Below are 72,089 nucleotides of genomic sequence, written 5' to 3'. Positions count from 1 at the left end.
CTCCTCATGTAAATCACCATTCAAGAATGCAGTCTTAATGTCCAACTGATGTACATTCCACCCATGATGTACTACCAAAGCAATGAGACACCTAATGGTAGTCATACGAGATGTGGGTGCAAAGGTCTCATCATAATAAATGTCCTTCTGCTGTGGGCATATCCCTTTGTAACAAATCTAGCCTTATAGCAATCAATGCTACCATCATCTGCTTTGCGTTTTAATTTGTAAACCCACTTAGTACTAATGGCCTTCTTGCCATGAGGTAGATCTTTCAAATACCAGGTGTCATTCTTGAGTATAGAGTTATACTCATCCTGCATAGCATGCATAAAATGATCATCATCCTGTGCTTCCTCAAAGGAAATAGGTTCCTCCTCATTACATAAGTAGAAATGAGAATAGGATCCATATGAGAATAATCTACATGATGAGAACCTGCACGAGTTCTGTGTTAGGTAAAGGAGTTGCCAACTTGCTATCCCTCTCAATGCCTGCACAAGCCATTTTGGCATGTGCCTATATTCTTCTATAGCTACTCTCTCCTCATCCACTACATCCTCAATAATTGCCTCACCAAAAGGCTAATTTGCAGGCTGATTTTGCACCAGCAAAGGCTGAATTTCAACACTTGGTTGAGCATTCAATTGCTCTACATATGGCTGCCCTCCATTAAACAAAGGTAGGAGAGAGTCAAACATGTCCTGTGAGCATACATTCTGTTGTTTTTTGCATGAAAGCATGGGTTTAACTGAGTTTTCGAAAAAACAACATCTCGACCTACCAAAATTCGCTTTGAGGCCGGATGGTAGAGTCTATATCCCTTGCTTTCTGAACTATATTTCACAAATATGCATTTAACTGCCTTATTATCAAGCTTATTGCATTGTGCTCAGGCTCAAGAGCATAAGAAAGACAACCAAAAACACAAAAATGAGCCACAGAAGGCTTCCTGCCATGCCAAGCTTCATAAGGAGTTTTAGACTGCAAGGCCTTGGTATCAACACATAGTTTGTGCACATAGTTGCCTCTAACCAAAAACCATGAGGTAAATCTTGGGATTTCACCATACATTGTGCCATCTCCATGAGAGACTTGTTCTTCCTTAGCCACACCATTTTGCTGAGGTGTGTATGGCATTGTACATTGATGCCTTATGCCATTTTCAACCATATATGCATGAAATTCCTTGGTGGACATATACCCTCCCCCTGGATCTAAACGAATGGTGTGCCAACTTTACATTCACATGCATTTTCAGCCATGGATATGAAGTGCCTAAGCACATAAAAACCTCTGACTTCTTCTTTAATGAATACACCCAGCTATATGTGGAGTAGTAATTTATAAATGTGACAAAGTAGAGATTCCCCAATAGATGGTGTCATCATAGAACCACATACATCACAATGTATAAGATGTAATCTCTTAACAGTTCTCACAGATCCATCCTTTGAAAATGATGCTGGATGTATTTTACCAAGAATACATCCCTCACATACATGTCTAGTAGGGATCTCAAGAGTTGGCAACTCAGACACCATATCATGCCTTTGAAGAGGTGTAACAAACTGCCATAATTCAGATGGCCAAATCGTGCATGCCATAATTTTGCATCACTCATAGCATAGTTGTTTTGCTGCAATTTCTCATTTTGCATGTCAGCCTGCTTCTTACATTTCTCCAACCACCCAAACCACCTTTTCTTCATTTTGTAAAAGATATACAACTTTCTTTATCCTAAGGTTTTAATTTAAGGCTTCATTTTTCTAGTTGACTAAGGTTCTCATGCTACGAAAGAAATGAACAAATTTAAATGTGCATTGGCTTTTACAATTTGCAGACCCGCTATTAAAGCCATACACATTTAACAAAAAATATATTAAATGAAGTACGAAGGCTAAGAAATGTCTTTATTCAAAGCATAAAATAGTAAATTTATCGATGAAAACTTTGAAATTGCTAATTTTGGTGCCAAAAATAGGGAGCATCATTCCTTCCTCACTTAGCTTGTGAGCGTCCCCCTATGAACAAAAATGTTGAAGTAGACCTTCCACTGTGAACACCAAAGAAACTCCCACACTTCTCACACTCTTCATCTCTCCCAAAACTCTCTATCTCTTTACAAACTACAAACTCTTCTACAAACACACTTCACAATCTCCATAAACTTACACCCAATAAAGGTAAGAAAGAAACCATCTCCAACACTTCACCCCCCAAAAAAACTCAACCAACATCATGAAAAAGGAATCAAACTCCTTTTATGGCACCAAGGAAACCCATAAAAATATTGCAATGAAGCACACCCATCAAATGATAATTCCTTGACATTCATCCACCCATTTGATTCCCATTTCTTTGGTTTTTGGTTGAAAAATAAAACTAACGTTCGAGGATGTGCTGGTCATTTTAAATCTTCTTCTTCATCAGCATGGCGATCTTGGCTTGGAGAGAGAAAAGAAGCGTGAAGCTGAGCGATAGTGACCTATTGCAGGGTTTTAGGTAGATTTCAGGGTGCCTCAATACATGGCACCCCATTTGACCGGGCCCACAACCGGTAGCCGTCCCTGCTCATGGGTATAGGCATCTATGTATAAACACCAGGCTATATACATGCACAAACATGGGTTAGTCACGGTTGTACCATAGTGGAGTTTGTAAGGCACGTGCTTGGGATGAGGGAGGTACTGGGTTTGAATCCCACCTCCCACATGTCTATACACGTGATGTCTAGATTTTTATCTGTACATATTACATATGTTCGTAACATTTTGCACAGACCAATGTTTGGACATGGCATTGGGATTTTAAAAAATTATAAGTCCCAAAGCCGGATGACCGACTACCGAGGTCAATGGGGTGCCACGTATTAAGGCACCCTGAAATCTACCTAAAGCCCCGAAATCTACCTAGAGCCGTACTGCAGCAGCAGGCGATAGAGACTTGCCCACAGGCGAATGTCTGGCCTTAACCATCTACTTCTTCTTGACTGCTGGCCATGTTAGGCGACGCATGGACTCTCCCTCCTAGTCTCCACAGCTGCTCCAGGCACTTCTCCAACCACCCAAACCACGGGGGGTTATAAAAATGTGAGTTTTTAATTTTGATCTTTTAGTCTCAATATGGGAAAATTGCGAGCTTTTTCAATAATGAGTCTTCACTTCACATATGATCGATCACCCACAGAAGGTGACAACACCACCAAATTTTTGAAGTACAAATTTACCTTGTGTACATGCCATCACATTAGTAGATAACCTTTAACACTAAATTTTTACAACTCGTAACACAAAACTTGTCACTTCACAAATAATGGCTAGAACTCGTCATGCCAGAAATAAGTGCAATTTGTCACTTCATAAATAATGGTTAAAACTTATCACTCAGAAATAAGAATGGTGCAAAGTGTCAAGTCACAAACAATGTTAAACTTGTCATCACAGTGCTCAAAAAAATGTTTTTTCAATCGTGTAAAATAAAGACAATGATATGAATAAACCAAGATTTAGCCCTCAAAATTGCACATATGCTAGGATGTATAACTAAAACACCCCAAAACTTGACCCGCTAAAATAATTGGGGCAATGTAAAACTCAGTGGGAATTTGAAATTTCAGAGGAAATTTACACTACAAATCGGGTTATGTGAGCACTGTCATGACACAATATATATTATCTAGGATTAAATAAATATGTTTAGGGAGGCATACTAAAATGCCAAATAGTTCCTGTGAATTAACTAGCCTATGGACCTGATGCTGGTTTGATAAGACGAGGCTGATCAAGCATGAAGCCGACATCGTTAATGGAGAGAGTTGGTTGATGAATAATAATGTGTTGATTGTGTTGCAAACCTAAGACATGCATGTAAACATAGTACATATTCTTGCATGGAAGAAATGGTTTGTGCTCCATCTTTCTCCTTTGAAAATCTTGACACGTGCAGTAAGCTTCAGCCTTGATGTGCACATCATAACAATTCTATGTTATCAAGCGAAAAATCACGACTCCTTGCCAATAATGTTTTCTCTTCCACTAGTGTTGCATTCATAGTATTGGCTATAGCAAGACTTTTCTCGGCTTCTTTTGATATTCCATGCCTCCACGTTTTGCTCCTCTTGCTAGAAGATGGAAGGGAATGGTCACTATGTCCTGCCTGCATGACACTTTGTCGTCTCAGTTCTACTAAAAATGGTGATAATGTCATAGTTTTCAAGTTAAACCTGCTTGATTAAGACTTTCCAGCTCCTCTTTTGTGACATTAGTTCCAAGATCAACAAGCCATTTGGATAGCATCTCTGGTGGATGCTTGACAAGTTTGTCCATACCCCATGTATGCTGTACATCGTGATTACAAAACCACATACATTCAGATATTTGTTTTTTATCATATATTCTCTCTGACCAGAAAGAAGGGGCCACTAGTCCTCGTGTCATGTTTATGCACCTTCTTCTTTGTATCAATCCAAAACACTTTCTCTTTTGCACAATGAGGCAGCATTCTCCTAATGGTCCACAATGTCATTAGAGCTCTAGAGTCAAGTGCCATTTGCACATTTGATTCTCTTCCAACTTTTGCATCATCCTCATTGGATTCATCCAAACAAAAAACTATCTCATGTGGATGCAGTGGGGGCTGGTTTGACAAGTTTGTGTCAAACCTAATTTTTCGGACATCTATGTGGCTTGCAATGCCTTGATTCCATTTCATACCCTCGTCTATGTGAGCTATTCTCCATGTTTGACCTCTTCTTTCTTTGCACCGTTTCTTTATCCCCATGAAGTAATGGCTCCTCAAACATAGGGGTACCAAACAACTACTCCTTGCACCACACGAGCAACACAAGCAAGACTTGGCGTGCTACCAGAACCAAATCTCTTGAGAACGTATCCACATCAGGTCCAGCCCCATTATAACAACTAGTTAAATATCCAAGTATGCACATTGATCACATTGATCACATTGATCACATTGATCACATCGGAGACGCATGCATTATATAATGGAATCTTCCTCTTTCCACCTTCTCCAGCTAGCATGCACACTTTCAGAAAGATTTTTATTTTGAATGGCCGCCCGCTCCCAAGAAGGACTTCTATTATCCTACAAGGTCCAAAGAATAGTAATACTCTCTAAATTCCTTGAACATCTACTTCAAGAAAAAATACAAAGGATGACATAATACATACATCCATGTGTAGGCAGCCCCCAATGAGAGATTCTCTCTTCCCACCATTCAAACCATTTTTCTAATGCTTTAATGTTTTCCTTTGGCATGGTCCCATCTTACCACCATTTCCTAATTGTATTAGCTTGCGTGGATGCAGCCTATGGATGACTCCGTCAGTCCTCGCTAGGGAACTCGAGGACAACTGACACAAACACTATGGTTGGGGAAGAAGGGAGCGTAGATCCTTTCAGGGAAGTATACCCACCAAGGATGAGTCAACCTCACTTGCTAGACATGCAAGACCTATGCTCTACATTGTCTACCGTGCTCTTCGACCACCACCTAGCACCGTAGTACCCCTACAGGCCTCACTCACACCACACACACCACTCACACCTCACTCACCTCGCTCACACAAAGAGATAGACAAAATACCAACAGAGTGCAACACTACAATCACAATACCAAAAAGGAATGATACAAGGGAGACTCCGCTCTCCGATATAAGGATTGTGCTAGAACTCAAGGTGATACATGAGAGAGTGTCCTCTTCCTGAGAGTGTGTCCCACATTGTGTATATGCTGTTGAGAGAGTGCTCCCCTTGGTTGTCCTCCTCCTCGGCGGGTGGTGCTCAAGAGGATCTCTCCTTGCCTTGGGAAAGGGAGAGGGGTGTTGCCTCCATGAGTGCCATTGGAGTTGGCCATGCACGTATGAGATGTCGAAGGGGACCGACGGTCAGAGGGGTCAAAGAGCACTGGCGATCGGAGGGCATCGGTGGTGATGGCGGCCAGAGCGGTCAGAGGGCACTGGCGGTGCGGTGGTTGGAATCATCGAAGGGCCCCGGGGGTTAGAGTGGTCGGATCAGTCGGAGGGCATGGTGGAAACTCTTGGTGGAGTGTGGAGAAAGGAGCTGGCTTCCCATCCATAAGTCACCCACTACTACTCAATTCCCTATCCTCGTGAATGCCACAAAAAAAACACAGGTGATTCTCTGGCAAGCTAGCCTCCGGGCAAAACATTCGGTAAGTAGGCTCCCAACAAGCATACCTCATACAATGATCCTCATACCTCATACAATGATCCTTCCATGCAGACCCTCTGGAGAGATACAAAATAAATAAAAATGAATCAACTAGGCTCCTAGGCAACTTCATCCAGCAAGCTGTAAAAAAAAATGATTGAATAGGGAGCTTTTGGGCACTTCATCTAGCAAACCATTTTTGAGTGCTCTTGGGCACTTCATCCAACAAGCTATCACTAAATGTATTACCATTGTCATCCCCCCGGGTAAAACATCTGGCAGAAGGTTACCTCAACAAAATCACAAAACCAATCTAAACAATAATCATCACTGGCCACTTTCGTCCAGGCAAAACTTCAAACCAATCTAAACAATAATCATCACTGGCCACTTTCGTCCGGGCAAAACTTTTGGCACGAAGTCCAAGCATAAAAGATACAAAATGAAATCTGGCCATGGCCAATATATAAAAGATTCTCTTCTCATTAATAGAAAAGACCCGCTTCCCCCAAGCAGCAGTGGCATATGCCAAGGTAACCTCCCATAGAACTTTTGCTTCAGTATCAAGACTGCTCATAAACTGCCACGGAGATGGCCATACCAAGCAAGGGCTTTACAGTCCAAGGGTTGAGAAGAGCTGCACATGCACATGTTGTGTTATGGTATTGTAGAGGGATGAAGAAGGGGTGTGCCCTTGAGAGTTTCTCTGCAACCTAGCTACACCCCATGCCAAGAGCTCTTTAACACATTTAGATGATCCTCTATGTGTTACAAAATGCAATGATGTGCTTCCAAAACCACAGCCACTTCCACTAGATCTTGTTGGTGTTGCACACATGAGAGATGCCTTACTTAAAAGCAAGCAAACTACTGTAGAATGGCTAGATTGGGCTACCAAGTGTAGAGGTGTAGCTCCACATGTTTGTGCCACTATGGGCATCTAAACAACATCCAAAACTTGTTGGACACAATCAAAGTGGCCGCTCTTTATTGCATAATGGAGGCATGTCCTCCCCTTGGGAGCATCAACCACCATGAGGATATCAGCTCCAAAGGCCACAAGCCACTCAATGAAAAATACCCTTCCATTTTAATAAGCAAGCATGAGAGGCATTTGCCTATGATGATTCCTTGCTTTCAATGACACACCAAAAGCACCTCAGATTGGCCATGTGAGGTATCATAATGCAAAGGTGAGAGGTGGCGGTTATGAGAGAGGGTGCCGATGGGGAGTGACGGGAGGGGGGCGGTAACCGCACACGGAAGGAAGTGAGGGAAGTGAGAGAGGGGGAGGGGGTTAGGTAAGTTGACGAGATGAGTAAGGTGAGAGAGGGGGGGTGGGGGAAAGGGGGGTGGTTGGTCTGTGAGGTGGGGTGGGGTCGGGCGGTGGTGGGGTGGGGGGAAAAGGCATGGTCGGTGGTGGGGTGGGGTCGGTGGGGTGGGTGGGGTGGGGTGGGGGGAAAAGGCATGGTCGATGAGGGGTGAAGTAAGAGGGGGAGCAACCTTTTGGTTTGTTTTTTTTAATGACTATTATTATCATATTTGTTTTTTTTAATGACTATTATTATCATATTTGTTTTTTTTCTTTGAGGGGGGGAGGGGGGGGAATGGTGTAGTGGGGCATGGCAGGATGGTTTGCCTAGAGTACAAATCCAAGAGGCTAGTCAAAGAACTCAACTTAAAATTGATCAATCTCCTTTCTTTCTAAATGAACTTCCCTCAGTAAGTCAAGCAGGCCTCCTGTTGGTGGCTGGCATAAGATGGTAGAATGGCTTCCACATAGCATAACACTTTGGGAGTGACTAAACACCGTGGTGAGGCTAAAACATCCTTACATTTCCCATCCATGAAGAAGGAATTTGGAGACTACACAAGAGGTTTCAAATTGTGTTTTGTTTTTCTCCACCGCTGCTGGAGGGTGCAATAAGTCAATGTCATTAGAGAGAACCATGATGATCATCGAGGGGCGGAAGGTTGAGGATAGCTCGTTAGCACTGTTGTGCGACGGCCTGCACAGCAAGGAAGAATGATTTTTTTGGAAAAATAAAATAGAATAAATATTGAGGGAGGGTTTTTTGGGAAAGAAAAAGAAAAAAATATAAGGGGGGGATTTTTTATTTTTTTGCTTGATCGGGGGAGAAGGGGAGGTTGGGTTGGTCAGTGAGGAGAGTTGAGGGGAGAAGAGAGAGGGAAGGGGAGAAGAGAGAGGAAAAGGGAGAAGAGCGAGGAAAAGGGTGGGTGACAAGTGAGAGATTGGTCGATGAGGAGGTTGGGTCAAAGAGAGATTTTTATTTTTTTTGCGTCTCTTGTAAAAGAAGAAGTAAAAAAGAAACTGAAGAGGGGGATTTTTTTTGGGAGACGGAGACCCAATACCTGGCACTTCACGAACACCAAAGTGAGTTGAGACATGCATTTTTCTTAAACCACCACCCTTGGTCGGCCACATCTTCCAAAGTGCCTTGATTGAGGGATCTGAAGTTTACACAGATCCTGATCTTGTTGGTCTTCTTTTTTGGAATCACCACTGTAGGTGACAACCACTGTAGGTGACAACCACTCGGAGTGCTCAATGGGAACGATGATACCTGCCTCTTCCATCTTTTTCTCGTTCTTTCTTCCACACTTTGGAATATTTTAGATTTACGCGGTAGATGCCCTTTCTAACCGGCCAACTCCCTTCTTTTTGTGAAATTTTTTGAGTGCAAATGGCTGGGTCTATCCTTGGAAGATCCATGCAAATGGCTGGGTCTATCCTTGGTAGATCCTTGTAAGTCCATGCAAATGCCTCTTGGTGTTCTTTGAAAAAGTCGGTGATTCTCTGAAGAGTGGAAGGGTCCTCCCAGACCCAAGTTGCCGCTAAGATGGGGTGTGGCTCCTCTGATGTGCCCAGGTTCAGCTCTCTCACCTCTCGTATGGTAAGTGGTGGGGGTGGAAGAGGAGCGGTGCCTGCTTGATGGAGAGATAAGGGGTCATGTGCTGGGGTGTTGTCCAAAGGGAAATCACCAATGCGTTTCTCCGTCTAGCCAATAGGTATTTCTTCTACTAGCAAGGCTTCCTCCCTATTCTTGAGGTGCTCTACCCGCCTCTCCTTTTGTAGGTGCATCTAGGAGGGGTTATAGGTGCCTTTAATGACTCCTCTTGAGAGACCTTCTTGTTGCGAGGTTGTCTAGAAAACTGAGGTTCCCTAGACCTATGACCTCTATCTCTTCCTATTGAGATGTTGTTGTTGCAGAAGAGGAGGCTAGAATGAGCAAAGATTATGTCCAATCCCGTACTCCTACTTCTTTTGAGAGCTCTTCTTCTTGGGACAGCTCTTGAATAGGGTCTGGGTCCAACTCCACTATGTCCACCATATTGCACTTGAACCCCTCATAGGAATTTAACCAATTCCATAGAGGTTCTGCCGCCTCTCCCTCTGAGCCGAATGGATCCCACGCCTCATCCACTAGTAAGCCTTGCCATTCCTCTTGTTCTTCCTGTCATTGGGTCCTTCCTTTCGAATGGGAATCATGTCATGTAGGGCAGTGCCCCGAGCACTCTCATTGGAACCTTTTTCCAAGGGCAAGTTCACTATCCCCTCTGGGTTAGGGATATGCAAGTTGTCCCAACCCCAATCATGGATCACTTGAGCTGCCCTTAACCAAAGCCTTCCAATGAGTAATCTGTAGTCCCCTCAAGCTGGTGGGAGGTCTAACACCACAAAAGTCATTGCACATGCTAATCCTTCAAAACTCATCAGAACTTGCCTGACTAGTCCCATGCGCATCACTTCTCTCTGGTCTTCCACTCGGATGGCGAAGGGAGCTAGCTCAGTAATTAGGAGACCCAAGATTTTCCTAGTAGCTTTGGGCACGATGTTAACACCTGAACCACCATCCACAATGTCTCCATTTGAGTTCCTCCCATGGAGACTGTCACCCTTGGGCTTCGGTGATCAGCCACTCCTAGGACAGTGAGGCATACCCTTGCTTACTGCCTCTTGGGCCATCGCCCACTACTACTAGATGTGGCTTCACCCCCCCTAGCTACCCGGATCCATCTAATGCTAAACAAAACCTAACAGTTGCTCTCTTATTTCTTAGCTCAAACCACATAACTGAGGAAGGGTGATTTCCACCTTTGCTCTTGCCAAATTTTCCTCCCAACTTAAATTACTAAACTTGGGTTGGGTAGCCTCATCCGCCTTTGAAGGTGTGGTGGTTGGGGGAATGACCAAGGAAGGTGCCGATTCCTTCTCCATGGGTGGTGTTTGAATGAATTCCTCCACGGCCTCCTTATAAGCTTGGTCCACAATTGGATGGGTAGACTACACCATCATGGAGAGGAGTTGGTTTCTTTGGGGCTCCTTGGGACCGAGTGGCGGTCACCACTATTGGAGTGCCAGCAGTAGGAGGTGGCACTACTACCACTATTGGAGTGTCAACCTTGGGAGATGGTACCACAGCTTCCACCATGTTAACTAGTGGGGTTCTAGGACAATCTCGGGTGTAGTGGTCTCAGCTCTCCGGGCAATGGAGGCATGGGGGCGAGCCCTCTCGTACAATGCATTGAGCTTGCATGTGGCCGCTCCCCCCACAACGGGAGGTCAAGTGGGTTTGTTGGGAGGACGGCAATTGGGGAACCTTTGGTTAGGCCGAGTCCCATACATGTTAGCGACCAGAGATACTCGAGGGGCTGCCGCATAGACCACTGGAGGTGGGTTTTGATAGACTTGAGGTGTTTGTGGGACCGGGCACGGGTGGGAGAGGTACTGCTGATAGGTTGGGAGAGTTCTTTCTTGCCATGGAATTTGCATAGGCAAGGGGTTGTATGTTAGGGTTGCTATGGAATGAGGGGTATTGGTGTATGCTATCGTGGCTACTTGAGCTCCCTGAGATGAAGTGGCCTGGGCAGTGGAGGGGTTTGTACAAAAGTAGCCATGGGGGAGGGAAGGGTATGTGGGGTAGCTAAGTAGGAGGGACCAGTGGGGGCAGGGTAAATATAAGCTTGGGATTGGGGGGCTGATTGAGGGTTCAAGAAGGGTGTTGGGTTTGGTTGATGGTTAGGAGCCTAGGAAGAAGTTGAAGCACTACTGGTTGGGGTCACCATGTAGTATTCAGCAAAGGGATTAAGCGGGGAGGAACCTTGCTTAAGTTGTTGTTGCATACGGGGAAGTCCCTTGAGGTAGTAACACTCCTTGTCCTCATGGCTCGCCTTTGAGAAAAATGAGCAATATTTCTTGGAGGGACAATCATTTGGAAGGTGGCCTTGTGAGCTACATACCGGGAACCATGGACTTGTCTTGGGATCTTTGATCTTGAGCAGCTCAATCTCCTCCCTAAGCACTGCCACGGCAGTGTCCTCTTGTTGTGACCTTTTGAAATCTTCAATATCCTTCTTGAGCTTGGCTATCTCGTCCATGGAAGAGGATGTAGAAGCTACCATCATGGCTAGAGGAAAAATTGGAGGAGCCGAAGACATGCCGAGAATAAGTGGGGACCAAGAGGTACTACGCTCCACCATGAGGCAAGCATTATCCAGTTGTGTAGCTCTGTCTTGGAAGTCTTGCAGGGTGCCTTGGGGTGGAAAATTCTCTCTCATCTTCATCACCATTTGAGTAGGGAGTTCTCAAAGCACCCAGTGTTGTAGTTTGTAGTTTCCAGGATCTTGGGATAACTGAGAGACCAAAACTTTAGCTCTTGTGACAAGTTGGGCCACTGCCTTCATGGAGAGTTGGTTGAGCTCTTGAGTGATGAGGTCAAAGTAGTTCCCTAGCTGAAAGGTAGCCAAGAACTGTAGCCTGAGGGTGGCCCAATCCAGGAAGTGGTTGATGGGAGATTGACTATACCACTGGTCGGCACTTTCTTCCAGTGTTGTCGGGAACAAAACCAAGCGTGCATCATCTCAGTTGAGACCTCTTGAGTCACACATAGTGAGGAACTACCGCACATGGTTTTCCACATCTTCAGTGATGGTACCTTTTAAGGTTGGTAGCTTAACCTGCACATGGTTAAGGACAGTAGCCAATGGCTCTGGCCCTGGAGTTGCCATAGGGCTAGAAGAGGAAGATGCTAAGGGAAGAGTAAGGGAACGAGAAAGAACCCTATGACTAGTTCAACTAGTTCGAAGAGGAGGATGAAGGGGTGAATCACCTCCAGAAGCTCTAGTCTTCAGCACAACACTCCTCTAACCATGATCAAAAATCAAAAAAGAAAAAGAAAAAAAAATTAAGACTATCCTTGACCTCTAGGAGAGTCCCACCGTGATCGCCAAATTTAGTCTAAGCTGTGGATGACTCCGCATGTCCTCGCTAGGGAGCTCGAGGAGAACCGACACAAACACTATTGTTGGGGAAGAAGGGAGCATAGATCCTCTCAGGGAAGTATACCCACCAAGGATGAGTCGACCTCACTCGGTAGACATGCAAGACCTATGCTCTACACTGTATACTGTGCTCTCCGACCACCACCTAGCACCATAGTACCCCTACAGGTCTCACTCACACCACACACACCACTCACACCTCACTCATCTCGCTCACACAAAGAGATAGACAAAATACCAACAGAGCGCAACACTACAACCACAATACCAAAAAGGAATGATACAAGAGAGACTCCACTCCGAAAGAAGGACTGTGCTAGAACTCAAGGTGATACATAAGAGAGTGTCCTCTTCGTGAGAGTGTGTTCCAGATTGCGTATATGCTGCCGAGAGAGTGCTCCCCTTAACTCCTCCTTGGGTGTCCTTCTCCTCGGGTGGTGCTCAAGAGGATCTCTCCCTACCTTGGGAAAGGGACAGGGGTGTTGCCTCCATGAGTTCCATTGGAGTTGGCCATGCATGTATGAGATGTCGAAGGGGACCGACAGTCAAAGGGGTCGAAGAGAATTGGTGGTCGGAGGGCACCAGCGGTCGGAGTGGTCAGATCAGTCAAAGAGGGCATGGTGTCAACCAATGAGGAGACGAAGGTACGAGAAGCATAGATCCATCCTCCTTGAGCTGAGAAGGGTGCAAAGACACATGCAAAGCACTGTCGCGAAGCTCCCTTTCTAGCACCTCGTACGATTCCTTTGCGGGGCGAGACAGATTCAGGATCGATATGCGTTTGGCAGGCTTTTGCCCTAGGTTTCCTATAGGAAGTTGCGAAGGACTTTCAAGATTATCGAATTATTTTAGGATAATTATTTCCTCGTTGCGCATGCACTCAGCCACAATGAAGCCGAGGGATATGAAATCCCTTTGATTTGTTAGATCTTGTTATGACAAGACTCTTGAGCCTATGCTTCTTTCCGACATCGAGATCAAAAGTATTATTGAAATCCCTCCTTTGAGGGGAAATGTTAAGGTCACATATGTGACAGATGTCACTTACTCTCGTGACACATGGCTCAATTCACAAACTAGAGACAACCAAGTCAAGGATCAAGAGCTAGAAGAGAGGTGAAAGAGGGATACTGACAATACAACACATCAAGAGCACAACAACATTTTTGGAAGGGAAATATCGAGGGTTTTAACGCTGCTGAGTAGCGATTTTTACATCAAAAAAACATTTCTCAGTAGCGTTTATAGCAACGAAGAAACATTGTTATATTGTAAAAATATCTCGCTTCTTTTTTTGCCATGTAGTTTTTGTCTTTTGAATTCAATAAACGTGATACTCTGAGTTTTTTTGTAGGTTTACGTCTAATCTATCACTTCCACCTCTCTTATCCTATTCTCCTTAAGCTGAAGGAAGGTATGTCTATTGTTTTCCTTTATCTCCTATGCAAACAAGTTTTCCATGAAAGCTTTCTTGTGAGCATTTCCCTTCTCTTTCCTCTCTTTTAAGTTTTTCTTTTCTTCTTTTCCCCTTCTTATTGAAGCTTAACCATTAAGAGTGTTTTCCCTTCTTCTTTTTCCCTAATTAAGAGCTCTCCTCCTATGGTAAGAGATAGTGATTTTTCTTAATACTTTTTTTTCTTAACTTAGTTTGATTTTATAAGTTTTCACCTCATAAGAGATCTCTTTCTTGTATGTTTCTTCTTTTATGTTTTTACATGTTTATAGGGTTTATAAGTTTTAGGGCTTTTAAGATTAGGGTTTGTTATTAATACTTTTTTTTTAAATTTAGTTCATTTTGTAGGTTTTCAACACATACAAGCCTCACAAAGTAAGAGATCTCTTTCTTGTATGTTTCTTCTCTTATGCTTTTACATGTTATAGGGTTTGTCAATTTTAGGGCTTTTAAGATTAGGGTTTGTTATTTTTCCCATACTCTATGGATAGCCTTTTGAGACCTATGCTTCCCTCAAAAAGAGATGGCCATATGCCTTAGCCTCATGCATGAGACTTATGCATTAGCCATATGCATAAGCTTTATGCATGAGGCTTATGAATCAGCCACATGTGCGAGACTTGTGAATAAGCTTATGCATGAGGCTTATGCATAAGCTTTATGCATGAGGCATGCCGGGTGCTACCAAGGCATGCCAGTAGCTACCAATGCATGCCGATAGCTACCTAGGCATGCCGGTAGCTTCCAATGCATGCCAGGTTTTACCTAGGCATGCCAATACCTTCCAATGCATGTCGGGTGCTATCAGTGCATGTCGGTAGCTACCTAGGTATGCTGGTAGCTTCCAATGCATGTCGGGTATTTCCTAGGCATGTCGGTAGCTACCTAGGCATGCTAGTAGCTTCCAATGCATGCCAATAACTTCCAATGCATACCTAGGCATATCAGTAGCTTCCAATGCATAATGGGTGCTTCCTAGGCATGCCGGTAGCTTCCAATGCATGTTGGGTGCTTCCTAGGCATGGCAGTAGCTACCTAGGCATGCCGGTAGCTCCCAATGCCAGTAGCTTTCAGTGCATGCCGATAGCTACCGAGGCAGGTGCTTCCAATGCATGACGGTAGCTTTCAATGCATGATACCGATAGATACCTAGGCATGACGGTAGCTTCCAATGCATGCTGAGTGCTTCCAATGCATGCAGGTAGCTTCCAATGCATGTCGGGTGCTTCCAATGCATGTCGGTAGCTACCTAGGCATGCCGGTAGCTACCTAGGCATGTCGATAGCTTTTAATGCATCGAGTGCTACCAATGCATGATGTCAGGAGCTTCCAAGGCATGTCGATAGCTACCTAGGCATGCCGGGTGTGCTACCAATGCATGCCGGTAGCTACCTAGGTATGCCGGTAGCTACCTAGGCATGCCGGGTGCTTCCAATGCATGCCGATAGCTACCTAGGCATGCCGGTAGCTTCCAATACATGTCGGGTGCTTCCAATGCATGCAGATAGCTTCCAATGCATGTCGGGTGCTTCCGAGTGCTTCCAATGCATGTTGTCGGTAGCTACCTAGGCATGTCGATAGCTTCCAATTCATGTTGGGTGCTTCCAATGCATGCTAGTAGCTACCTAGGCATGTTGGTAGCTTCCAATGCATGCCAGGTGCTACCTATGCATGCCAGGCGCTACCTAGGCATGTCGATAGCTTCCAATGCATGCTGGGTGCTACCAATGCATAGCTACCTAGGCATGCCGATAGCTTCCAATGCATGCTTAAGACTTATGCATTAGTCTTATGCATTAGCCATATACATAAGCCTCATGCACATTGGAGTATGCATAAGAGTTTTAAGTATTTATGTTTCTTCTTAGATAGATGGCAAATAACTTGTGGCATGATTTTACATGTGAAGGAGGAGTAGATATCCCAACAATATTTGTAAGTATATATTAGCCTCAAATTATTTCTTATCTTTTAATTAAAGAAGGTTATCTTAAATAACAACATAATTGTAATGTTCATTTGTAAGTATATATTAGCCTCAAATTATTTATTATCTTTTAATTAAAGAAGGTTATCTTAAATAATAACATAATTATAATGTTCATTTGTTTGTATGTCTATAGCTTGAAGCAGTGGACCGCCCCTTACGTAAGACGATGAATATGATTTTGCATTACAACGGGGTTTGGAAGCACTATTTAAAAGGGTGCAAGACAAAGGATCGATTGTTATTACTGGAGGACGTGCTTGGCAAGCATGGCCACAAGTAAGTACATTCTTAAAACCATAACCTCTTTGTTTTTGTAAAACTGATTTTCACTTGTGTTAGTTTTATTGTGTTTAAGGATTATGTTACTAGAAATGGTGTTACTACAAACGGTGGTGCAAATGCCCAAGCAAGAAGCAATGGAAATTGAGAAGAGAAGGGGGTGGAGCTACAAGGAACAATAAAAATCGAAATGCATGATATGTAGACCCTCTCAATGTAGCCTCTAGATCCATACATTTTCATTATGCTTTATTTTGTATATGAGCTTTTTGGACTCATACACTTATGTAATTTTGCAAAGTATTATAATTGAATTACAACATGAATAAAAACTATGAATTGTAATTTCTCTTTTTTTATATTTGTTAAGTTTTACATTACATGTGTCCATGACGATGATTAGGACATGAAGTTGTGTTAGTTTTACTATGCCTGTATTTAAAAAAAAGAGCTGGGACAGGCTGGGGAGTCCTGTGCAAACTCCCTAGTCTACTACAGCTTTTTTTACCACATAGTACTTTCGTTGCTGAATAGTAACATTTTGCTGCTTAGAAGTGAAATTTCATTGCTATTTTTACTGCTAAACAACAAACCCATTGCAACGAAAATAGCAGCTTTTTTTAATAACGAAATGGGCTGACATCTCCCTACCCTTCTAGTTATAAAAGCGCTGCTATTTTCATTGCTACACCCTTATTCTATTGTAGTGTGATGCATGTCAAGTGATTACACATAATAATGTTGAATCACTGCATATCTTAGGTTTCTCCTTTTATGTGAGACTTCTAATACAAAACAATCCACAATACTTTCCTTTAGATATGGAGGAGATTTGGATTCTTTCAAATCTGCACAAGGAGGTCAACGATAAAATTTTGCTAGCTACTCTAAGGTTTGCTATGTCCTTGTCATTATTTTTCTTTCTTTTCAAGTGATTGATATAATGTTATTTTGTTATGCAACCTGGTTTTATTAAATCTCCTAGGTTCAAGAGAAAGTTTATATTGTAGATTCCCTCCTTTTGGCTGTTTTGACCTCACAGCAGACCTCCCTCATGGATGTATGCCTGTGCATAGCTCCATAAATTTTGACGTAGCTCAGCTCCTCCTAATGGCATATCATCAAGAGTAAGTGATATGAAATCTTAGTATAGTGATATTGATTTACTTTGAATATTTTATGTCTTTTTTCCTTCCCTTACTTCTCCTATGCTTTATTGCCTTCTGTACTTTGCACGAGAGTTTAATCGCTTACAATATGGAATCAAAGCATTGTTACTTGGCCAATTCAGCCAAAGGCTTTCATGGCACTACTAGTAAGTATACACAATCATTTTTTATATATCGAGTAGAGAGAGAGAGAGAGAGAGGCTTTCAGTATTTATATATCGAGTAGAGAGAGAGAGAGAGAGAGAGGCTTTCAGTATTTATAACTATGAAGTTGTGTGCAAATGAATTAGAAAGTTTATAAGTAGTTTTGAGGCCATCACCAAAGACCCCGAGCTGTTAGATGGGACATCATTCATGAAATGCAAAGTACCTAAGCAATATGATGGCCATAGGTGTGGGTGGAGAGTGTGCTACAATGCAATGTTGTTGCTACACTATATTTTTGAATTTCCCTCAGGAATGGTAAGCACACACCTTTTTTGTGGTGTGTTGAGGGCTTTCCCCATTAACACTACTTCCAAGGATCATGATTACTTTACCTTAGTGTGTTTGTGTAGACTCTTGTGTAGGGCTTGTTTTACTCCACACTCAGTGAAAGACTTGTTCTTGGGATTTGCTTTTGTTTTTACATTTGGTGAAATATTCGATGTGGGGACCTCTTTTGTTGTGTGAAGAAGAAGAAGAATTTTCAGCCTCTCACCTTGTGTGTTCTCTTCTAAGATTTGTGTGAGTGTGTGTGTGCTTGCAAGATCTCAAGCTCTCTTCTCTCCTGTATCTTTTCATGGTATTAGAGCCTGGTTCATGCTAAGGGATGAACGGCAAGCAAGAGAAGCATAGGAAGCGGTATGAGGGTAAGAGCTTCATCTACTCTTCCCCCTTTGTGTTGGCTACTATACCCTTCTCAGGAGCTCTTCGAGAGGCACTAGCAAATGAACTTTGATTGAGGAACTTTCTTCACGGCAGCAGATCTACAAGGAAACTATATTGTCCATTGGATGGCATTTTCAGGCTGAAAATGTGTTTTAGATGTGTCTGGACCTCCATTTTTCAGTTTGTAGGTGTTCACGGGCACTGTGAGAAAGTTTCAATTCTCTGCAAAACTTTATTTTTAGAACTGCAGGAAGGGAGACTGGTTGTACAAATAGTGTGTGTACTGTAAAAAGGTCTTAAAGTTACCATTGGGTGTATGTATACAAATTAAGGTCACTGGTTGTGCAGTTTGGGGTGCAGTATAGTATCGCTGCATATATCGTTGCATAGAATACAGCAGTTTGTGTACTGTAAAAAGGTCTTAAAGTTACCATTGGGTGTATGTATACAAATTGAGGTCACTGGTTGTGACAGTTTGGGTGCAGTATAGTATCGCTGCATATATCGCTGCATAGAATACAGCAGTTTGTGCAGGCCAAACAAGAGTGCTGTTTTTGGTAAATTTGTGTTGCAGACAAGATGTCAAATGATGTAATAAACTAGATTTTTGCAAAGGAAGGATAGCCTTCTTGATAGGAAACATAAGAGTAATTATCACACGAGGGGTTGCTTACTTCTCGAGCATTGACCTCCCATGAGCTAGACTTCCTCCTTATGTATCTCGTGGATCGGATGATCCAGGTTAGAATGGGAATCCCTCTAAGCCTAGAAAATGATGGACTGCTCTTCCTCACCCCCCACTGCAGGGCCGACAACAAAGAAAGTGTTATGTTATCTCTAAATAGCTTCCTTAGAGAACACAGTCTTAACTTCCATGGTAGTAGAACTCCCTTGGAATGAAAAACCTAATCTCCCTCCATCCCCTAAGAGCCACCCTTTCATACACAAACCACTTTATTCTCTCCCTATTACTACTCTTGGCCTTTTTGTGTATCCCCATCTGCTATATTAGATGATTAACCCATTTCTTGTTCCCTTCGAGGTAGTCGCATGCACCAAAGCAAGCCCATAGTTCATCGTTCTTCTAGGAAATTGCAAACTAGATGAATACTTATAAATGAGAGGTGGGAGAGAAAAAAAAATGATAGAACAACAGGTATCAATGCCCCAACTATTTTACAAATGAAACATATACAAATAGTCAAACTATACTTCCTTAGAAGGGAACACGCATGAGCTTGAACCCTACCTCCATTCTGGATATTTTGAGTATCCTTAAGCTATCCTGCTAGATAATAATAGGCTTCGTTGTGTTTCACACAACCAGCTTCCTTGTGATATTCACAAATTACTCAAATATTGAGATCTCAGAGCTCCCAAGGGCTTTCAAAAGATAGGATGGCAGGTACACTCCCTCTATAGTATAATACTATACACCCAAGGTAAGCCTCTATTTGTTCCTTACATGGCGCAACCTAGTTGGCATTATCCAAAGGTTCGACAGAGGTACCCTTGGGTATATACATAGCTAGTATACAGATCCTTCACATCTGGCTATACTAGTACCTAAAAGCCCTATAAGAGAATTTATATGTACACAAAGTTAAGAGAAAAGAGTACCCTAGCATAGGAAACAATAAGCCCAATGGAGGATGACATGAGCTAGTTACAAAAGAAATCAAAGTTTGGTATATGCAAATGGAGAGACTCTCACGATAAACTAAAATTGCACTAGATTAGGTTAGTGCGTCCAAGGAAACCCCAGCATCATAGGTGGTGCAAATCCCATTTTAATAGATGTTTTGGGTAAATTTTAGATAAAAAAATCACCAAATTTACACTAAAAGTGAACATATATCCCGAAAATTTTCAAGCATTCACCAAAGTGGAAATACCACGCGTTATGAGAGTCGCACCCACGTTTATGTCAGACTCTTCAAAAAAGCATACACCCTTTGGCTAGTATCAAATACCACATCTCTTTAAAACTGATATAAGGCTATTTATTCTCTCTTATTAGTTTTCTTGACCAATCTTAAAACCTTAAGCTCTTAGGTGATGTGAATTTCTTATGCCTTTAATGAATCATTCAACATAATTTTTAGGTTGATGCATGATGGTCAGTAGGCATGGAGAGAGAGAGAGAGAGAGAGAGAGAGAGAGAGAGCATGAGATTTACTCACAAAAAGGCAATATCATAGAGGCTCAGATTGGGTGAGAATCAGGTGTTGTGGTGATAGCTTCTCTTGTTTGGCAGTCAATCACAGGAGTGTGTGTGTGTGTGTGTGTGTGTGTGTGTGTGTGTGTGTGTGTGTGTGTGTGTGTGTGTGTGTGTGTGTGTGAGAGAGAGAGAGAGAGAGAGAGAGAGAGAGAGAGAGAGAGAGAGAGTTGAGTGAGAACGATGCTAGAGATTTACTTTTTTCCTCTCTTTATTTTTAACTATCTCATATTACATTTTTCCTTTTTTCTTAACTATCTAAGATTAGCTCATATCAATTAATTTAAGTTGGTATATGTTTATACATACATCTCTCTAATCTCAAATTATGTGATACATACATACATACATGCATGCATTGATACATACATGTGTATGTATGCATGCATGTATGTATGTATGTATATATACATATATATATATAAACATACATAAATATGATATATGCATGTACACACACATCTACCTAATCTCATATATACATTTAGCACCCAATCTCAAATTCAATTAATTTAAGTTGGTATATGTCAACGCGTGTGCACACACACACACACACACACACATATACACAAACACACATATATATACACACACACATATATAAAGTCTTGAAACCTTTAAGACTCCATAACGTCTTGAAGATTTTTAAAGTGTTGGTATTGTTATATTATAACTTCATTTTTCTTTGAGGTAAACTTATCCTTTCTTTTCTTTTTTTGGCAATCTTATCATTCTATCAATTTATATGATTCTCCTTTCTCATTACGATCTTTCTATTTTCCTATTTTAGGTTTGAGAGTCCTTATGCATTAACCTTACACCTTGTGTATAAAACTCCAAGGGCTTTTAAGATTTATGTCGTTATTCACACAAGCTCTTATAATAGTGCATTCAAATTTATGCATAAGATCTTATGTGCTATGCATAAGGGTATGACTCCCTTGAAATTTAAGATTTTTAATTAAGACCTTTAGTGGATTTTTAGAGGCCTCTAAAAATGAAAAACCCATAACATCTATCACTTTTTTATGAGGGTAGATGAAGTCAGTAAAGAGAGTGTGTTAAATTGTAATAAGTGAATGCAATCAAGGTAGATGAGACAAATGAAATTTAATAAAGAGGGGTGTGTTGAACACACTCAACTAGGGCCTAGTTGGGTTGAATAAAGAAAATATTTTCTTCCTTTTTTCTTTCTTTTTCCTCTTCCTATCTTGTTGTTTTTTTGTAAATTACTTAATTATATATTATAGTGAGATAATTATTACATAAGAAACCTATCAATTTGGTATTGGATAATTTCTTTACCTATATGCTATCCTCATGCTATTTTATGAAATATTATTATTATCATGTGAATTAATGATAGTATATTAACAAATTAGTATACTAGACCGAATTAATGATAGTCTATTAATAAATTAGTATACTAGAATAAATGAATGAATATACTCATACTTCAGTTCTAGGATTTGGATTCAATTCTAGGACTTGAGTCCTGAACTTTGGTATCAAAGCAATCTAGGACTCAAGAGCTAGGCTTGAGCTATCACACAAGCCTAGGACTTGAGTCCTAGACTTTGGTATGAAAGTAATCTAGGACTCAAGTCCTAGGCTTGAGCCATCAACACTGGTCTAGGACTTGAGTCCTAGACTTGTGGTATTGAAGTAATGTAGGACTCAAGACTTATGGTTCTAGACTTTAGACTATCACACACGGGTCCTAGACTTTATTCTTGAAGTAATGCAGGACTCAATAGTAATCTAAACCATACAAGTTTAGGACTCAAGTCCTAGACTTTGGACTTGAAGTAGTCAAGGTCTTCACATGTAGATAAAGCCTACCATACCACTAAGACATTAATCCTAGACTTTAGCTAGTTTAACATCCAAGTCCTAGACTTTAGCCAATCTAAGTTCCGAGTCCTAGACTTTAGGCTGTCACTTAAGTCTATGACTTGAGTCTTAGACTTTGTTCTTAAAGTAACGTAAGACTTAAGTAGCCATCAACACTGGTCTAGAACTTCACTCCTAGACTTTGGGCTAACACACATCTAGGACACGTCCCAAACTTTGGACTTAAAGTAGTTAAGGTCTTCAATTGTAAATTTAAGCATACCAGGCCATTGACTCCTAGATTAGCCTATCACAAGTCTAGGAGTCAAGTCTTAGAATCGGTCTTGCATATCATTCTCAGACACTTGAGCCTCATACATAGGTATGATACTTAAGTTCTACATTAGGCGCATTACCACACAAGTCTAGGGCTAAGGTCCTTAACTTTGACAAGTCTAAGACTTAAGTCCAAAACTAAAGGACCGTTAGGATAAAATTGTAGATGGCATAAAGAAAAATAGTCTTCCTTAAGTAAGAAATTCCTTGGTTTGAAATGGTTTTTTCTATTTTACAAAATCATGTTTGACAAACTTGTTGTTGGAGATGTTATGGGGCTCTTGGTTGGTGGCTGCAACATTGTTAGGTTTGGTTACAATATTGTTAGGTTTGGTGAAGTATTTTTAATCAAATCAACTCAACTTTATCAAGGAGTTCCTATAGGAAAGGATTGTGAATTTTCCTATGAACTATTTTGATATAAGTGTTTATATACCATATTAAATTAACTCAACTTTTTCAAGGAGTTCCTATAGGAAAGGATGGTAGCCATGTGTGGTAAACTATTTTGATACAAGTGTTTGTAAAAATTGGTTGATTCCATTGGAAGCACAATCAAACGGCCTAAAATCCATTTTAAAAATCATATTTCTGTGCAAGATGCAAATCCTTCATCTTGTGAAAAAGATGAATCCATAGTGGATGCAGTTGTGAATGATGGCATGTCATTAAGAGAAAGTTGGGTGCATAAAGAAGTTAAACTATAGTCAGATGATAACATAGGATGCCTTTAAGAGGGAATAATATTGTTCACTTTTCCTTTTGAGGTAGTTGACTTTACAGAGTTAGGTGAAGACCATATGGGGGTGGTGATGGCTAGAAAAGATGAATCGATGCTTATTGGCAGGGATAGAAAAATGTGACACTTGAACAATGGTGAATCAATATCACCTCTTTTGTCTAAACACAAGGTTGGGCTCATAAGCAAGTATGTTGAAGAAACACCAAACGTGGGCAACCAAAGCTTATAACACAAAAAGGGAAACATTGCATGATGGTGAATAGAAAAACTAAGGAACCTAAGGGGATAAACACTGCATGCAAATAGTGACAAAAGAGCAAGTGAAGCTTTTAGCAACAATGAAATTGTTGCTAAATGTTGTCAATTAGCTGATCAAAGAAAGGTTATGGAACTTCAGAAGAGCTACTGGGGCCAAAGCTTGCATGATCATGTTACTTATGTTATACAACACATTGGGACAAGTTTGTCTCACAAAGGATAACTTAAAGTATATTTGATTTTCTTTTGCTTTTGATGGCAAATAAATATGTTGCAAGGCTTGGTATAAGATTTATGCTATTCCTTCCTCATCCTTCTATAAATACAAAACACAATTCAAAAAAGGTTCTAGAAAATAAGAGCATGGAGACATGGGGATAATTAAAAGAGGGTGGGACCTTATTCAAGAAAGGCTCTCATACATGACTTCATAGCCAAAAATACAAAGAAAATTGCACACAAGAGAAAGACTTTAATAGATGGTATGAGAGAGACTCAAATGGTGATCCTTGATATGTACAAAACAGGTGGATATTCTAATAAAAATCAATGAAGGTGGATTTTCTAGCTTGTGGATATTCTACCTCAAAATTTATGCAACAAAAGGAGATGTCTACTTCAACATTCAATCAGATTTGGAATACTAAGTTTAAACATGTTAGTATAGCAAAAATTAGTCAGTTTTCTAAATGTGACATTTGATCAAGGATTAAGCCTACAACTTGCTACTTCTATAGAATGCCATGAGGAAAGGAGTAAATTAATGAAGAAACGTAAAAAGCATATGGATTAACAAAGCAGCAGCTACATAAATTTATACTATAGTTGGCATATTTTTTCACATCATCAAACACAAGGATACTTACGCATTATTCATGACAAAATGGATCAGTAGAAAATAGCAATTCCTAGGCTCACAATGGATATAGATAGGTCACCCTAGCTACCAATTTCTTTAATAGGAATGATAACTCATTGGACATGGTTAAGGTAGGTATGAGCATTTTTTAAATGGACTTTGGCCTTCAGATCCTAATTTCACAATTGGATCTCTCTCTCATTATCTTAGAAATCTTGAAAGAGTTGGTAATCATTCTTATGGTAACCTTGTTGTACATGAAGTGCGTGATTTGGGATGCGATCTCCTAAAGAGTCTAATGTCAACAAAGGCTCCATATCTACATAATAACATGGACAAGGGGCTACAATCAAAGAATGCAATGCCTATTGTTAACTATTACATATTCAAAAAATACCATAGGAACATCCTCTTTTAAGAATTTACTAGAGGAATTACTTTGAGAGCTTGATAATTATGCATCTAAAAATAAAAATAGCTTCTTGTTTGTATACCTATCATTGGTAGTGGCAAGGGGCACATTTAAATTCATAGAATTAGAGTTCTTGATAGTTGGGAACACACATGAGGATATTGATTCTATGTTTAACAAGTTCTTAGGGAATCTTTGCACAAGCTACAATTACACATTTCCTCATTTATTACAAAAAAATTTAACACTTGTGAATGTACATCTTTGTCCCCATTCTTGATAACCAAAGTGCCTGATTTTAAGGCGGCAGACATAGAAGTTTATCTTCATGATGATCAAGATTCTTTGATTAGTGAGCACTCAAAACCACACCAATTTATATTTTTCATGCAAGACAATGTTCTGTTGTACAACACAAGATACATGGCCAATTGAGGCTTTTCCAAGTGGCACTCTAGATCGTTATCTTAGATGCCAAGTGGGCATCAATATCTCCTCAGAGTAGTAGATAGCCCCTCTTCTTGTGAAGTCCCCTGACTGGTGCCAGTTAAAGGCAACATTGAGTTATGAAAAAGAGAGAATGGCAAGGTTAAACAATGCTTCCGACTGGTGTACCAAAGTTAGTTTCTATGTTTCCACACATGAAAGATTGTTTATAGCTAAAATCTGGGATCAAAGATTACATAAACCATTAAACTTATTGGGCACAACAACAAGGACCAACATCACAATTCCATCTATATATATCTCTAGTGTGATCGAGTATTGGAAGCAAATGCTTATTCACTTAAATACAACAAATAGTACTCCAAATACACAGTACTACATTGATTTTTGGCTAAGAACCATACAAGATGATGATAACTTGGAACTAATGAGATAGGAATGATGATGAATTTCTAGGATTGGAGGTACTAGATGGACAATATTGTGGTCCTCAAAGAGGTAAGCCAAAAGAATCATTTTCTCCAATGGTAGATGTAAAGAAGAGAGACTTTATGCCCATTTATCCATAAGATGATCCAATTTGATGGAAGAACCAGATGCTAATACAAACAAGCTTTTAGAATAATATGGATAGGTAAAACTACAATATTGGGCTCTTGTTTTGATAAAAACAATGTTACAGATGTAGAAGTATATATAGATCATTGGAATAAACATTAGATGTACAACAAGAAGGATCCATTGTGTTGGGAGTCAAAATTCCATTGTGTGGCCATGGGTATCAAAGGGATGAAAAGTATAAATAAAGATAAAGATCCCATCAATTGTGTGTGAGAAGGCTTAAATAAGTTTGAAAGTTGAAAGATAAACTGCAATGATGAATTAGCCAGGCTCGTATATTTTATGATCTTTTGATCCTTTAAGAAAATGAGTTAGTTAATATATTAATCATATGTGTTGTACCTTGAAATGTTTTTTCCATTTTATTAAAATTACAAATGTTATCTTAAATGACTTTGCACATTAAAATTGATTGCATGAGCCTTGTATTCATGTGCACATGTGTGGGATTATTAGTGAGAACTAAGAGTTACAAAATGACCATGTGGATGGGTGCTTTGAACCTTAATCTATAATTTCTGAAAATTAAAGGAAAGAGTTCATGCTTCATATGGATATTTAGAAAGGAATGTTTTTGGTCATTAAACCATATGATGAAAAAAATGGATTTGGTGCTACCGCTAATAAAGACATTGGATATGAGCACTACTTGCATGCATGTACTAGTAGACTGATGGGAGCCCATCTCTGAAAATTGATAGATAATGGAAGCATAAATTAAAAGTATAACATTGTATGCCATAAAGTTCTTCAAGTTTGAGATGCATTTTTTGGTTGAAAGAATTTAAGACGTGTATTTGTGATGAGTAGGTTTTGAACTAATAATTTATTGATCCTTAAAATTCCCAAACTTCAAAGAATTGCTTCACTTTAGCTCCCTTGGAGTAGATTTTTTAGTTTTTTTATTAGTCACTTGTTGTTTTTAAGCCTAATATATCTTGATGGTTTCATGGAGTTGAGCATGTAAGGATCCGAAAGACCTTTGTCAATTAAAGGTTCCACAAGCTCCAATCAATGCAAAAAAAAACAAAATCTTTAAAAGATGACAGGTCATTCCCAAATTCATAAGCGATATTTATTGTGGATGCAAAAATTAGTTATGTATTAACTAAAAGTGCATTATGTGATGTAAATATTAGTGATCTTTTGGAATTATACCATTCAAATTGAGATGCAATTTAAAGTATTTAAACCTTTATTTTGTTGAGTATCATGATTTTTTATGGCTTATTGGTCCTTACAAAAGGCTTGAAAATCAATTAATTATGTCATTCTAGCTTAGTTAGAGAATAATTTTCACTCTTTTTGTCATCAACTTGGTGCTTTCAGGCCATAAAAGGTCTCAAAGGTGGAATATTGTCTTAAATATATGGATTTATCTTTTGTCTTGAAGTTTGGTTATGTCCTTCTCAAGGAGGAGAAAAGGCAAGATAAGATATTTTTTTCTTCTCAATTTTTTGAAGTTTATTGCTATGTTTCTCAAGGAGAAGATGTGGAAAAAGGCAAGATAAGATGCTTGTGAATCTTGCATGATGGGCAAGTAACATCAACATCAACATCTGTTCTCACAAAAGAAGCCAACTATAGAGCATAGCCTCCTCTTTAGCTTATCAATGTTTTTTTGCTATGGAAAGATGCCAACCATAGCTTTGGGTGGTTCTTCCTGCTTAATGACATTGATTGACAACTATCATGTGTATTTTCCAAAGGAAAAGCCTAACATTTTTGGAAAATTCAAAAAATGGCTTGCAATGGTCCAAGAATGAGATAGAAAAGAAACTAAAGAAGTTTTAAACTATTTAGGGTGGAGAGTTCATTTCAAGGGAATTCATAGCCTCCTAGTGGGGGATCAAAAAACAATGAACACCCACTCATACATGATTGAAATGAAGTAGCATAATAGAATAATAGAAAGCATCACCTCACCCTAACCATCTCTGCTCTCAAACAACCAAAAGTCACAAGTCATTTTCTACCCTCCTTGTAGCTGCTAGATGCTCTAGAAGACCTTGAGCAGCATTGACAATGAAGGGATACTTAATCCCTATAAAAAATCATCAATCATCTTCTGCCAACCTAAAGAGTGTAAAAAGAATATTGAGTAGGGCTTTCAACTCGAGTATCAGCGCGATCAAGGACCATTTTTTGCTTCATGCACTTTTTAAAAAAAATCAAAGTTAAGATTTGCTTCTTTTTTTCCCATACCATGTGACTTATTCATCTTGCAAGGTTTGTTATTACGATCTTCTTATGCTACCCAGATAAACATTCCCCCGAGATTCCCCCTTCACAAAATAGTTCATATACCATCATGTAAGCAAAAAATGACCTCAATCTTAAAAATTAACCTCACCACCATTGAGAAGCTAGGTTGTCATGATCATGTACATGCCCTACTACTAAGAGAAAACCTACAAATGTGAATCCCATGGGATTTTTAAGAGACTGTGCTTGTACCATGATTGAAAGGTCTTCCTATGCTACCCAGATAAATATTCCCCCCTTCACAAAATAGTTCACATACCATCATGAAAGCAAAAAATTACCTCAATCTTAACAATTAACCTCACCACCATTGAGAAGTTAGGTCGTCATGATCATATACATGCCCTACTACTAAGAGAAAATCTACAAATGGGAATCTGATGGGTTTTTTAAGAGACTGTGCTTGTACCATGATTGAAGGGTCTGTTGTTTGCAACCCACTTGGTTTGCCCATGAGCTCATGTTTTTGTTGGTGCTCTATGGGGATCCAAGTGTGATTCTTTATAATATAGTTTTTGTTTATTCTTTAGATGATAGGAAATTGCATCTTGCAGAGACACGCAGAGACACATCACTTGCTATTCAAATAGATTAAAATATAAACTTCAATTATTACCATGAGCAAGATAGCATAAAACCATAAATAAAATAAACACATGAGAGAGTACTAGGTGTAATCTATCCCTCCTCAAGAAGTGTTGGCATCCTCCCACTTCTTGAGTATTTATGCTTTATTACTAAAAATAGCCCATGAGCCAAAAATAGATGCATGCTTATGCATGGGCTTGCCCTTTACAAAAATGCTTAGATAAAGTATTCCTATGTAAACCACTAAAGGAGAATTACATAAAGAACCCCAAGGACTAATTCATGCAATGCAACAAAAATCAATAAGTCCACCCAAGTATAATAAAAGTGGACGGCTCAATAGGTCCACTCCCAAGTACATCAAAAGTGGGTGGCCAATAACGATACAAAATCTCCTAGTATATACTACGGTCAAAATACCAAAGTGAGAACCATCCCGGTAATAGCTCATGCCATATCACTGCCATCACGTCCCAACCATTCCGTCTTACGAGCACAAAGCCCGTCAATCTCACCAACCTACACATGTTGTCCATTCAAACACATTACAAATTAGCAACACATGCTAAAATTAAACAACAACACATAAGCATTAAATCCAACACTTAGTTCTAGCCATCCCTAATTTCATGTGTCCTACACATGGAATATTTGGAATCACCCATGCCATGCTATGAACATAGTGGTAATTAGGTGTCCTTGATTAACCACAGAGAAGGACGGACATACAAACTGTAACATCTCTCCCACCCGAGATAGCAACTATCCTCAGTTGTGTCATATCAACTTGCTCGTGTTTGAAAGTAAGATTAGGTGTCCTTGATGGACGGACATACAAACTGTAACATCCCTCCCACCCGAGATAGCAACTATCCTCAGTTGTGTCATATCAACTTGCTCGTGTTTGAAAGTAAGATTAGGTGAGGTCAAGATAGACACGAAAAAACCATTCACGCATCCATTTAGCATTCTCACGGGGATTATTTTTAAATGTCAAAAGATATCTATTATACAATGTACCTGTGCAAGTGGTAGTGGTCTCATGGTCAATAATAGCCTCAAGTTGAAGTTCTTCTACCTGGTGAACAAGACTAGGTGCTTCCTCATATATAGGATGTGTAGGGAGTGGTCCCTTATAAGGTCTCAAAAGACTAATATGGAAAGAATTATGAATTCTCCAATGAGAGGGAAGTGAAAACCTATATGCTAGGTCATTAATCTTATGAGTAATTTGAAAAGGGCCATAAAAATGAGGAGCTAACTACTTAACAACAAGGTTAGTCTCAACACTTTTAAAACGTTTCTTTTCAATACAAAGCAAAACATATTGACCTACTTGAAAAACCATGTGCTTTCTTTTCTTATTAGCATGTTTAGTGTAGTGCTCTTGTGCTTTAGAAATAGCATAACAAACATAATCATGAATGGAAGTAAAATCAATAGTGAATTGATCTGTAGCTTTAATAGTGTGTGACAAATGAGTGATAGGAGTATGTAAACTTTGCCAACACAATTGCAAAAGGTGCTTTTCCAGTGGTGTGGATGAATGCGGTGTGTTGTTGTATGCAAATTGCAAAATATGGATATACGTATCTCATTGTTTAGTTTATGATGAAACATATGCACAAAGTAAATCCAGTATTGTACTATTTGTCACTTCAGTTTGACCATTAGATTCACGATGAAATGCAATGGAAAAATCCAATTTAGTGTCTAGATTATCAAACAATGTCGTCCAAAAATCACTGCAAAACTTAGAATCTCTATCAGAAACAATCACTTGTGGGTAAACCATGATATGTGAAAATCTATTTAACAAACAAGTGTGCAGCTTGATGTGTAGTAAGAGTCTTTTTACAAGGCAGAAAATATGCTTGTTTGCTAAATCTATCAACAATGGTCCAAATCATATCATTATGGCTTGCAGAAACCAGTGATAAAATTCAAAGAAATCTGTTCCGGAGCATTAGGAATTGGAAGAGACATAAGCAAACCAAGTTTCTTACCCTTGTAACTTTTCACTTTCTGACAAACATCACATTCAGAAACAAGTGTAGCTAGATCATATTTCATTTTAGGCCAATAAAAGTCACTAGAGATGGTCTAGAATGTAGATGAAACACCTTGATGCCCTTCATAAGGTGGCTAATGTAATTACTCTAGAATAGAATGTCTAAAGGGTCGAGTAATGCATAATATTTTCTAAAAGAAAAGATATCCATCACCATAGGAATACTCGGAAAATGGGTTCCAATGATTTTCTCTCAATCTAAACTAAATGTCGCTAAAGTCAGGGTCTTGGTCATAAGTCTCATGTATAGAGTCAAAAGATGTATTCTCAATCAGACACATTTTGAATGGAAGTTCTTCTACTCAAAGCATCAATAACTACATTTTTTTTACCAGGTTAGTATTGAATAATAGGCTGAAAACTTTGAATAAAAGCTACCCATTTTCTAATTTTTTAATGCATGGACTACAGCGACAACTCTTTTTTATAGGTGTTATACTTACTTTCATCAAGACAAAATTTCCTACTCTCGAAAGCAATAGGATGACCATCTTGCATTAACACAGCACCAATGCTCTTACCACACTAGCTCGGTTACAACCACAAAGAAAGGACATGAAAAATCAGGTAATTGTAACATAGGTGCATGAGTAAGTGCATATTTTAATGCAAGAAAAAATTTCTTTTGAAGATCGGTCCATTCATAAGGTTTGTTTTTCTTGAGAAGTTCAATGAGATGATGTGCCTTATATACAAAATTGCAGACAAACTTGCAATAATAACTACACAACCCTAGAAAAGATCATAACTCATGAAGATTCTTAGGTCATGGCCAAGACGCAATAGTTTCTATTTTCTTGGGATCAACATGGATTCCCTTAGTAGAAACTATATGTCCCAAACACTCAATCTCACTCTAGAAAAAACTACTCTTTTTAGGATTAAGGTAAGGTTCATTTTCCTTGAGTAAATTGAATACAATTTCTAAGTGTTTTTCGTGCTCTTCTTCAGACTTACTAAAACCTAAGATATCATTGAAAAAGACAACCACAAATTGAGAAAGATCCTATTCATCATACGACTAAAAGTTGAAGTAGCATTAGGAAGACTAAATGACATCATTAAAAACTCAAAGTAGCCAGTCTGAGTTCTAAAAGCAGTTGATCAGCCATTCTTACTTGATGATATCCAAATTTTAGATCAAGTTTACTAAAGACACTGGATCCCCTTAATTTGACAAGTAGATCATCAACTCTAGGAATTGGAAATCTATTCTTTATAGTATTCTTATTGAGAGCCCTGTAGTCTACACACATACGATAAACTGCCATTTTTCTTCTTTACAAGAAGGACTGGTGCTCCATATTGTGAACTACTTAGTCTAATCAGTCCTCGAGAAAGCAAATCCTTGATTTGAGTCTGAATTTCTTTTTACTCAAGAGGGTTAATTCTATAAGGCACTCTACAAGGCGGTGCACTTCCAGGAATAATGTCTATTTGATGATCCTCAAGACGTGCACTAGGTAGTCCAAGAGGTAACTCATTGAGGAAACAATCCAAACATTTAGAAAGAAAAGAGTCATGTGATGTATTCCTGGGAGATGGTTCTTCAGCACACTAAGCTAGTTATCCAAAATTAAGAAAGTTTTCTCCCTCTTCCTCAAAGCCCTCTTGGCCTGAGTATGGCTCAAAACTGGTTGATCCTTGCATTTAGAAATTCCTTGCCTCTACCACCACGATACATAAAAGACATTGTGTGCTTTGCATAATCAGTATGGCTCAAAAGTGGTTGATCCTTGCATTTAGAAATTCCTTGCCTTTACCACCACGATACATAAAAGACATTGTGTGCTTTGCATAATCAATAGGTGGTGTGTATTGATGTCGGAAAGGCATTCCCAAAATCATGTCAATACCATGTATGTTGAGATATCAAGCTCAACTAGTGCTACAACGGACATTAATGACCCACTGGGGTGATAGCTTTTGCATCTACACCACTGGCATGGTTGGTTGTGGCCAGTGGGATGATAGGCTGTGTGACAGCCATTTTGGATTACTAGAGACTGGCATAGTTATAGCGCCAGCTCATTTAGTCAAGTTCACACTATGGACCGACCCTTGTATGTTGTAGTAGTTGAGTACTAACCCATATAGTGTGTACTCTTATCTTTTATGTTATGTTGGTAGAGAGAAGAAGAAGATAGAAGAAAATTCAGCTATCCATCTCTCTCTTGTGTCTTGCTCTCTCTTATGTGTGTGTATTTGCTTGCTAGGGTTTGAAGCTCTCCCTCTCCCCCACATTCTCTTTATGGTATCAGAGCCTTGTTCGTGTGTGAGAGCTAAGGAGGCAAGCAAGAGGCAAGAACAAGCAAGGAAGGAAGCGGTACTACACGGGTAAGAGCACCATCATCTCTTTCCCCTTCTTGGTTTAGGTACAACACCCCCTCAATAGCTCTGGGAGCTACACATCTCCGATTGAGGAGCTGTCTCTCGCGAGAGCGGAGCTACAAGGCAGGGATTTGGTTCTATTGGACATAGTTTTTTCAACCAAATTAGCGTTTTGGGCACATTACGGGCCCCATTTTGTCATTGTAAGGTATTTTAGGTAGTGTTCTAGAAGTTCTGGTAGAGAACTGTTTTTGCTCGAAATCTGGTTATTGTAGTGCAGCAGTGCATTTTGGAAGCGCAGATAGGGTTTGCACATGTATTGTTGATACTGGGTGTATGTACATGTACTCTGGTCACATTTGGTGACACACAGGCTGTGCTGAAGTATCGCTGCCTGCAGCAGTTATATGAGATACTGCTGTATTACAAGTTACATACAGAAGTTGTCTGTTTGCAGGTTATTTGATTGCTGCAGGGAAACATGTCTGACGAATTAATCAGATTGTTAGTGAGAAGCTCGATAAGAATAACTTCCATGCCTGCAAGTTCAAAATGACCAATTTCCTAATGGGTAAAGGATTTTGGGATTATGTAGAAGGAGACATTGAGGAGCCTCCAGAGTTATGTGAGGAGAATGCCACTCCTACAGATATAAAGGCATTCAAGGATTGGAATCAGGGTGCAAGAAAAGTCATGTACTGGCTTTCAATTAGTGTCACAGACACTATGATAGGACACATACAGGATGCAAACACTCCAGTAGTTGCATGGCAGAATCTAGTTCAGATGTTCCAGAGACTAACACAAAGGCAAGGAAGTTGTAGTTAAAGAAAGAGTTGCATAATGTGAAAAAGAAAAGCATCTCCATCAATGAATATGCCTTAAAGATCAAGGGCATTGTTGAATCCCTTGGGTCTATCAATGTATCAATGGAGGATGATGATTTGGTGAGTGTCTGTCTCCTGAATGGGCTTGGCAAAGAGTACAAGCCATTCAAGACCTCCATTGTAGTTAGGGAGAATATTCCCAACTTTGGGACTTGATATCTATGCTGATCATAGAAGAAAAGGCTTTAGGTGAGGATTCTTCTTCACAGATCAAGAACACATTGGAACATGCCTTCTACTCTAATTCAGGTAACGGCCGTGGTCGGAGGCGAAGGTGGTAGCCGACAAGGAAATAAGAATTGTGGACAACAATAGTCCAATGATTCACAGTAGCAATCATACACAGGTGGAAGAGGCCAGTTTAGAGGGAGGGGGAGCCAAAGAGGCCGAGGTGGTTGGCAAAGAAATCAAAATGCAAATAGCATAGAGTGCTATTACTGTGGCAAACTAGGACACATGGCAAAAGACTGCTACAAAAAGCAGAATGATATTAAAAAGTGGGAAGTTGCAGCAAGGCAACTATGCATCATCTAGCAAACATGGAGGTGATGACAGAAGTGAGCAGTTGTTTGTGATGCACCACATGCTTAGTTCCATAACACGGGATGTGTCAGGATCTCAAGATATATGGTATGTGGATTCTGGTGCCTCTAACCACATGACCAGTCATGCTGAGTGATTTAGAGATATGCAGAAAATGGAAAAACTAGGTTATGTAGAAACAAGTGATGATATGCGCATCCCATTGCGCATGTTGGTAAAGTGCCATTGTCTATGTAGGATGGCAAAATGAAGTACTTGGCTGTACTTCATGTTTCAAATATTACAAAGAGCCTAGTTTCTGTTGGGACAGATGGTTGAGCAGGGTCTACAAGTGAGGTTTAATCCTCATCAAGGATGTTTTGTGGAAGACTTCAAAAATAAGTGTTGCTTGGTTGCAAAGGGTAACAGAAATGGTAGGATGTTTACTTTGGATGTGAACATGCCTGAGATAAAGGCAGCCATGTTTGCGCATGGAACATGTGTCATTGCAGATATTGACATATGGCACAAGCGCATTGGTCATTTGAATGTACAACGACTGAAGTCTATGCAGGCCCAAAATATTGTTGTAGGTTTGCCAAAGTTTAAGGTTGATGGTATGCATAAGGTATGTGAAGCATGCCAACTTGGTAAGCAGGCCAAACACGCTTTCCCACATGAAAAGCATGCCAGTGCAAGGCCATTGGATGTCATAAATTCAGATGTATGGGGACTGACCAAGACTGCAACAATTGCAGGTTGCAGGTACTATGTTATTCATTGATGACCACACTAGGAAGGTGTGGGTTTATTTCATGAAGGAGAAAAGTGAGGTGTTTGCTCACTTTCAGAGATTTAAAGCCTTGGTCGAGAAGGAAAAAGGCATACAAATAAAATACCTAAGATCAGATGGTGGGGGAGAATATTTCTCAATGAGTTCAGCAATTTCCTGAGAAAGCAGGGAATCAAGAGGCAGTTTACGTGAAGGTACACTCCGCAACAGAATGGTGTTGTAGAAAGGAAAAACAGGCATATTACAGAAGTGGCATGTGCCTTGATGGCTCAAAATAATAAGCCACATTAATTTTGGGCAGAAGCATTAGCAACTGCTGTGTACATTATGAACAGGACACCCACTGCAGCTATTTATGGTATGACTCCTGAACAGAAGTTTACAAGCATAAGACCGGATGTGTCTCACTTGAAAGTGTTTGGGTGTATTACATATGTACATGTTCATGATGAAGTGAGAACAAATTTGGATCCAAAGGCAGAGAAATGCATCTTCATTGGTTATGCTATGGAGCAAAAAGGTTAGATATGCTATAACCCTACCACTCTTGAGATGCAAGTAAGCAGAGATGTTGTCTTCGATGAGATGAGTAGCTAGTATGCACTAGTAGTGAAGGCAACAAAAGATGTAGATGTAAGAAGTGCTGATGTTACACCACATGTAGAGCAGCAATCATAGGTGCTGAGTGGACCTAGGGAGTCCTCAAGCAGTGGATCCAATGTTGGTCCATGGTTAGGCAGGTTGAGGAATGATGCAGGTACACATGTATCATGGAAAGGGAAGGAAAAGGTAGATCAACCTTTTGTGCCTGATTTGTCAACAGGTCACTCATATGTGGATGGTGACTCTAGTGGGTCTGAGTAGAGCCTTGATGAGGAGCTTGGCATTCTGTTTGTGGTTACTCCTAGTGTAAGGAGAACTAGGGTTGTTTTGAGGACACCTGGCAATGATTACGAAGGTCTATGAGGGTTAGATACCCTGTTGACATGGTAAAAGCAATACAGGAGGTTGATCCCACTTGCTTTGAGCAGGCAATCAGAAATAAGAAATGGGAAGATGCCATGGATGAGGAGATGGCAGCATTGGATGCAAATGCAACATGGGAGTTAGTGCCTTTGCCTAAGGAAAAGAGGGCAATTAGATATAAGTGGTTGTATAAAGTCAAGCACAATGCTGATGGTTCAGTGAGCAGGTACAAGGAAAGATTGGTTGATAAGGGCTATGCGCAAACTTATGGCATAGACTATGAGGAGACATTCAGCCCGGTTGTAAGAATGGCAACTGTGAGAGCTGTCATTGCTATGCTATGGCTACAGTGATGGTCTTTACATCAAATGGATGTAAAGAATGCTTTCTTGCATGGTGATTTGCAAGAAGAAGCGTACATGATGCAGCCACCAGGTTATGAGAGTGATGCAAATCTAGATTTTGTGTGCAGGTTACGCAAAGCCTTGTATGTCTTAAAGCAGGCACCCAGAGCATGGTCAAATAAGATCGGGGAGTATCTTGTTACCATTGGATTTCAGATATCCAATGCAAAATTTTCACTATATATGAAAAAGACAAATAGAGGGATCATACTATTAGTCATCTATGTGGATGACTTGATTATCACTGGTGATAATGATGCAGACATACATGATGTCAAGATGCTTTTGAAGCAGAAGTTTGAGATGAACGATTTGGGTGAGCTGTGGTATTTCTTTAGAGGTGGTGAGATCACCTCATGGCATTTTGCTATTGCAGAGGTAATATGGCTTGGGCATGTTGTCCAAGTATGGTATGATAGGCTATAAGCCTATTTCAATACCATTGGAGCAGAACACAAAGCTTTCCATAGCTACAGGTGAGCTTTTGGAGAACCCCACTACATACAGGCGCATAGTGGGTAGTTTGATCTACATGACCATTACAAGGCCAGACTTGAGCTATGTTGTTGGACTTGTGAGTTAGTTTATGGAGGCCCCTAGAAAGCCACACTTGGATGCGGCTAGACAGATCCTCGGGTACATAAAGTCCACAGTTGATTATGGACTTTTCTATGAGACTAGTACAGAGATATAGTTGCAAATGCTAGTTGGGTTGGTAGTATTGCAGACAAGAGATCTACCATTGGTTTTATGTTCTCATTTGGGAGTGCTGCTATGAGTTGGAGCAATAAGAAGAAGCCAACAGTTGCCTTATCGAGTATAGAGGCAGAGTACAGGGGTGCTCCTATGGCACCATGTGAGATAGCTTGGTTTCAGAAGCTAACTGGTGACATGGAAGAGCCCATGGATAGGGCAGTTGTCATATATTGTGACAATATGAGCAGCATACAGTTGACCAGTAACCCCAATATATCATGCTAGAACGAAGCACATTGAGGTGCATTATCACTTTATGAGGGAGAACGTTCTAGCAGGAGATGTAGATCTGGTATATGTCAGCACCACAGAGGATTAGGTGGCTGACATCTTCATGAAGGCATTGGGCACAGAGAAGCTCCACAGGTTTAGGAGCTTACTTGGAGTGTAGTGTGTGGAGTTGAGCTCCAGGGGGAGTGTTGAGATATCGAGCTCAACTAGTGCTACGACGGACATTGATGACCCGCCTGGGTGATAGCTTCCGCATCTACACCACTGGCATGATTGGTGAGATTATGGGTGATATGTGGCCAGTGGGATGACAGGCTGTGTGACAGCCATTTTGGATTACCAGAGACTAGCATTGTTATAGCGCCAACTCATTTAGTCGGGTCCACACTATGGACCGACCCTTGTATGTTGTAGTAGTTGATTTGTAGTAGTTGAGTACTAACCCATATAGTGTGTACTCTTATCTTTTATGTTATGTTGGTTGAGTAGAGAAGAAGAAGATAGAAGAAAATTCAGCTATCCATCTCTCTCTTGTGTCTTGCTCTCTCTTGTGTGTGTGTGTGTGCTTGCTTAATAGGGTTTAAAGCTCTCCCTCTCCCCCACATTCTCTTTAATGCAAAGGTGCTACGAAGAAAGTACGTTCACTAGAAAATTGTGCAGTAGACAAAGCAAGATTCTTCACTTTCTTAGTGCAATTAAACTTTTGATTTTGAAAAGCAGCCTTTACTTTAAAATGAGAAGGAATCATGTTAAGATGAGAAGGAATCATGTTAAGATGAAAGATTGTGATTTCTTTATCTTGACTTTTTCCTTTCATTTTAAGTAAAGTGTGTGGTGAAAAAGAATGAGGGTCAAGGTTAGAAGTACCTTCTTGATCAGATTTATCGTTGAACTCGTTACCACCATCAGACTCTGGCTTGTTCATCATCTCGTAAGCATCATCATCAGACTCTGGCTTGTTCATCATCTCGTAAGCATCATCATCATCTCTAGTTTTCCTATAAATAGAAGCCTCCCCCTTGTTGAAAAATATATAGTGTTTATGCATCGTTACTCTACTCCACCTAAGCCAAGAAGTGTGAATTCATTAATAATTCACTAGTTTTTGGAGCTTCCTTCTTTCTTCAATCCCCATTAGTGGCTCCATCAACATACTTAACCAATTGATTGGTTGGGGGCCTCTACCGTGAACAAAGAATCAAGCAATTTGTAAGGTAATTATGATCATTTTCTATAATTTCTCAATGCTTCTCTCTTCTCAATCCCTCTCAAGCTTGAGAAGTTGTTATTACTTGGGCACCTATCAGGATAGTGCCCCTTTTGATGGCAAATGTAACATTGGATATTCTCTGCTTTTTCATCTCGAGTAACTGAATCTAGAACATCTGTCTTCTTTGGTTCTCCATTATTATTCTTGCCAATCTTTGGTTTATTGTTGTTGAATTGCTAGCTTCTTTGATCTTGACCCTTGTGAAAAGGTCATTTGAATAAAGAACGCATGTCAAAACCAGTAGAAGATGTCAAAGCTTTGGAGAATTCAGAAGTACGATTCTCCTGTTGAAACCTGGGCACACCCTTTTTCTTTTCACTATTCAAAGGAAGAGATTTAGCAGAGGCAAGAGTATGAGGACGAAACATGTTAACCTCCGCTCTAATCTTTGGATCCAACCCTAAAATAAACTTCCTTTTAAGCTTCTTTCCATGCACTTTTTCAATGGACTGCATTTGAATGAGAGCATTCCAAAATTTTTCAATGTAAGTTTGCACATCCTCCCCTTTCAACTATCTAAGAGTTTCCCAATGCTACCAAGCTTTAGATTTGTATTGAGGAGGTAGAAAGTGTCTCTTAATTTCATGTTGAAAGTCCTCCCAAAGTACGAGGTTTTATGTTGCCCATGCTTGGTAGCATTCCACCATAAAGCGGCATTCTGAATCAAATGATTTGCAGTGCACTTGACCTTGTCTTTCTCGAAAAAATTCTCTCCTGAAAAATAGTCATCAAATTGGCTAAGCCAAGCTAAAATAGTGTGTGCATCCTTCTTTCCATCAAAATTTTGAAAAGAGAAAGCCTTGTGACTAATGCAAGATTCTTTCCAAGCCATTTGAGCATCTAAAGTTGCCTTAACAGCTCGACAAATAGAATCCTCATCACTATCGCTTTCAATATCATGCATGTGCTGTTTGTGATGTTTCAATTGGTCTTCTAATGCAATTCTATGAGTACATTCATTGACCAATTGTGCTTGCAAAGCAATGAGTTTCTCTTGAATAGACGAGGATGCATGAAAACTAGCCATAATTGATAAAGAATAAAGAAAAACAAAAAAGTTCCAAAATACTTATAGTAGTTCCCGCTCTTGATAATAATTCTGAAGTTCGTGTAACCTATGAAAAATAGAAGAGTGATGTGGCCGTCCAACACAATCTCCACAATATCGAAAAGTAGTAGTGAAGCATCGGCGGAAGATAGATCGGTGGAAAAATATTGGAGTAGAGAATTTGAGCTTCAAAAGAGTGAACAGTGACCAATTTTGAAAATTCTAAAAACTTTGATTTGTTATAATTCTGAGTTTAGAACAAGCATGGAACGTTGAAAATTTCTTTAGTTTGAAGCCGGGCCAAATTCAGATGAATTTGGGCAATTTTTGAAGGGTTTTTGACTTAAAAGAGCTCCACACATGAATCTCCTCTTATCTTTGTCACTTTTTATGAGATGAAAGAAGATGGGAATTATGGAGCCATAGATTTCTACAGGTTTACAACAACCGTTTTGCAAATTCAACTTATTTGATCCTTGATAAAAGCTTGCAACAAGCAGGGTACGTGTTTTGTGTAAGAGACCATTCCGGACGCATCCAACTGAGCAGATTTTTATTCCGATGTAATTTCTAGATTTGCAGAGATTATGAGCACCCAGCCTGCATGATTTTTTGTTTTTCTCCTTTGCATGCATTTTTGAGCTTGTAGAGGATAGTTTGGAAGAGCCTAGACTAGGCTTATAACTAGGACTTTTGTTTAAGCGTTAGCTAGAGCCTTTGTGAAGCCTTTAGTTAGGCATTTAAACCTTGTTTTGACACCTTTTGAAGGCCTAGAAAATGAGTACTTAAAAGCTCCAACTTTGAAGAAGTGATTTTTCCTGCTTTATGTGCCCTTTGTTTTCCAGCTTTCTTTTGGTCACGACCTAAAGAATTTGAAGCCCCTTTGAAGCCTTGATTTTTTTTAAAAATACTTCTTCTTGTACTAAATATTTTTCACCTTCTCTCCCCCCAAAATTTTGATACCACTAGAAATTGGATCTTGGAGAGACACACCACTTGCTATTCAAATGGATTAAAATATAAACTTCAATTATTACCATGAGCAACATAGCGTAAAACCATAAATAAAATAAACACATGAGAGAGTATTGGGTGTAATCTATCCCCTCTCAAGAAGTGTCAGCATCCTCCCACTTCTTAAGTATTTATGCTTTATTGCTAAAAATAGCCCATGAGCTAAAAATAGATGCATGCAAGCTTGCCCTTTACAAAAATGGGGGTTTCTTTTAACACAAGCTTAGATAAAGTATTCCTATCCAAATCACTAAAGGATAATTACATAAAGAACCCCAAGGGCTAATTCACACGGTGCAATAAAAATCAATAAATCCATGCCCAAGCATAATAAAAGTGGGTGGCTCAATAGGTCCACGCCCAAGTACATCAAAAGTGGGTGGCTGAACAGGTCCATGCCCAAGTACATCAAAAGCAGTCAGCCAAGCCTAGTAGATACTACGACCTAAATACCAAAGTGAGAACCATCTCGATAATAGCACATACCATATCTCCTAGTAGATGCTACGACCTAAATACCAAAGTCAGAACCATCCCGATAATAGCACATACCATATCACCACCATCACGTCCTAGCCATTTTGACTTAGGAGCACAAACCCCGTCAATCTCACCAACCTACACCACAGGTTGTCCATTCAAACACATTACAAATTAGTAACACATGCTAAAAGTACACAACATCACATAAGCATTAAATCTAACACTTAGTTCCAACCATCCCTAATTTCATATGTTCTACATATGGAATATTCGGAATCACCCAAGTGCCATGCTACGAACATAGTGGTAATTAGGCGTCCCCCATAGAAGGATGGATGGACAAACCGTAATACTAGACAATGGCCTTGAAAGTAGGGGGATGCTTCTTTCATGAAGAGAAGCTATAACAGTGACAATGGCATTGTAACACTTGTGTCAAACATTCTCCCTTTGACAAGTACGGGTACTTTTGATGCAATGAGTACACAATGGCCTTGAAGGCAATCTCTTCCTTTGACAAGTAGAGGGACTTTTGATGTAAGTGCACATTTTGACATGGTGGTGACAATGGCATTATAAACACTTGTGTCAAGCATTCTCCCTTTGATATAAGTACGAGTACTTTTGATGCAATGAGTGCACAATGGCTTGAAGATGATCTCTTCCTTCAACAAGTAGGGGGAATTTTGATGTAAGTTCACATTTTGACATACTATATAGCTCTGTAAACACTACATGGCAATTTCTCTATGATTCTAATTTACAGGAGAGACTTGTGCCACTTCCCCACCATACATTGTGCTTGGTCATCCCCCCCCCCCCCCCTCACACCACTCATCACACATACACAAAAGAAGTGTTTTTATAGTAGTTAGAATGATTAACTTCATCAATGATTGATGTTGGTTAATATAGTCATATGCATGGATTCTCTGCAGTGCATCTTCTATATTCAATGATTAGAGAAAAAAATCAAAAGCGTCACCGGATGAGGGCTAAAGATCTTCTTCCTAGAGAGCAGCTATGAGGTAGACTCTATCGAATCACTTTAGTTTCTTATTTGATTATGCATTATTAACATATATGTTACAGTGCATACTATGCATCTACATATTATATGTACTCTGTTACCCTACATATTGTGCATCTATATACTACATCTATATATTGTATATGTGTATCAATACGTGCATGTTTACTACTATGTATGTTTACTTACATTGTTTCATCTTTGTATACTTGGTTTGATATATCTATATGTGCCATGTATATATCTTAGTTGGTTTTTCCATTCAATCTGTGCCAATCTCTTTAGTTATGAGTCTACATGTATACTGCTATCTATATGTATAGTATGTATACTTGGTATGATCTCTATATACATCATGTATGTATCTTACTTGGTTGTTCTTTCTGATCTCAATTTATATACTGTGTGTGAATCTTGGTTGGTTTCATGTATCTTCCAATACTTCTATGTATGCAAACTGTTATGTGTATCTTGGTTGGTTTCATGTATCTTCCAATACTTCTATGTATGCAAACTATTATGTGCATCTTGTCTCGTTATCTTTGCATGTATGCTATTCTACATGTTGACACATCGTAGGATTTTCGTATTCCTTTGCACATTAACTCTATTCAAATGCATCATGTTGTTGAGTTTGTATGTTGATATGTTGTTGTTTGAAGGCTTACATCTATTTAGTTTTTGTGATGTCAGGACAATTGATGAAAGTTGTTTGCTAAATGATTTGAAAAGTCGAAAGTAAACAAACACTCTATAGATGGCATTCTAGCATGTTTAAGAGTTAAGCATTAGGATTTGGACTGTTCTTAATAGGTTTCTTTTTATGGTTGTGTCAAATGGATCCTTCTCCTATGGGTGAGCCAATGTAGTGGACCTAGCTATGCAATATAAGAAACATTTTCTCTTGCAAGAGGGAGACTTTACATTGCAGGACAATGCACACCTGACCTTGGACGCATGTGCACGACAATGCACACCTGCCCTTAGACGAATAGAGTGGAACCCTGGCTGACTCGTCCCGGACTGGGCTCACATGGGACCAATTTTCCACCCCAGGTCCTACACCACCTTGTTCAGATATGTCTACGTGGCATCCAAGTGCGAGTTGCACCTTCAAGCTTTGACATGAAACATTACTAGAATTGAAAGGAGAGTTCAGGTAACCTAAAAGCGTAAGAAGGCGGTAGACGTGGCATCCATAGGACAGCACCTTAGTGTGACGTAGCCTTGGGTTAGATGAGAGGAACAAAAAGGGTATTTGATTAAACATATGCCCATTCAAGGAAAAAGGAGGTAAATCTTCATAGAGTCACTCTCATACATTCCAATACACCATCCTCAAACATTATTTCTTGCATTCCAACCTGATTCGAAGCGTAGGCAAGATCCTAGACACAGCATTTAGTAAATTCCTACCTTAGACTGGTGCAATCAGAAGCACATAGTACCTCGTGTAGAGGTCTCGGGAACTTACAGCATCGCCTGTAAGGATGAGAGGGGGGTTATCTTGTGTGTCATTACAGCAAGACTTACAAGAGAAGACTTTCAGCCAACCAACGGCAACAGCAATAACAGTACAAAAGAACACTTTCAGCCAACACACGGCAATAGCAATAACAGCACAATTGTTCTTTGTGGTGGGCAATCCTTCAAAAGCCAAGCATAACAATGCCTCAAAACTGGAGAACAACCTGCAGCACCCAGGGAGGAGAAGGTAGCCAACCTGCAAATTGTCCCTGTAAAAAGAGAAACCCTGCTCCACCACTGTCAACACACCCCTCCTACTTTGGACCCAAGAGCCCTGTATTCTGGCAGCAAATTTTCTGCAATGCAACATTTGCATATACAACTGAATCCACAGCTTGCCTCAGCGATCAAGATTGTACTTTTCAGTTCAGTTACTTCACAAGAGCCTGGGAGGACTACATTAGAGGCAATTCTCCACTTTCACAAGCATATTACCTAACAAAGGGTCTTTAAAAAGACCAGTGTAGTAATATGTCACACAACCCTACGTTTTGTAAGCAAAAATTTCAGGACCATATGATCGGAGTATTAAAACTTCAGCCAATTCTTCGGTAAGTGTGAGCACTTGTCCTACACTGGCATCTCTAATTTTCCACTGCAAGTGTCTACAACTTACATACATGTCCAGCATAGAAGTGCATGTTTCAAATGACAAAATCCAAGCCGATTCCATCCCCTTGTTGAGATGAATCAAAGATCACATGGTATTCAATACACCAAGTTGCCCAAGTAGGAAGACAATTGGAAAGAACATGTTTTTCACAGACGCAATCCTCTATGCCAAAGTCTTCCTCGACAACTTCCAGCTCTTTTCTTTATGACCATCATCATCAGATTCCTCCATGCCACTGCTTTCATTCTCAAGATCATCAGAGTCCTCAGCATCCTCAACCTCCTCCATCAGTTCTCTATCAGTATCTTCACCCATGTCGTCAACTCCTTCGGAAACAACACCCTTTTCTGGTGACCTTGGTCCCCGTAACCGTGGGCCAGCATGGACCATCTCAACAAACTTTTCCTTCAAGTGAACAAGAGGATGATCTTCAATGAGATTAGATTGATTGTACCCCTCCCTCAGAATGATAGTCTTGACACCCCCACGATGGCTTGTGTAGAAGATCCCGGGAAACCGCTCAAACAAATGGACAACCTTCTGAGGCAGCCCAAACTCCTCACGGAAGGGTTGAATCACTTTCATACGGGCCTTTTTTTCAATTGTAAGACACAGAAACTCATGTAGGAGGGCAACTAATCTCTTCTCTGAGAGTGGAGTTCCTTTCTGCACTGTGCTCCAATCTTCATATGGAGAGATATATGGTAGCTGTTGCCAGTTTGCCAAAACTTCGAGGTTCTTTTTTCTCAGTGCCATGCCTGGCGACAAGAAGATCTTAAAAGGGAAGGGTTTCCCTCTGACTTCTATATCTCCCAAGCCCTTCTTGATGGCATCCTGCTTGGCTCTCTTTTCAAACTCCGAGACAGCCAGACCCTCGTCCCATTCCACGAGCTCAATATAAACATGGGAGCCGTCACATACAGGCTTGAAAAACTGTGGATATTCTGGCACTAACCTGTCTAGGAAGTCATCCGGGAAGCCTAAAATCCGCCTCACAGATTCCAGCTTGTCAGTGCGGATGCGACGACCCACGGCCATCATCAGCATCTGGCGCAATGTCTGTACAACACGCGGCTCCGTGTCACTGCAGATCTTCCGTTCTTCTTCAACAAGAGCCATGGCTTCCTGTGTCAATTTGCACCACGGCTGAGAGTCATTAGGGTTAGTGTAGACAACAAATATGTTAGGGTATCTCTTCATGAAGGCTCGCACGTTGAGCTTCTTGTTCTTGATGGCGAGCTCCCAGCGTTTCTTTTCCAGATGGCGGACTTTGATGGCATGGGCATCTTCATGCATGATCATGTCCATGATTCGGAAGAAGGGCCTGAGGACCTTGTCTCTCTCTGGGACCTCGTCCAGGGCGCGGTCTGGCTTTGCTCTGATTCTGGGGATGGACATGAACCGCATCTGAACCAGCCATACAGTCTGTGTACTCCCACTTTGCACGTTGAAAGCTTCCATTGCGGACAGCCTAGGGTTAGGGCTCACACATTTGGCAAGCCAATGCAGTGTAGAGAAGGACCACCACCGCACCATAGCTTCTATCTTCACCAAACCCTTCTTCAGACTCCCCTCGCCAGCAGTGTCAGACCATTGGAGGGTTTAAAGGTTTAAGGAGTCTCCTCTCGAGAGGTTAATAGCACACTAAAGGAACACCAAGTTTTGTGGAAACCTTTCACAAAAACTTCCTTCTCAAAGTTGAAAACCCCAAGGAAAAATTCAAGCACACACAAAGATAGAGACAAGAAAAGGGAGGAGGGTTTGGTGGTGCACATCCCCAGAAAGGGGTATTATACCCCGTGTTTGGGCACGGGGTAGGCCTTAGGCCACCCCAAGGGGCCCATGGCCCTTGCCCACCAGTCCAAGGAGGGGTTGGGCAGGCTGTCCCAACCCAAGAGGGCTTGGCCAGGCAGCCGACTTGCCTTTGGGCCAGCCCAACCAGTCGGCTAGCCCATAGGGCAGCTAGGACTGCAGGCGGCCAGAGCCCAGAAGGCTGCCCAGCAGCATGCGCAAAATGGCCAGGCAGCATAGGTGTGAACACATGGTATTTTCAGCATTTAATGCTACTTTAAACAAGTCGTGGGGTTTTTTTCAACAAACTGACGTGGATAAAACCAACTGACCAGCATCCTAGAAGGGGTATATAAACCCAGTACATAAATCAGTCCTGGCTATCTCATATTTCACCAAGTGGTGAAGCCAATCAAGGGGCCAGGACAGCCAAAGAGAAGCTAATGCAAGGGTGGATTCTGCAGGACAAGGGCAGAGGGTTCTCCTCAGCCAGGAAGGTTCAAGTTCAATCTTTTATTTCAGATTTTGCATCATTCTAATAAAAGCAAATACACGTGGTGGGGGCCTTATAGAGGGTATTCGGGACCCAATACTGTGTCCTCTTCCCCCCCCCTCTCTCTCTCTCTCTCTCTCTCTCTCTCTCTCTCTCTCTCTCTCTCTCTCTATTTTCTGCACATCTATATTCAGTTTTTGTGCGTTATTCTCGTCGTGAAAAGTGTGTTGATTTTTAAGCATTAAAGTTACCGATCTCCCCCGAAGCTTCCGTATGTTACTCTGGTATCAGAGCCTACTTCAAGTGTAAAGCTTCAACAAGAAACCAGAAATTTTTTGTCGCTCGTGTGGCTGGTTTTCCGACTCCGGTGGACCACCCCTTTCAGAGTGACTCTTGTCCCTCCAAGAACGGTTGGTTTTCAGCCTCCGGAAGTCTCCCACACACAGTGGATGGTCAGATTGCGCTCTGGAAAGGAGGTGCAATTTCTTGGTATAGTGAGCTTCAACGACAACAGAGACCAAGAACGTTGGGACCAAAGTGCACCAGGTAGCCTAGCTAGGGCATTAGGCATGAGTGTTAAAGAGATGTTCCAATAGATGATATGAGCAATCATAGACCAAAGTACCAAGTTGGAAGAGTAAAAGAGGCAGATATTGGCTCTGGAAGAGCACACCTGTTTTCCAGCTCTGCGTTTTCCGTCTCCTCCTCCCTCTCCTTCCGTTTCGAATCCCAATGCTTCAGTTGGAGCAATCATTAGTTGGGAGCTCGAAGATAAGCAGCAGGATGCCTATGACCCAGGAGTATGAGCGCAACAAATTGCTCAAGACCTTTGGCTACATAGGTGGCCAGAGAGTCAGTGTCTTGTTTAATAGCAGCAGCACGGAGGATGTGGTCACGGAACAAGCCGTTCGGCATGCCCGTTTCGTCCTGACTTCGGTGAACAAGCAAGTTGAGGGTTTTAGCACAGGCATAATGACGAGCCTCAAGTATGAAACTCTTGGTGGTAAGTTAGTTATTCAGGGCATAGAGTTTGTGCGTGGTTTTATGGTTGCCCCTCTTATAGGAGCAGACATAATATTGGGCATTCAGTGGTTTCACAAGTTCCTTCCTGATGTCAAGTGGAACAAGCACACTTTCCAGATTAGTCGGAATGTGTCCAACGCCCCAGTGACCATTAAGTGTGAGCCAGGAATCTCGAACTTTTCACTCATAAGCCACTTGCAGGCTAAACGAGCAATCAGGAAAGGCGCACATTGTGCGATGTTATACATCCAGACTGCCCAGATGGTGGCCACTGCTTCCCAAAAGTATTTGGCTCTCCATGAAAAGTTTCAGAAGATTTTTCTTCGGGGCAGTCTCCCTCCCCAACTCCCCTCGTCTAGACTGGAGGACCACAAGATCAATCTCCTCTCAGGCTCGGAACCCTCGAGCAAGTTTCCATATCGCCTTTCTAAGGCAATGGAATCGGAGTTAGAGACCGCCAACTCTAAGAATTGTTGCAATCTGGCTTCATCCGCCTCAGTGTGTCACCATTTGTAGTATCGATCGTGTGTCACCATTTGTAGTATCGATCCTGTTTGTCAAGAAGAAGGATGGGTCTTCTCGTTTGTGTGTTGATTATTGTGCACTCAATAAGCTGACTATCAAGAGTAGATTCCCGATGCCTCAAATAGATTATATCCTCAAGAGCATATCTTGATACAGAGATCTACACCCACTATTGGGCACTGATGATGTAAGTAGGGATGTCGTAGTATCTAGTCCATACTATGCATAATGGAGTTGATAGTTATATAGTCTTGTTGGTTGACTACCATGAGTGTATAACATGCACGTTCCTAAAAGGTGAATTTGGGCATGTTCTTGGATTCATCTAAGTATATAATTCAGCTGTATTAGCGGCGAACATGCAGATTTCACATTGTGAAGTTTTCGTCCGAGTTGTGGCCAGCGAGTTGTGGCCAGTTGATATTGTGCTTATTCTTTCTATCTTTAGCGGTGCATTTGCCCTATCAACTACTTATTTGCTATACTAATTCTTTCTATTTGCTACTTCCCTTGGTGCTAGGCTTCATTATGGTTGAGTCTGCCGTGCATTTCTGGAGGTTTGACAGAAACTCGGTACGAAGGGCTTTGTGTGAATATATGCTCTTATATGTGTGTGTGTGTGTGTGTGTGTGGAGTGTGTGCGTGTGTGTGTGCGTGTGTGAGAGCATATCTTGATATAGATATATGCACCCACTATTGGTGGGCACTGATGACGTTAGTGGGGATGTAGTATCTAGTCCACACTATGCATAATGGAGTTGATAGCTATATAGTATTGTGGGTTGACTACCATGAGTATATAACATGCACGTTCCTAAAAGGCGAATTTGGACCTGTTCTTGGATTCATCTAAGTATATATATATATTCTCGAGAGGCTAAATGGGGCTAAGGTGTTCTCGAAACTCAATTTGAAGGAGTAGGTACCACCAGGTGAGGATTGTTAAGGGGGACATCCCCAAGATAGCCTTCCGTACGGAACGAGCCACTATGAATATGAATTTGTGGTCATGCCTTTTGGCTTGACGAACGCCCTAGCCACATTCAACCGCATGATGATGCGGGTGTTCTGAGAATTGATTGGAAAGTGTGTGTTCATATTTTTGGATGACATACTAGTATTTTCAGTAGCATGACATTAATGTGGAGAAAGTCTTGAAGTTGCTGGAAAGCAACGAGCTCTACGTCAATGAGAAGAAGTCAAAATTTTATTTGTTTGAGGTTCATTACCTTGGATATATAATTAGTGCAGATGGCATTTGATTTGATCCAGCCAAGGTGCCCGAGATTGTCAATTGGGAAGTACCATAGACTGTGTATGACATCAGATCCTTTGTGGGTATATGCCATGCATACTCCATCCACCTAGACAAGTTTTCTGACCTCTCGGTGGATCTCACCGATCTGCTAAAGGGTGTCAAGACTAAAAGGCAACAGATTCGAATGACTCCACGAGCCTTGGAGGCATTTAAGAACCTCAAGGTGGCTTTGTCAGAAGCTTCTTGTTTAGCACTTGCCTCGTGGGACGAGCCATTCCAGGTGATCACCGATGCGAGTAACATCGCAATTGGAGGTGTATTGCAACAGAATGATGCCACAGGACCATGCCACTTTTTAATATGCGATGATTGGATTTTTTACAAAGGCTGAATGTGTCATGAAGTCGTTCAGAGCAGCTCTTCTCCATGACGCCCATGACGCCATTACTAGTGGTCATAGGGGCATGAATTTGACTTTGGAGAAGTTAGATTGGGAATACTACTGGCCAAAGATGAGGCGAGACGTGTTTTCATATGTACAACACTGTGATATTTGTCAAAAGGTGAAAGCTCCTCGTGGTGGGAAGAAGATAGGGTTGTTACAGCCTTGCCAATTCTTGAGGGACCTTTGCAAGATATATCGATGGATTTTGTCATGAATCTGCCTCCCAGTCCGAGTAAGTGTAATACTCAGTGCTTCACTATAGTTGATAGATTAAGCAAATTTATTATGCTTATTCTATGCAGGGCCAATGTGACCGCCGAAGCTGTTGTCCATTTGTTCATTCGGCATTGGTACCCGATTGGTGGGATCCCTAGGACCATAGTGTTAGATCGAGATGCCAAGTTTACCACTCATTTTTGGAGGGAATTGTTTGATAACTTTCGTACTAAATTGAAATTTTCCAGTGCATTTCACCCACATGAATGGCTAGATATAAATCTACAACGAGTTGGCCTTTGATGTGCTAAAGTGTTATGTCCACAATCAGTCCACGATCAGCAAGGTAAGTGCGAATCTTATTTGCCTTTAGTTCAAGCTGTTTTGAATGATTCTTTTTCTTTAGCTATTGGCAGGACTCCATATTATGAAGTAGCATTTTGGAAGACCATTCCAGTCGCTATTGACCAGAACCTCGTCTTCAGTACCTGAAGTGAACAAATTGACGGAGTCTTACCAGGAGATTTTGGAGTCAATCAAAGACAGGTTGGCTAAAGCGCAAGAGGCCTACACTTGACAAGCAACCAAAGACCAAAGGAATATGAAGTTTTCGGAAGATGATTGGGTGTATCTTCGGATTATGAGGATTATGAAGCAAAGGTTGAAACAGGTGGGCAAGCGATGCCCAAAGTTGTCATTCAGGAGCTTCGAACCTTTTCCCATCTAGAGAAAGATTAACGAGGTTTCAATGAAGTTGAAGCTACCTCCAAGTTGGACTATGCACGATGTGTTCCATGTCAATTAGTTAAAACCATATGCAGGTCCGATTCCTTCAAAAGTGAAAGACGAAGTGGAACCAGATATCATTGACGAAGTTGAAGTAATGGTTCCAGAACAGATCTTTTTGCACTGCTTCAAGCATGGCTCAAGCCAAAGGCAAAGACAGTTTCTCACACAAAGTTTCAGGACCGAGGGACCCACGAAGTGATATGGCTTGACAAAGAGTTCTTCGACGACTATCCGGCTTTATTGAAGGATTATTTGGAGGCTATGCAGCTTCCATCAAGTTAAGCAGAAGGGGATGTTGTAACCGCTTACAAATCAGAAGACAAAATACACATTTTTAGATCACTTAACAAATACCAACAATGGACATTATTAACAACATTAAAACTGAAAATGACCAAGAACACTTGACACCATCACTGGGGCCGGAAAGGGCCGTCCCAGTTAAAATGCAAGCAAAGTGATGAGCTATGGTGGATCAAATGCAAGAATCCACATCATTCTCAAGTGATTAGACGATGATTAAGATGAGATTAGTGAGCAATTAACTGATAGCTTAATGTAGGCATGGATACTAAAAAACCAGCAAAAATTCATTAGGCCAGTGCCTTAATTTATAGTATTTACATCCACAAGATGCCAAGCATCTAATCCCACTGATCTCTCCTTGATTTGTGCCACCTCCCCTACATCTGGGGGGGACACCTTTTGCTTGATTCTCTCCACCTCTTCACTTTTCCCAGAATATCTCCCCATATCCTAAATCTTCTCATGCTACCCTTTATTCTCTCTTAGGAGATTCCACTCACCTTTTCACTGCTACCCACTCATTTAGAGACTCTCTTTTATAGCCTCTTGCTACTAAGGGCTTGTTCCCGCACACGCCCATTCACTTGTATATTTCAACACCCCCCCCCCAATACAGTTTGTATTTCTTGGAGTATTTGTATGTACAAGTGTTCATGGGCCTCATGCCTAGATTCCTCCATGACATGGAGTGAAAACAATGAAATACATCAAGATTTTGTCGATGAAGAATTAACTGTCGTAGTAGTCTAAATCACAGGCAGTTCCCCATCTTCACTGGGTGAACACTTGTCCTCACTGGTCTTTGAGGACCGTGCACCAACAGGCACGCCCATACTAATGCCTGACAAGGTGAAGCACTGCGGTGGGAGAAATACCAGGTGCTCCCAAGTCAGTTGTGCTCCGTGTTTTTCCTCATACCCTCATGATCTTCAGTGGCTCCTCTAGAGGTGAGGGTGCGGTCAGGGTAATCATGGGAAAATTCACTATCCCAATGACCTACTAAGGTGTAGGCAGCTGGAGGTGAACCTTGCCTACACAAAGCTTGTAATAAAAACATTTAACTTTAATTTTTATTTGAATTTAAAATAAAATATAGAAACAAATACCTGGCAAAGGTGTTAATTCAAATCTTAGCAGCAGAGAAGATCATTCCGTTTTTGTTGTACTCCTAATGGGTGCAAACAACAGGTACAGTCAGTACATCAGGTACATCAGGTACAATCAATACTACTGGTATAGGTGCAGGTGCAGGAAAAGCAGGTACAGTAAATACCACAGGTATTGTTGGTATAGATGCAGGTACAATAGGTACATTTAGTACTGTTGGTACAGATGCAGGTATAGTAGGTATTGCATGTGTAGTTCAACAGGTACAGATGTAGGTACAACAAGTGGGTACAGCTCTACACGCAGGTACAATAGGTAGGTACATATGCAAGTACAGCAGGTGGGTATAGCACAGGAGGCGGGTACAAAAATAGCAGCCCAAAAATCAACTTTTTTTCCCAAATTTTGTAGTCGCCTCCCTTTCATCAACCACCCCCCCTCAATATCTTCCACGTGTGGGGAAAGAGAAGTTGCCCATGCAATAGATGCTTTAAATATTATTAAACTTTAATCAAAGGTTAGCTCATGGGCACCCACACTAGAAAGTGTTCTGACAAAATTTTAAATGTGTGTGAACATCTAACCTTATAAACATTAAGGTTTACATGACTTTATGAATTTTACATTTGAAAAGGCCAACAAGGGCAATACTTACCACCTATTCACACGCCACAACAACTCATCAACTCAGACAGCACACCCACGGTACACTGGGGGCGTCCCCGTCCAGTGTACTGGCACGCCATAGTAGGCAAACACACGAAAACAAGACATGCGAAAACAAGTTTATGCATACAAATAAAAATGCATGTGCACATGTAATGGATTGTACAAGGATTTCTTGTCGGGCACAAAACTAGTGCAACAGAAATGTGAAGTCTTGGTTTTTCTATGGAGTGGCAGTCCCATAGTCAAAACACACATATTGGCGCACAGGCCTTCCTATGGAGTGACAATCCCATAGACAAGGTTGGCACAAATATCAATCCTACCATGGAGTGACAGTCCCATGGATAAGACACAATCCTGGTCATACACGGGTGGCAACAAACAGGCTCTCGTTGAAAGGGGTAATCTGCATCAGCACTTTGAACATGAGTGGCGGATGTAATAGTGGATTGCCTTGTTGGATAAACTCCTCATATTCGGTAGCTGTCAAGGACTCCAAAACATTTTGTTCAGTATAAGGTACGACATTATCAAGTGGAGGCAGATTACGTACCTTGTTGGATAAACTCCTCATATTCGGTAGCTGTCAAGGACTCCAAAACATTTTGTTCAGTATAAGGTACAACATTATCAAGTGGAGGCAGATTACGTACCTTACCTCCTGAGGTTGCCGTGGGTGGAGATGGGATAGGTGCCAATATCTCCTCGGGAGTGAGAGTGTTAGTGGGAAAATCTAATTCTGGCGGAGAGAAGGAAGAGTAGATATATTCAGCTTTGGGAAGAGTTAGTAGATGGCGCGCTAGGATAAGGATTAAGCAGCCTACTGGCGATATTAGAATATACAGGGTAAGTGTTTTTAAAAAATGAAGATGGACCCTCATCTTCGCCTTGACCAGAGCTAGGGGGTGGGTGGCTAGGTTTATGAGCTTTAAAAAAGTTTTGAATTTCAAGGATTTCTTTGTTATCAACATCCGGGTAATTTATGTGAGTGGCATCAAAATTATAGCTTACGTTTGTGAGCATAGCCTCTAAATGCTTGTGTATATTAGTATAGAGCTTAAGGATGCCAACCGGGTGATATAAGTTAGACTCACAAAGATTTAAATGTTGGTGAGTATTATATACTTCTAACCACCCATGACTAATTAACCATTGATAAGTATTAGGTGCCACCTCGTAGTTGGCTGGCGTCGCTGGTATGCCATCTAGAACAAACAGGTCAAATTTGTCAACATTGTTGTCCAGGATGTCTGAATTTTGTAAGACACGACACCAACTATGGAGGTTGAGGACTATAGGATGCAAGGGATAGAAGAAGATGTCTTGTGGTGGGTTAGTTAATATAAGATCCTCCCTCAAAATGCCCATAATGATTGTTGGGTCAGCATCTCTTTCAGTATTTTGTTTAATAAGGGTTAATTCTCCTAGGCCTATATCTTTAGCTAAGTTGATGTCATATTGAAGTAATGAGAGTGTTAGTGTAGATGAAAACAAGGAAAGAGTTTGAGGAGGGGCTTGAGGAGTTACTGGCAACTGTCCCAATTTTGAGGCGCGCTCACAAGGGTACACAGATCATCGGTGGGCTCCGGTCGTTGACCCCTTTCTTGTGCGGACAATTGGCGAGCTACATCCTACATGTGGATATCAGCGTTGCTGAGCTGGTTGGAAATGGATGTCTCCCTGACCATCTTCTCAGCATCCAGTTCCTCAAATCTTCTTGTTGCTGCCTCCTCCTGTGCTCTTCTGGCAGCAGTAGCTTCTCTTTGATGGGCCTCAGTAATTTGATTTAATTATTGTGTTACCACTCTTTGTGTATCCTATAATTGTGCTTCCAGTTCTGATATTGTTTCTTGTCTTCTTTACGCCTCTGCTTGGTTGGTGATGACGATTATCTCATTGAGGGCCTTGATTTTTTTCGCATGTGTTTTGTTAGCCTGCTGTCTTTCGTGTTGCAGTCCTTGAACTCTTTCTTGTTCTTCTTTGAGGTGGGCTGTAAGGAGCTCTATTTGTTGTTGAAGCATATCCTCATTATGCTTTGCGCCATCTTGGTACTCTTGCATTTCCCTAGTATGCCTATTTGCGAGGCTCTGTGTTTGTGCTCTCTCTTTTCGTAGCTACTCCTTTGTTTTCTCTAGCCTTGCATTCAAGTCAGCATTTTCGTTGATTTTTTTTACAATGGTTTGACTTAAAACTAAATTATTGCTCTCCAAGGCACTGTATCTGTTTTCCTGTTCTTCTATAGCCTTTAAACTCTTCATGATTACTTCTTTATGAGTTTTGTCTGCTACTACCGCCGAATTTTCTTTTATTCTTTGTATTCGTGCGTTGGCCTCTTCCAGCTGCTTCCATAGGTTGGCATTCCTGTCATGTAGCATGTGTGTTGTCAATAAATGGCAACACCACACCTTTTGTTCCTGTTCCCAGTTGGTACTAGTGGCATCTCCTATTTCTATAAGGGGATCATGGAGTAGTGCGTCTACGCCTTCCAATGTATCCTGGATGAATTGCTGAGAATCCACATCCTTGAAAGATCCAAGTTGCGACACTGACTTATTATCATCCAACCTTCTTTGTTTGCTTGGACTAGAAGTATCTGGGGAGTGTGGGTACTTACTAGATTTTGTTGGATCCTCCAATTCTTGTGTTGCCACCACTGGTGCTTCTTAGATTACTAGTTCTTCCAAGGCATGGTCCTTTGGTATTTGTTCTTCAGCTCCCTCTATTGGTGTATCCGCTAGTCATCGTGAATCTTTAAGTGGGGAGAGGTCTTTGAAGATAAGTTGTGCAGGGTTCGTTTAGAGGGGAGAGCTACTGTTGTTGTTCCTGCACAGTTGGGCTTTGTAGCTTTTCTTGGAGGGCCTCTTGGTATGTTTTGATCTCAGATGCCACTGCCGCTTCTAGTTGTTGAGATTCTGTTGGTGACATCTACTAGTAGCCCTCTCATTCGCTTGTCTGTCTTCTTCTTTCGGTCCTCTTGGTATGTTTTGATCTCAGATGCCACTGCCGCTTCCAGTTGTTGAGATTCTATTGGTGACATCTACTAGTAGCCCTCTCATTTGCTTGTCTGTCTTCTTCTTTTGGTCCTTCTTGATTTTCTTTATGAGCTCCTTTATTTCCATTAACACTGCTTGCCCCTCTTCCATCCTTCCAGTAGCTTCTGTAGGTTGGGCAAGGATGATAGCTAGCTACAGGCTGTCTTCTGGTTCTGGCTCTTTTAACGGCCTTTGTGCCACATGGTTAAGTATTTGAGTTAAGAGGTACGGGTTGCTAATCTTTGACTGATGGGCTTTTAGGTAATTCTCCATCTCCTTATGCATGTAAAATGCCCAGTCCTCCTCCTTCTCTTCATAAGCTTTCGCTATTCTGTTCAGGCCCACCCTGTTGTACCTATCCACCGGCTTTATCTGCATCATTAATGACATTGCTCTGTAGGCTTTTCGGTGGCTTCATCTCTGATGTTTTTGTATTTCGTGCCATTGGAGTTATAGGAATCTCTCTTTAGCATCTCCTTGATTGGCATTGTATCGAGGGTGTGCCTGTGGGCTCTCACTGCAGCAGCAGGCGGGGAGCTGTAAAGCTTCTCTAATGAGGTCTTCTGTAATAAGTAGCTCTTTAGTGGCGCCATCCGCCTTTGTAATCTTGCCTCTTTTTGTTTGCTTGGTCGTATGTTGTTCTGAGGTATTCGGCGCGAAGAGATCGGTGTTGATTACTCGAGGTAGCACTTCAGCCATTCTGCCTAGGCCGGACTTTGTTCAGCTTAGCTTTCACTTTGGCATCCTCTAATTAGTGGAGGCACTCCTTGCTGTGGCATTGAAGAGTGACCTTGCCATGTGGTGTGGTGACCTCCTTCCTGATGAGTGTGCCTTGGAAGGACTGGGCATAAGGGACCAAGAAGTTAGTCTTCAACTTGGCACTTTGGGACCCTGTAGCACTACTGGCTTGTGTTGTAGAGGGTTGCTCTCGAGATTTAGATTCTAAAACAATCATCTGTAGGCAATATATATGGTCAGTCAAATAACTGGTGGAAGCTGTCTTCTTCTTCTTCTTCTTCTTCTTCTTCTTCTTCTTTTTTGGGTTAATTAGTGTTAGTATGTGACACATGACGTGCAAGAGTAGTCTCGTGAATGAGGAAGGCGTGAATTAGCAGATGTGAAGGTCTTACCGTGAGGTCGAAGACGTGAAAGTCTTGACGTGAAGGTCGAAGACATGAAAGTCGACGTGAAGTAATAGACGTTGAGTCTTGCGATGGTGTGCAAGCAATCAAAGAAGGAAAAACACAAAATCACTGAAAGCAAAGTGACGAGACAAGATGGAGATTCGATTTTATAGCATAGCCATCGAACAGGGTGGAGCCACGTTAAATGAAAAAGCCACATGTCATGTTGTAATTGGTTGTTGAGTTCTTACCGTTTCACGACGTGAACTTCTTCGCACTCTTTCACGATGTGAAACACTAAAAAAATGGTTCACGTCGTGAAAGACTGTAGGGTGGTTCACAGCGTGAACCATTTTTTTGCAGTTTCATGTGGAGTCTACAAGATCGAATTTTAATCTTTTGTGCTCAAACACTCACACATGCACATGATGATGCATTGTTTTTCTTTTCCCGTCAATTGTACCATTGAAACCAAAGGTTCTTGGCACTTTTTGGCATTTTCTAATGTAATCGTTTTAATTCTATTTGGGAGGTTCTTAGTGTTCCTTCTACCCAACTAAATATTTTGGTTATAGTGTCTAGTTGTGTATTGCTTATATTTGAGACACCCTCACCTTTACCTTCACATGTCTTGTTCCATTCCGTATTCAATGTAGGTATTGTTGTTGCCTGGGTCATTTTCAACTCCGTTTGTTGAATTTTCTTTATTCTCCACAAAGTGCAGGTGTGGGGTTTGCTCTTTTGGGGAGTTGATGCTGCAAGAGCTCACTCTCCTTTGTATATTGATTCGAACTTGTGGTTTTTACCATGGACTTTGGTTTGGGTACCCATATAGATGTATTGCCTTGATAGTAGCCTATTTGCTCGCAGTAGGTCTTTCCAGACCCATTGTTGACGACAATCATAAGGCCTCTGTAAGTGCTTAAAGTTCTGCCACTTAGTAGGTGTACTGGCAATGTCCGACTTTTGAACTGGGCCTTCCCCTAAATACGTTTATTACTCATTGTCTCCTTCCTCTTTGGTTGATCCTTGAGTTGATTCTCGAGCACCCATTTATGTGTGCCCCTGTATGTTGGGTATTGTGTAGGCACATTCAACACAGTGGATTCAACACAGTGGGTGCAGATTGTGTTTTTTGAGGTGTTGCTTCTGTAGTGATGATTTGTTTTCCTTGATTTGTCGAGGTCTATAATGGTATGGACATGACCTTCTCACCGATGCTCAGTGATGTTCTTTCTTCCCATTGAATATTGCACTTGTTGGAATAGATCCAGGATCGTCCTAAGATCATCTCCTCTTCCATTGTACCTGCAGGCATCACAAACACCTTTCCGACCAAGGGATTATTATTGATAAAAATATTAAAATACCCTTCGACCTTTGTGGTTATTAGGTGCACACTACGAACTTGCACATCTATGGGTTCAAGGTGTGGTCTTCCTAAGGCTATCCAAGTATTATATGAGATTAGGTTGTGGATGGATCCTGTATCTATTAATGCAACACTTGTTTCAATGCCTTTAGCTGTTGTGAGTCCTAACTTGAGTCATGCTGGCTCAATGTTTAGGTCCCCTTTATCCTCAAGGGTTACGGACGCCATGTTGACATGAATCAGGCCTTTTTGCATTTTAGCTTTTGCTTGCCAAGCCTTAGCCTCGTCTTGCGCTTGCTGGATATTTTCTTTTCCTAATTGTTTCTGTTGTTTTAAGAGGTGCTCTTGCAAGAGCATCTCCTGGGTTAATGGTCCAAAGTATTTTTTCAGTTTACTTCCATTGACATAGCCTTCCATTTGGATGCCATCAATTGTCTCTATTCGGACAGACCCTTGAGGAGGTGTGATTTTTGATACTCGAAATGGTCCCAGACTCGGTATTTAAGTTTCTTTTTCCTGGCGTTTCCCACACCATACATTAGGACAAATTCCCTTGTTTTTATTTCTTTTTGTTTGAGGTTTCTATCAAACCAGTGTTTCTTGCGTAACTTCTCAACCATGCGCCCATGTGATGCTATCAATCGGGTCTCATCCAATTTTTCCAAGTCTATTAGCCTTTCTACTAATGCATTCTCAGTCATACGCGCTTGTACAATAATCCTTAAGCTTGGGATTAGGTATTCCATGGGCATAACCGCTTCAACACCATAAGAAAAGGAGTATATCCAATGTTTTTATCATCAGGATGGTACACAAAATCTTATTGGTACTTTTTGGCTTGTGATGGGGGTAGTAAGGTGATGATTTCCGATGGATTACCAAGAATCCTGTAAGCAAATGATTAATCACCTCATTGATGAAATGTGAGCCGCGATCACTCACCAATTCTAAGGGGCAGCCGAATCTTGACGTGATTGGAGAGGGTTAACACTTCTTGTCTCCTTTCTCTCAGCTCTTTCCCTATGAGGATCAAGCTCTTGTTTCCTTAAGCTCAATTCTCGAAGTTGTCATTCTACCTCACTTCGTTGGAGGTCCAATTCCATTTCCTCAGTGGTGGGAAAGAATATTTGACCCGTCCTAACTGCACTTTCCATATCTCGTCTAATTCGAGGGGTGCTAGTATTTGACAGCCTAGAATTCAACATTTGGAATGGCACTTCTTGTCTTGGACCGAGTCCAGTGCTAGTTGATGGACCCCTGCCCGCAGATTGCATGTCTTTTTAATGACTAGTTTGGAGACCAAAAAATCCCTGGGGGGCGATATCAATGATCCCACTGGACTTGGTTGGGGAGTGTGGTTTATCTCTTTCCCCCAGTGTATCTCAGCCCTTCTTCCATGGATTCTTCACTACTGGTTTTTGTGGTGTTCAGGTTTCTCAAAACACTCAAGTATGTGCTTGTGGAATGTCCTGATCCCACACTTCTTTGGTAGGAAGTTCCTGGATGATTTAATGCATTATCGTCAGATGTAAGATCGTCTCCGATGAGTTTTCCAGATCTTAAGTGCATGTATGTATAATTTGATAAGCTATTAATGAACCCAATTTGATTCCGTTTTTTATTCTATCGCTCTGTTCAAGAGGCGTGAATTAGCAGAGAATGTTTCACATCGTGAAATAGCAGGACTCGGTTCACGTCGGGAAATTGCAAGAAAATGGTTCACGTCATGAACTGTTTTCCTGCACTTTCACGTGCTCAAAAATTTCCCTCCTTAAGATTAAATTCCTTCTTTCAATCAAAATCCCTTCTTTAGCCAACCCTCATAGCCTTAGTTTTGTCAATCCATCGGTTTTGGTCTTCACGTGAAATAGTAGGATTTCTTTCAGGTTGTGAAACAAAAAGTGTTTCATGCTGTGAACTGCTCCAGAAATGGTTCACGTCGTGAAAGTCTATTGCACTTTCACGTGCTCCAATTTTTGGCGGGTTGTATCGTGTCAGAGTGAGGTGTCAGGATAAGGGTTTCTATTTTTGGAATGTAATCCCGTGATTTTTGGCAAAAATCTCGGCACTGATTTCGTGAGCGACTTGCGGCGGCGTGAAATTGCAGGAAAATGGTTCACATCGTGAATAACTTCTTGCACTTTCGCGTCGGCAATTTGTAGTCTTGGGTGCATAATTCTTATCCAAATGATGAAAATTAGATTGTGCCAATGCTAAGGAATGAAATGCAAGTTCCTGGCTCAATCAATGATCCCTTATGTTTTTTATTTTTTAAATTTTTTTGAAAAAAGAAGAAAACAACACCTAGCGTGCTTCTTCACGTTGGTGTTTTTTGTGATACTAACATCAAACTTATCAAGAGTAACCAATGAATCCTTTCCTAAACTACTTTCCACAACATTCACAAGATCAAAACTAAAACTTTTTTCTCAACCACACACACCTTATCCTTTCATTTCCAAACAATGCACTACTAGAATGTAAAGGAGGCAACAATGAATACTATGCAATGGGAGCTAAAACTCAGAGTATGGAAAAAACAAAGATGTTTCCCCGGGCAGCGGTGCCAAAAATGTTATGGTTTGCCTCACCTCCAAGAGAGAACTCTACACATTCATCTAATGGATAAGTAATAGAACACAACCATCATGGGGTACTTACCAATGCTTCGATCTTGAGTCCCTTGAGGCCTCCAAGCTCGCTTTGTAAAGCTCCAAACTCCAAACTCCAAGCTCCACCTCCACTCTGTCACCATGGAGTCGCTCACACCATCACATAGAAAAATCACAGTCTCTCTCACTCTCTCATATACAAGCATATACACACAAGCATGAAAGAGACACAATGCTAGAATGCTCTCACTCCTCTCTCTCACAAGCACAAGGGGAGATCTCTCAATAGCAGAAAGGGGATTGTGTCCTTTATGAGAAATTGCCTTATATACAATTGGCCCTTATTCACACTTGGGCGCCCAAAACTTACTAAAACTAGGCCATGGGTGGCCAATATCTCATAATGTACAACCTTTATAGTGCCTTTACATGACACTTATTAATGTCCTCAATTGAGGATCATGTTGTTAATCCGAATGGTATTAACAGTAACACACGGGTGGCACAAAACTGGTTCCCATCCATGTGACACAAGATAACTGACCCTTTCACATGGGGCACTGGCCTAGCCACATGTAAACATGGTACAAATATGGCCGCTCCATGGAGTGATAATCCCATAGAAGTGGCTGCAGAAATGGAATGGACCAAATGGTGACAGATGTCATGTACTGGGAGGACAAAAGGACGGAAGGACCAGATATATGAGAGATCAGAGTAAAACCACATAGCATAAAATATGTGAGTGAATATATATAAAAGGGTGAGTGTAGATATGTACAAGAGCCCTCATGAGAGGTGACTCTAAGCAGAAAGAAGACCAGTGTTGAAGCAGAGAAGACGTTGGAGCTGAAGCACGATCGATGACGAAGGCTTGCGTCAATGTGAGGCAAATCACTCCGAGGTGATAGTAGCAGTGGAAAAAGGTAACATCGATGACAATGCTGGTGGTGCAGTCTACTCTGATGACACGGGTGCTGCGTACCTGAAGCAGAGAGGGCTATCGTCTCGAGTGGTGCAAGCTCTCGTGACACAGGTGCTGTGTACCTGAAGAAGAGAGGGCTGCTATCCCGATGTGTAGCAGAGAGGGCTGCTATCCCGATGTGTAGCAGAGAGGGCTATCGTCCCGAGTGGTGCAAGCTCTCGTGACACAGGTGCTGTGTACCTGAAGAAGAGAGGGCTGCTATCCCGATGTGTAGCAAAGAGAGCTGCTGTCCAAAGGGCTGTGCCAAAACACACAAGATATGCTGAAGGTAAGCACGGATGTGAGCCCTAATGTATGCGCTGATGTAAGGCTGAGATAAACACTGATATAAGCCCTGACATAAGCCTGATGTAAGTGCAGATGTGGGTTGGTGTATAGTGCTGATGTATGCTGCAGCAAAATGCAAATGACTGTTTAAGCAAAGTGTTGATGTTTGTTGAACCAGAATGCAGAAACGCTGATGTATGCTTTGATGTAGGCGTTGACATATGCACAAGTAAAACACAGATATGGTTGCAGAAGAAAGCTTTATGTAAGCGCCAAGAACAGCCTGATATGTAAGGTTGATGTAAGCCTTGCAGAAGGCGGCCTGGACCAACAGAGGAAAACGTAAATATGAGCCCCTGCTATAGGTGGCTAGATGGTACACCTGATATAGCGATGAAGTGGTACTTGAATGATGAGGTATAGGCAATGCTATATATAGTGAAGGGGGGATGCTGGTTGGTCACCATAAAGGTGTAGGCCAGCAACCAAGACAAAAAACCCCAAAAATAAAATATAAAATATCCAGAAAGTCTCTCTTTTTTTAGGGCTGGAAAAAGTGTTATTTCTTCACACGTGCATCCCGCACTTGGTTGCCACGTAAACATCTGAACAAGAAGGTGCAAGACTTGGGGTGGAAAACTCGTCCCATGTGAGCCCAGTCCGAGACGAGTCAGCCAAGGTTCCACTCCATTCATCTGAGGTCAGGTGTGCATTGTCGTGCACATGTGTCGGAGGACAGGTGTGCATTGTCCTTGCACATGAAGTAGTGCTGGCAGTCCGCGCTGTGAGTCTCCCTCCGGAGGAATGATGTCAGTTGCTCTATGTGTTTGATCTGTGAGACTGGATGCCAGACAACTGTGTAGGTTGCATGTAGAAGGGGGCATCCATTAGGGCTACCCAGAAAGGGGTATTATACCCCATGTTTTGGCAGGGGGTAGGCCTTAGGCCACCCCAAGGGGCCCATGGCTCTTGCCCACCAACCCAAGGAGGGGTTGGGCAGAGGCTATCGGCCATCCCAAGAGGGCTTGGCCAGGCAGCCGACTTGCCTTTGGGCCAGCCCAACTAGTCGGCTAGCCCATAGGGCAACCAGGACAACAGGTGGCCAGAGCCTAGAAGGCTGTCCAGTAGCATGCGCAAAGTGGCTAGGCAGTATAGGTGAGAACACATGGTATTTTCAGCATTTAATGCTACTTTACACGTCATGGGGTTTTTTCAGCAAACCGACCTAGATAAAACCAGCCGACCAGCATCCTAGAAGGGGTATATAAACCCAGCACATAAATCAATGTCCTGGCCATCTCATATTTCACCAAGTGCTGAAGCCAATCAAGGGGCCAGGATAGTCAAGGAGAAGCTAACGCAAGGGTGGATTCTGCAGGTCAAGGGCAGAGGGTTCTCCTCAGCCAAGAAGGTTCAGGTTCAGTCTGTTATTTTAGATTTTGCATCATTCTAATGAAAGCAAATACACCATCCGTGGTGGGGGCCCTACAGAGGGTATTCGAGACGCAATACTGTGTCCTCTTCTCCCTCTCTCTCCCTCTCTATTTTTTGCACATCTATATTCAGGTTTTGTGTGTTATTCTTGGTGTGAAAAGTGTGTTGGTTTCTGAGCATTGAAGTTACCGATCTCCCCCGAAGCTTTTGCATGTTATAGAGAGAGAGAGGATTGAGTCTCTGAAGGCCCTCCATCCAAAGGTGTATTTGTTGCTTTTTGCTATAGATGTACAAACTTGGGCTGAATCTGGCCATGACTGGATCGACCTGATTCATGCCTTTGTCCCTTAGGGCACCTCTAGACTTAACTTTCGACTGCATGGAGGACAGCAGATCTGGCCCCCTTTGCTGGACGACTTTGAATCTAGGCTGAATCTGTGTATTATCTTTTGCAGAAGATCTGCCCTACTTTCGGCCCTCAAATACCTGTGTTTATCTTACCCAAAACTGTCCCTTTTGGCTGCATTTAGGCCTTTGTAGAATACTTGTGCCTATGTGCTAGGGTATTCAGTGATAGAAAAGAGTGCGGTGGAATCACACATACATAGTACACACCCTAAGATGACTTGGCTACTAGCCTGGTGGGGAGAATATCATTGTCCAAATAGCAAATAGAGGACTACATGCACAAAGTAAGGGCGTTCAGGTTACCCTTCATCATAAGCCAAAGTGTGGATGTAAAACCCTAGTATGAATTTGGAAACAATACACACTGATGAATTGGCCAGATACAAGTTGCTCCTTGAGATCTTCAATCCTTATGATGAACTCATTCATTAAATCTCTCTCATTCATATACTCAGACTCTAACTGCTTGTGTAAGTAGGCCACTCGTGTCTCATTACACACTTGGTAAAGCGCGACAAGAACATCCCAAGATTGCTTTGCAGTTTTACATGAGCGAATATGAGGAATAATCTCCTTTTCATAGAAAGTGCCACCAATGCATGTGCCTGTGCATGCCTACCATCCCACTTGGCTTGTTTTGTTGTGGGAGACTTGAAGATAGATGCCACACTTACATTTGAAGTAGTGTTCAACCTCCAAAGTACCTATACTATTATGTGCTAGCAAGATAGGGCATGGCTTAATGCCAATGATGACATTTCAAAGCCCTTTGGCAACCAATACATGACACATAATATATGAACACAATGGGAAGTTGGTCCCTAGTGAAAATTATCCCATAAATCATTGCCTACCCTTTTAGCCTACAAATAACTAATCTCTCACACAAAATGCAAATATCCCAAATACCTACAACAACTATTAATGATCACTGAATTTAACTGAGATGGATGCCAGTAGTAGATCACTGAATTTAACCCGAGATGGATGCCAGTAGTAGATCACTGAATTTAACCGAGATGGATGCCAGTAGTAGATCACTGAATTTAACCCGAGATGGATGCCAGTAGTAGATCACTCATGATAAAGGAAACCTGTAAAGCGTTTAAAAAATGGTAAAGTGTAAAGTGTAGAAATATTACTAGAAGGAATGAAACCAAGATGGATGCCATGAGTAGATCATTCATGAGACGAAGGAAACTTGCAAAGTGTATGAAAAATGGCAAACTATAGAGTGTAGAAATATTACTAGCATGAATGTAGTAGTTGATTATAATGTTGATGATATTGAAGAAGTTGTTGATGAGATGAGCTCAAAGATGCAATGTCGATGATGATAACGGCCATTCTGCACACCAAATGCTATTGCATGTACTGTAGAAAACTCAAAATTGAACAAAAGGAGTTTGAATTGACACCCCCATGGGATGTCTGTGAAAACCTCAAAGCATGCGAATGAGCCTCGAATTGTGCCCGAAACGGTCTAAAATGTACATAGACACTCCGAATCGTGCTCGAAATATAGTTAACAAAACCATATAGGGTATACCTTCTCTATCTAAAGGGATAGCTCACTCATAGACCATCAAAAGAGTAGGTTGAGGAGAAGATGACAAGGGGGTGAGGGCCAGCCAAGAGAACCTACTCTCTCACCAACTATTGGAGTGGAGATTAGGGTGGCAACCCACACATAGATGCAACAAGCCAATAGTGATAGATAGAATGCATGAAATAGAAGTGAAGTGACATGATAAGGTCATTTACACCCACTCATGAGAGTGCGTACATATGCTAGGGAGAAAAAACCTCCTAAAGAGGAAAAACGTTCCCTAACCCATTATAAGTCTACGTCCACACATCACTACCATATAAATGGCTACCCTGATAACCATCCTGGCATTGTCAAAAACCTCCTCTGCTATGTGCACTGAAGTAGATGTTATCAATCCCCTTTAGGCATTTGCGTCGAAGTCTAAATATTGTAAAAAATTTAGTGATTTGTGACATCAGTCTTTGCTATAAATTTAGTCCCTAAGTGCATCAGCCACTACAATCTCTTTACCAGGTTGATATTGGATAGGAGGATGAAAGCTTTGAATAAAAGATTCCCATTTAATATAGTGGTCTGAGATAAGAGGTTGATTGAGAAGATATCTAATACTTTGTTGGTTGGTCTTAATCATAAACTCAGAACAACCTATAAGATAATGTTACCACATGGGTAAGGCATGGACAATGACTAATAACTCCTTGTCATATGTACTATATGAAAGTTTAGAAGGTGTCAATTTTCTACTCTCATAAGCCAAAGGATGTCCATTCGGCATGAGGATAGCACCGATTCCTGAGCCACTAGCATTAATGACTACAAGGAAGAACGGTCAAGTAAAGTCTAAAAGTTGGAGAATAAGGGCATGAGTCAACAAATATTTTAGTCTATCAAATGATTTTTGTTGGTTTTCACCCCATCGAAAAACTAGACCTTTCTTAAGCAACATTGTCAAAGGAAGTGCTATCAATGAGAAATTACGAACAAACTTCCTATAAAAACCAGCCAAACCAAGAAAAGATCTAACTTCTTTAACACATGTTAGAGTAGGCCAAGTCTCAATGACTTTTACCTTTTTTGGATCAACTTTGATACCTTCACCTAAAAAAATGTGGCCTAAGTACTCAATTTCATCTTGGAAAAAGAGACTTTTATCCAAATTAGCGTAAAGTTTATTTTCTTTAAGAAGATTAAACACTAATGCAAGATATTCTTCATGTTCTACATGATTCTTACTAAAGACAAGCAAATCATCAAAGAAAACAATGACACAATTCTGATGGTCAAGAAATATACAATTCATCATGCATGCAAAAGTAGCAGGTGCATTGGTTAGACCGAAAGGCATAACCAAAAATTCATAATGATCAGTTTGTGTACCAAAAGAAGTTTTATAAATGTCAGAACTAGTCATTCGAACTTGATGATATCTAGATTTCAAATCAATTTTACTAAAGATAGATGCACGTTTAAGCTTGTCTAGCAAATCATCAGCACGAGGGATGGGATATCTATTCTTAAGTGTGACCTTATAATCAATACATAGTGTTAATCCAATTCTAGGATTAACAAGAGCTACCTCCATTATCTTATATCAAGGAGTCATAGTAGATACACCAAAGGGTCATACATTCAAGATATGAAGCAATAGTGTCCAAAACTACAACTTGGACGGGCCCCCGTAATGGTGTGACGGAGTATTTATGGCGATTCCCGCTTCAAGAGCATGTGGTAGCAAGATGATAGGATGAAGTCCTAAGTGATGTACTTCATGGATGTATTATGAGAGTAGTCATTATAATAGCATTGGGCCTCTTATGAGCTTAAAGTGCCCAGCCGACCACAGTTTAAGTGAGTGTGAACACTTATGGCCATGTATAAAAGTGAATTTCTCTCATAATACAAGATACTCTCCCATTGTGAAATTGAGTCTTGCTCTTTCTAATCCTCTTGCTAATCTGTCTCCCTAATGCATACTAGTGAGTGTGTGTGAGTGAAGAAGGTGAGAGGAGGGATGCGTACCCGTAGTGCAATGCGGCGGTGTGACAACACTCGACGGGAGACACGGTGGAATTGCTTCTCAAGGAGTTGTAGAGCTTGGAGACCTCAAAGGTTATGAGCTCGGCCATTGGAAAGATCCTCACGACAGTTGCGGTTCACCAGGTAATCTCTTTTTGGATGTACTTCAACAAGGAGGGTTAGGGTGAGCCATAACATTTTTGGCGCTGCTACCGGGGAGCCATCCCTTGGGCTTTTCCATCATTTTGCCTCTAATCTACACATAACCCATTGCCCATTATCTTGATTAATGGTTTTCCATGAAAAAGATATGGATTTGATATATAGTGATTTGTGTGAGATTTGGTGTAGAATAGCTCTCTTTTTTGTTTTGAAAAGAATGTTTTTTGCTTAATTTTTAGATTAATTTATTTTTGTTGTTGTTGTTTTGGTGGTTTTTCATGTTCTTAGGGCTTGCACATAGTTTGTATTAGGCTTAAATTGCATCCATTGTATCAAACAATGCAATAGAATGTAATTTTTAGTGAATGTTAGCTCTCTTTAGTTCAAACATAGAACTAAGATCATTAATTTTAGTTTAATTGTGTGTTTTTTGTTGAAATTATTTGGATTAGAGTGTTAGCAAGAATTAGAGTGTTAGCAAGAATTAGGAGTAGCTTAATCTTTCAAAAAAATTCTTAAAACCATCAAAAAACCCTTAAATTTGACTAATTTCTCTTAATGGACTGGTTTTTGTCATTAAGGGTGATTAATCTTATTCAAAAGGCCAAAAATTTAGAAAATGTGTTAATTTGGGTCTAAATTGATCATATGAGTAGTCGAAATTAGGAGTTTTGAGTGTTTTGAGAGTATCTAGATGCATCAAAACACCTAATCACATCAAATTTTCATCAATTGGAGAAATTTGACTCTCTTTGCTTAATTTTGCCTTAAAAGAGGAGACCATAATTAAGAGTCATTTAGATTAATTTACACAATTAATTTCCTATTTTAGATTAATTTACACAATTGTTGATGCACAAATATTAGCATTCCCTTTCTCTATCCAATGATGTGCTCAATTGTGTGAATTAATTAGGAATTAGTGGTCATTGATTAGTGTAAAAGAGGAAAAGATTAGTAAAAAGATTAATCTAAGATTAATCCTTAATCACTTTTTTACATAACTCATTAAGGCTAATGAGCATTCAATGAGTAGATGCTCATGAGTTGTCAAAATTGTGAGTAGATGCTCATGAGTTGTCAAAATTGTCCATTTTGGGGGTCATTTATGAGGGTTGTAAGGGGTGTCATTAAAAGGTTGACTTTTTTTATTCCCACTTACCTTTTTAGGAAAATGCCCTACCCCTTTCATTTTAAATTCAAAAAATATTCTCCTCCCAAAAAGGAAAATTTGTATTTCCCACTGGACTCCAAAAAAAAATGTGAAAGTTCAGCCGGTGAACCGTAAAGTGTGAACTGTAAAAGTTTAGGCCCCGTGAGCCGTGTTCAGGCCATAAACCATGAAAGTTCAGGCCGTCCGAACTCAAAACAACCATTTTGGCCTCCAACTAGCAGTCTCAAAATTTGACCCAAAAATCGAGGTAAAAAATAGCCCAAAAACCATGAAAAATCGTAAATTATCGCGAAAACGATGACGAGCCATATTTGAGCTACTTTTTGAGGGTCTAAACAACAAAATCACGGACGACTCAAGGAAACAAAGTTGTAGTACTCCAAAAATACTACAACTCCCTCATATAGAGTTTTTCAAAATTCCTTTTGGAACACCCTCAAAAACGTGCTATGAAACAAGGAAAAAATTCTCAAAAAAAATTCATCTTGAGACAGTGATGGAAAATAGATTTTAGGACCTCCTCTTCCATCTGGGAAGTTCCTAGCATACGCTTTTTCAAAAAAAAAAGGTTCACATGCGTATAGCGCCTAAGCTAATTAGGGCAAATGGACACCCGTTTGATCCAACGAAGAGTACGCCAAGTCTCTTGAGGCTGTAACGCGCTGTGGAAAAGTATAAAAAGCCAAAAAAACCAAAAAAAAATAAAAATAAACAAAACAAAACTGTGATTGCTCATTAAGGATCATTTAGGCACTCTGACATGGCCACCCGATAGAGGGATTGCCAGTGATCACACAAGGACTGAACCCAATGGCTGACATGTTCGAGCTATTGAGATCTATGCCACAAATTCACCTCCCAATACCATTGGCCATGCATATAACAAGCGTGTCATCGGGTTTTATCTCCCTATCGCTTCGATTCTGCTGAGCTTTGGCCCCTTGCCTAACATTCCCACAAATCCTATAAGTACCAGCCCTTTCCTGGATGCCCACACCTTGGACATACTGACTAGTCTAAGAAGGGGGGTAGCCCAAGGACTCACTGAGTCTCTTCCAACAAGAGCACTCACATACGGCCTCAGTGACATACAAAAATAGGGCCATACAAATTTTCAAAATTATGGGCAAATATGACAGAACAACAGACCCTGTTCAATTCATTCAAATGTTTGAACAGAGATGTGAAGCCTTTGAAAATCCCAACTGCCCCACTAAGGTACATGCATTGAACTTATGCTTAGAGAGAAAAGCTAGTCGATGGTTCATCGCATTGATGTCGACAATCAAGACCTACTTCAAAACCTTGAAATCAGCCTTTATACATGTCTTTTCTAGACAAGGTGATCGGTAGAGTGCAGTAACAGAAGTCTATTCAATTTAGCGTCAACCAAATGAATCCATTAGAGATTTTATCCTTAGGATAAAACTCTTGGACCCGCATTGTGAGTCATGGAAAAAATTAAACGATGTTCAATTGAAGAGATGTTTCATGATGGGCTTGAAGAATAACAGCTTACACAACTTGATCATTGTATCCAATCCGAAAACATTCGATCATTGTTGTAAAGAAGCAATACGTTTAGATGACAACATGCTAGAAGATGATCATGCTACGAGGTGTTCCTCATCTAAACCAAGTGAGGCAATGGCAGAAGAAAGATCGATCTCAGAATTGACATTCCTAAAATTTTATGCAGCCTTACTTAAAACCTTATAGCTAACATCTCTAAGAGAGTATGAAAACCTTCAGAGCCAGACATCCTTAATGCCTTTAAAAGTGAGGAACGAAATTCCTTGTGTTGAATGCAATCACTATATATGACCATCCCAACCCTCATTATGCATACAAGGCACCTGTTCTTCTATACTGTATATATTGTAAAACCTTTCACCATGATACTAAAAAATGTCCCGCTTCATCCACAATGGACTCAAAAACTCCATCTCTCGTGCGCCAAACAGAAATAGTCCAAAGGGTAGAAACTGCTCAGGAAGCAGTTAATCAGACACTTCAGCATTTCTATTATCGTGGATCTCACAATGTGGTAGACTACACAGTTTGGAATGCTTCCATGCCCATAGTAACTGACACCTTGCGACCCATGTGTGAATGATGTGGCATTGATCACATGTTCCAAGATTGCCCAAGACGAGTTGCTTCAGTACAACTTGTCTCACAAAATACAACTCTTAACATCTTAAGTATACAAAATGGGCAATTGTCCATGATGCCCTTGAATGTGCTTACACGCTTACAAGCCAAGGCATGAGAAACAGTCAAAAGGAACATAAAAGATAATACCTCAACATGGGTAGAATAACATGCTTCAAAACAAAACCCAAAAGGAGAAAAACCTTCTAAAACTAAGAAAAACAAAGGACAACAAACCGTCAAAACCAAGGTCAAATTAAAAGATAAGGAAAAGGAGCCTGTAGAGGACATAAACCCAAAAGGGTACATAAACACAAAAGGGTACTAAGTGAGGATGAAACAAGTTCTTACTCTTCACTCAGTGCACCACATAGACTAATCAAGAAACTAG

The 72,089-nt window shown here is 40.9% G+C and overlaps 1 protein-coding gene across 1 annotated transcript; it reads right to left on the bottom strand.

The window, feature by feature from the left end:
* Positions 1-43,915: 43,915 nt before the first annotated feature.
* Positions 43,916-46,500, bottom strand: LOC147609843 (protein WHAT'S THIS FACTOR 9, mitochondrial-like). The gene has a single exon (XM_086787107.1). The coding sequence runs from the start codon at positions 46,318-46,320 to the stop codon at positions 44,947-44,949; it is 1,374 nt and encodes a 457-aa protein (XP_086643233.1). The 5' UTR covers positions 46,321-46,500; the 3' UTR covers positions 43,916-44,946.
* Between the last annotated feature and the right edge of the window lie 25,589 nt (positions 46,501-72,089).

The sequence above is a fragment of the Cibotium barometz genome, chromosome 50 (assembly GCF_041138505.1).
Source record: "Cibotium barometz isolate CiBa-2024 chromosome 50, ASM4113850v1, whole genome shotgun sequence".
In the NCBI taxonomy this organism is placed as follows: domain Eukaryota; kingdom Viridiplantae; phylum Streptophyta; class Polypodiopsida; order Cyatheales; family Cibotiaceae; genus Cibotium; species Cibotium barometz.
Note: the sequence above shows the minus strand (reverse complement) of the source record. Positions and strands in the feature narration are given on the sequence as shown.

Coding starts and splice junctions, on each gene's coding strand:
- LOC147609843 (XM_086787107.1), bottom strand. CDS start 46,320: ATGGTGCGGTGGTGGTCCTTCTCTACACTGCATTGGCTTGCCAAATGT.